The sequence below is a fragment of the Camellia sinensis genome, chromosome 5, assembly GCF_055761805.1.
Source record: "Camellia sinensis isolate YWXY chromosome 5, ASM5576180v1, whole genome shotgun sequence".
In the NCBI taxonomy this organism is placed as follows: Eukaryota; Viridiplantae; Streptophyta; class Magnoliopsida; order Ericales; family Theaceae; genus Camellia; species Camellia sinensis.
In genome coordinates this window covers 41,012,499-41,084,587 of record NC_138965.1, presented here as the reverse complement: position 1 = coordinate 41,084,587, position 72,089 = coordinate 41,012,499, and the positions used below count along the sequence as shown (strand labels likewise).

At 37.7% G+C, this 72,089-nt stretch overlaps 1 protein-coding gene and 3 long non-coding RNA genes across 10 annotated transcripts in view; 1 reads left to right on the top strand and 3 right to left on the bottom strand.

Annotated features, from left to right (window-relative positions):
• LOC114317226 (disease resistance protein RPV1) overlaps positions 1–7,596 on the bottom strand; it is an 11,018-nt gene extending 3,422 nt beyond the window's left edge. The window contains exons 1-2 of one of the 3 annotated variants that reach the window (XM_082868692.1): positions 6,849–7,596; positions 5,184–6,285 (exon numbers count right to left, since the gene is read on the bottom strand). In XM_082868692.1, the coding sequence (XP_082724818.1) occupies positions 5,184–6,285; positions 6,849–7,354 (1,608 nt within the window). In that variant the 5' untranslated portion in view covers positions 7,355–7,596. The remainder of the gene's footprint in view (positions 1–5,183; positions 6,286–6,848) is intronic. The other 2 variants (XM_082868691.1, XM_082868690.1) reach the window with 2 other exon arrangements.
• Positions 7,597–40,220: 32,624 nt separating this feature from the next.
• LOC145790588 (uncharacterized) lies at positions 40,221–42,832 on the top strand. The gene is made up of 2 exons (XR_014329419.1): positions 40,221–40,399; positions 40,442–42,832. It is a non-coding gene; the product is annotated as an uncharacterized LOC145790588 (long non-coding RNA).
• Positions 42,833–44,971: 2,139 nt separating this feature from the next.
• Positions 44,972–47,969, bottom strand: LOC145790586 (uncharacterized). Its single transcript, XR_014329417.1, has 5 exons — positions 47,385–47,969; positions 46,432–46,533; positions 46,215–46,324; positions 45,973–46,124; positions 44,972–45,490 (listed from the first exon to the last, which is right to left on the bottom strand). It is a non-coding gene; the product is annotated as an uncharacterized LOC145790586 (long non-coding RNA).
• A 1,940-nt stretch (positions 47,970–49,909) lies between these two features.
• On the bottom strand, positions 49,910–54,147 carry LOC114256175 (uncharacterized). Of its 5 annotated transcripts, none has more exons than XR_014329415.1 (8): positions 53,893–54,146; positions 53,709–53,805; positions 53,486–53,608; positions 52,531–52,749; positions 51,979–52,450; positions 51,611–51,766; positions 50,989–51,068; positions 49,910–50,876 (listed from the first exon to the last, which is right to left on the bottom strand). It is a non-coding gene; the product is annotated as an uncharacterized LOC114256175 (long non-coding RNA). The 5 variants fall into 5 exon arrangements; XR_014329413.1 differs by having other exon boundaries at positions 52,531–52,706; positions 53,893–54,144; XR_014329416.1 differs by having other exon boundaries at positions 52,293–52,450; positions 52,531–52,706; positions 53,486–53,805; positions 53,893–54,147.
• Between the last annotated feature and the right edge of the window lie 17,942 nt (positions 54,148–72,089).

Below are 72,089 nucleotides of genomic sequence, written 5' to 3'. Positions count from 1 at the left end.
TTTCGTAATACCTCTGTTACCTCTATCAGTCTTCAATTTGGCCGGTTTCAGCTTGACTCTGTAACTACTCCTGCGAAAGACATCTGGGATTTTTTGAAAGAACGATACCAGACTACTGGTCTTGCCCATCAATATCAACTTCAGAACCAACTTCACCGCATGCGTCAAGAATCCACTCAGTCCATTAATGACTTCCTTTCTCAAATATACTCTGTTTGGGATCAGCTTGCTCTTTCAGAACCAACCTGGCATGACCCCGAAGATGCAGTTTTATTTACTAACCATCGCAACCAGCAGAGGTTGGTGCAATTTCTCATGGCTCTTACCCCCTCTTTTGAGCCCGTACGTGCCTCTCTGCTTCATCGCCATCCCTTGCCCACTCTTGAACAAGCCATTTCTGAGTTGCTATCAGAGGAGACTCGTCTAGGTACTCTTCAAACTCATCATGTGGACTCTGTTCTTGCCACTCCTCCGTCCCGGCCATCATTTACCCAGCGGACAACTGCTTGCCTCTATTGTCAGAATCGGGGCCTTCCTTCAACCCATCTCCTGGTCAATTGCCCCGTCAGATCCTGCCGCTACTGCAACAAACTTGGTCCTGGTCATCTGCAACAGGATTGTTTTCGCAATCCATCTCGCTCATCCTCCAATAGCCACTCCTCTCGCGGTGGCTCTTCCCGGGGAAGTTTTCATCGTTCCGGCAACCAGTCTCATCACACTGCTACTTCTGCTTCCGGGAATCAGTCTTATCACACTGCTGCTGCTGCTTCCGGGAATCAGTCTCATCACCCTGACACTGCCCCCTCTGTAGGGTTCTCTGAGTCACCTGCTCCATCTACCCCTCACTTTTCTCCAACGGATGTAGAGGCCATGCTCAAACAACTTCTCTCCTCATCTGGTACACCTCCTCCTACTGCTTTGTCTGTCATCCCAGGTAACTCTTCTTGGTATTTTGACTCTGCCTGTTGTAATCATATGACCTCCAGTTCTACTATCTTTTCTTCCTTATCTTCATCTCCTCATATTCCCTCAATACATACTGCTGATGGTTCCCTCATGTCTGTTCGTCATGTTGGTACTGTTTCCACCTCTTCTTTATCTCTACCTCACGTTTATCATATCCCTGCTCTTACCTTAAACCTTATTTCCATTGGTCAATTATGTGAACTTGGTCTAACTGTCACCTTTTCTGCTACTGATTGTTTGGTACAGGACCCTCAGACAGGGCAGACTATTGGGATCGGCCGTAAGCGTGGACGTCTCTATGAACTCATTCACCTTCATGTTCCTGCCTCTCCTCAGATTGCTGCTCCTACATCTACTTCCTTATTATCTCCCTTTCATCTTTGGCATTGTCGCTTAGGGCATATTTCTGTTACTCGTTTAAGGTCTTTGGTTTCTAGTGGACAGTTGGGTCATGTAATTCCCGATAATTTCGATTGTATACCCTGTCAACTTGCCAAACAACCTGCTTTATCATTTAATAAGAGTACTTCTGTTTCTCTTGCCCCTTTTGATCTTATACATTCGGATATTTGGGGGCCCTCCCCTACTACTACTATGGGGGGATCCCGCTATTTTGTTGTTTTTATTGATGATTTTTCCCGGTTTACTTGGCTTTTTCTCATGAAAAATAGGTCTGAACTTAAACACATTTATTATCGATTTGCACAAATGGTTCACACCCAATTCTCCAAAACCATCAAAATTTTTCGCTCTGACAATGCTATGGAATATCGGGATTCAGATTTCCTTTCCTTTCTTCAGCATCATGGTACACTGCCTCATCGTTCTTGTGCTGGCACGTCCCAGCAAAATGGCCGCGCTGAAAGGAAACATAGGCATATTCTTGACACTACTCGCGCTCTCCTTCTCTCTTCTTCCTGTCCTGAAAACTTTTGGGGAGAAGCTGCTCTCACTGCTGTTTACACTATCAACTGTGCTCCTACCCCTGTCATCCATAATCAAACTCCCTTTGAACGTCTGCATGGCACTCCCCCTCCTTACGCCAATCTCCGGGTTTTCGGCTCTGCTTGTTTTGTTTTACTTCAATCTCATGAACACACCAAGCTTGAACCTCGCTCTCGTCTTTGTTGCTTTCTTGGGTATGGAATTGAACATAAAGGTTTTCGCTGTTGGGATCCTCTCTCTAAACGTCTTCGTATCTCCCGCCATGTCGTTTTCTGGGAACACCAAATGTTTTCCTCGCTATCCTCCTTTCACTTACCCGGACTTTCCACTACTGCACTGTTTACTAATCCTTCCATCGATCTTTTCTCTGCTGAATTTGATACAGGTTCCTCCTCCATCGAGACGCCCTTGCTCACCCCTGATCCTGTCCAGCCTGCTCTACCTGAAGGTCTACCTCTGGTTGCCACACCTCCTTCTCCACCGACTCTTCCTCCCACCGATCCTCCTACGGGTCGACCCCACCGGGTAACTCAACCTCCTATTCATCTTCGTGATTATATTGTTGGATCTGCTGCCTTCTCTACTTATGAACCTACCTCCTATCGTGAGGCTTGTACTAATCCTCTTTGGCAGCAAGCTATGACTGATGAACTCCATGCCTTGGACAAAGCTCATACTTGGGATCTTGTTGATCTTCCTCCTGGCAAGACTGCGATTGGCTGCAAATGGGTTTACAAAATCAAAACACATTCTGATGGCTCTATTGAACGCTACAAAGCTCGTCTTGTTGCCAAGGGTTTCAACCAAGAATATGGCATTGATTATGAGGAGACATTCTCTCCTGTTGCTCGGCTTACCTCTGTTCGCAGTTTACTTGCTGTTGCTACTGCTCGCCACTGGGGGCTCTTTCAGATGGATGTCAAAAATGCTTTCCTCAATGGTCATCTTCTTGAAGAGGTCTACATGCAACCCCCACCTGGGTCCACTTTTCAACCTCATCAGGTTTGCAAACTACAGCGTGCTCTCTATGGTCTCAAGCAAGCGCCTCGTGCTTGGTTTGCTAAGTTCAGTTCTACCATTCATGACTTCGGATTCACCTCTAGCTCCTATGACTCTGCTCTTTTTATACGGACTACTTCTCATGGTACTACTCTTCTTCTTCTGTATGTGGATGATATGATTATCACTGGTGATGATCAAGCTGGTATTCTCCACCTCAAACAATTTCTCCACCAACAGTTTGAGATGAAGGACCTTGGTACTCTTAACTACTTCTTAGGCCTTGAAGTCTCTCATGATTCTATTGGTTCCTATTTGTCCCAAGCCAAATATGCATCCGATCTTCTGGCTCGAGCTGGTCTTACTGATTGCAAAACTGCCTCTACTCCGGTTGATCCCCAGATTCGTCTCACTCCTCTCGATGGGACTCTTCTCTCTGATGCTACTCTTTATCGCCAGCTCGTCGGCAGTCTTGTCTATCTCACAGTCACTCGTCCTGACATTGCCTATGCTGTTCACATTGTCAGTCAGTACATGTCGGCTCCTCGCACTCCCCACTATACTGCTCTACTCCGTATCCTTCGCTACCTCAAAGGCACTATGTTCCATGGTCTTCACTTCTCGGCTTCTTCCTCTCTTGACCTACGTGCCTTCTCTGATGCTGATTGGGCTGGGGATCCTACGGATCGACGCTCCACCACGGGCTTCTGTTTCTTCTTAGGGGATTCTCTTCTTGCTTGGCGTAGCAAAAAACAATCCCTCACTGCCCGCTCTAGCACCGAAGCTGAATACCGAGCTCTTGCGGATACTACTCAAGAACTTCTCTGGCTTCGCTGGCTCCTTGCTGATATGGGTGTTTCTTCATCTGCTCCTACGCCTCTCTACTGTGACAATCAGAGTGCCATTCAGATTGCTCACAATGATGTTTTTCATGATCGCACCAAACATATTGAGATTGATTGTCATTTTATTCGCCAGCATGTCACCTGTGGAACTGTTCATCTTCTTCCTATTGCTTCAGTCGATCAACCCGCTGATATCTTCACTAAGGCTCATCCTCCTGGCCGCTTCAATGATCTTGTTTCCAAACTCAACTTGGTTGATGCTTTCCCTCCTTGAGTTTGCAGGGGGCTGTTAGAATATTGTATAATGAATATTGTATAGTGTTTGCTTTCGGTGTTAGAATAGCTTTAGCATAGCAGACTTCATTATATTATTAATTGTATAGTGTTTGCTTTCGGTGATAAGTGTGGTATCCAATGCCCCTTTCTCTCTCTATAAAGAGAGCCTTCATCCCTTTGTAAATCACACAACATAATACAAACATTTCAGAGTCTCTCTCTCACTCTATAGCTTCTCTCACTCTCTCAAACTAATCTTTCAGTAATGACGTTTTCTATTAACGCCAAATATTGTCCTGTCAAATTTATCTTCCTCTAACAAATTCATATCAAGCTTGAGGCCTTCAATTTTTCTTGTCCCCTAACAATGAACAAGAGGAGCGCGATATTTATCAATAAGAGTAATGCTATAAAATTATAATTTTTGCAAAGATCAATGATACAAAATGATGTCGTATTTTTCCAATAAAAAACCTCAAATGAAGCTCATAATTTCAAAAATCCAATAATTGTCACATTATTTTGCATGATTTTTTTTTTTGGGGTTGAATTACACCATTAGTCCTTGTAGTTTAAATGATATGTCACTTTATTTTTTGTAGCTTCAATTTGAATCATTTGATCCCTACACTTTTAAATTTGTTGCAACATACTCCCTTGATATTTACTGTTAGAATTTGAAACAGAAAAAGACTATATGTAAAACTAAAGGGACCAAATTGAAATTCAAAACAAACTACAGTGACCACTGGTGTAATATATCAAAGTGGAATTCAAAACAAACTGTAGGGACCACCAGTGTAATGAACTGGTAGTCATTGTAATTTGTTTTGAATTTCAATTTAGTCCATCTAGTTTTGCAAATAATTTTTTTCCAATTCAAAATCTTAACAATGCATGATGGAGGGACCGCATTGCCAATAAATAAATAAATAAATAAATATTAGAAGTGTAGTGACCAAATTGTTCAAATTAAAAGTACAAAAATCAGAGTAAAACTTCACTCAAACTAGACGAACAGTTGGTGTAATTTACCTATTTTTCTTTTATTATATTATACAAATATTTTTCTAGATCATTTTTTCGATATAAGTATAATAACTATAGAAATAAATACAAATAAACATGAGAAGGAACAACGTTAATACTTACAGTATTTTCTCTCAAAACATTCAAGGAATCCTTGCAATTCCAAAGTCTACTACGTTCTCCTGGCTCCTTAGGTGATTCTTGCCGAACAATTTCTCTTCCCATTTCTTGAACCAATTGATGCATCACCAACTTTTTTTGTTCATCAATTGTTAACAGACATCTATCAATGAGATTTTGAATCCCAACCGTTGTGTAAAAATCACATCCATCTAGAATTGTAACTACTTGATCTTTATCCATCCCAACAAAGAAACAAGCAACATGGAGGAATAAATTTTTGTCATGGTCATCTAGCAAAGAGTCATAGCTTATTTTGAGTTTTTCAATGACTTCAGAATTCGGAATTGCTTTCAATTTTTGTAGTTGACTTTTCCAGACATCTAACTTGCTTCCAGACAAAGAAGCACCCAAAATTTTGATAGCTAGTGGAAGCCCTCCACAGTACTGCACCACCCTTTTCGAGTCCTCTATGAAACCATCCTTGGGACGGTTTTTCCCAAAGGCATGCCAACTAAAGAGCTCTAAGGATTCATCATTATCCAATTTTTCAACCTTGTGCACTCGACAAACTTCATGAGCCTTGAGCAATTGCTCACGTCTAGTGGTTATGATGATTTTACTTCCTTGAGAAAGCCAGTCTCTCATTCCAAGTATTGCATCCAATTGACCTCTTGTATCCACATCATCAAGGACTACAAGAACTTTTTTGCAACATAATGCATTTTTAATCTTTACAACTCCTTCATCAACATTGTACAAATTTTCCTTTCTTCCCTTTAACATATCTGAAAGAAGTTGTCGCTGTAATCGAAGCAAACCATCTTGTTGTTTTACAATTTCTCTTACATTTGCAAGAAAACTACTACCTTCGAATCTTGAGAAGTTCGAATTATATAGTTCTTTGGCGATGGTTGTCTTCCCCATTCCACCCATCCCACAAATTGCAACTATACCAACATCACTAGACTCATCTTGTAACCAAAGCCCAATGTTTTTGGCTCGAGAATATATTCCAATCAGGTGGGGGTCAGTACCCAAGGTTGTGCGACTTAGTTTGTCTCCAACCACTTTTACAATTTTCTGGATAAACTTTGACTCAAGTCTAATTATCAGATTAAGATGGAAAATAAAGAACAATAAGAATGCCATCAATTGAATTTAATTGCTAATTCTCATGCAATACTGAACCAAAAGACCATGTTACTGTCTTTGTTGAAACAATTGGAAGTGTCTTAGATGAAAAGAAAGCGTTTTCACTATCATGGTTTTGAAACAATACTCTTTTATCTAATTTAAACTGTTACGGTTTTCAATTTTTGATTAGTAAGCCAAGTTGTTGAAACTTTTAAGTAATGGGCCAAATTTCAATAAAATGTTTATGATTAGAAATGAATAGCTACTTGTGATCTTTTCAGATAACTTGAAAAGAAGGAGCATCTTAAAAAAATCATGAGTTAATAAATTCAAGTTGTTTTTTTGGGAAACTGACTTGAAGTTCATCTTTTAAAAATTAAACTATGTAAATCTGTCATAATTAACAAAACAATTCATTCCAAAATTTGAACAGAGAATTCTTCATTCAAAAGGCCCTTGTATGAAATACTTTAATCTACGAAATCCAAAAAATGGTGATATAAGTAAGAAAAGGACCTGGGAGGAAATTACCCATATGTTTGATTTTGTAAGTTCATTCCTGCCAAATCTGCTGCTTCTTTAAGTGCTGCCTTCCATTCTTCCATTCTTTCACTTGCTTCTGTGTGAAATCTCTCTTCATGCCTCGTAAATGCTTCTTTGAAACTCCCCTTTTGCTTCCTCACATGAGATGGATCCACATGATAGAAAACAGGTAGAACTACATGTCCAACAGTCCTCCTGCGTTTGAGGATCATGACAAGTTCATCGAGACACCAACTTGAAGATGCATAGTCCTTCGAGAAGACAACTATTGAAATCTTCGACTCTTGAATTGCTTTGTTCAATTCTAACTTAATATTCTCCCCTCTTTCAATTCCATCGTCATCTCTGAAAGTACGAAATCCTGCGTGCTCTAAAGCTGTGTAGAGGTGGTCAGTGAACGTCTTGCGAGTATCTTCACCTCTGAAGCTCAAGAACACATCATAACCACAATGAGAATTGGAGGAGGAGGTTTCTTGAGATCTGACAATTGCCATTGGATTAAAGCTCAAAGAAAGACCAATTAAGGATAGAAGAGCCAAGATATGAAATATATCTGTTTAGGCACCATGGATATTTATAGATGTCACTATATGTAAATGAAGTACCTAGTAAGAAACGATGAGAGAAATCATGTTGGTTTTTCCTGGAAGCTTGTATGTGTCTTGACAAGAATTCTTGACTCTATGTTCTACCAAGTCTTCTCCAAATTATTTTTTCTGGGACCTTTGGTTGTCCTTACAATTATTTAAAAATTCTTACCCTTTGGAAAATCATGAACCAATCTACCCACCTTCATTTGTTTAATTTAAACCAAAATGCCCTAAACCAATTCAATCATTGCTCTATTATTTAAAGACAAATATTGCTACATGTCACTCATTTTCTCTGCTAGTTTGGAATCACTGTTTAAGTGGATATTCATAATTGATTCCTGTTCATAAATAATTATTCATGAAACTAAATAATGTTTTTTTTGTTTCTTAATGACATGAAATGGTGGTAAAACAAATAATATATAACAGAGAAGGATTTGAATTCTTTGTGGTGTTTATTTTTGTCTCATTGTGAGGATTGTCTATAATTGTCTATTTATTCTTAAGTTTGGGCTGGGTAGCTGGGTTTGGTGACTGTGTTGATTTTTTAATTATTATTAAATTAGTATTTAATTTAATGCAATGCTTCTCATATTTGTGAATAATTATTGTTTATTGAAACTTTGTTTTCTATTGTTAACTATACCAATTAGGTAGCCACAGATCTATACAAATGGTTGGCGTTAATTGTTCTTCTAAGAGGCCGCTTGGAACTTAGGTTTTTAGTGATTTTTTTTACTTTTAATTTTTTTATGAAATAAAAAAATTAATGTGTTTGGAATGATTTTTTTAATTGAATAGATAGTTGTGAAAAAAAAAAATTGAATGATTAATTTGTATGATTTGACATTTTACTAATAGAGTTGAATTTGACATTTGAATTTTTTGTTTTTTTGACTTCTTAATTTTTTTTAAACCAAAAAATATCTTACCAAGCGGAGCTAATTGTGGTGTGCCTTAATAAAATGCGTCATTAATTGTGGTGTGCCTTAATAAAATGCATCATTATTCACTCATAAGCATTAGCGTATGAGGTAGGTTTGAAATTTTGGATTCTGTTTTGTTTGATTTTTAAATTATTTTTAAAAAAAAATTAGTAATTTTTTTCACATTTTAATTTTTTTTAAACTTTTAAATGTACTTAATCTAAATACTTAATTTTTTTTTACAATTACTAAAATATAAAAAAAAAGTTTATTAAATACAAATAAAACAAAAATAAAAAATATGTGTGATTTTTGCATTCTTTTGTACCAAAATGTGGATGAGACCGTGGATTAGAGAGAGTGCAAGTGGGGTACAGTGAGACAGGCATGGATGAACGAATCTGATGAGAGAGTGAGACCTTTAAAACAAAATTTTCAAATGTAAATTGTTTTTATTGCGATTCATTTACTCATATGGGATATTTGGATACGAGCCATGCTATATCTTTTTGAAATTTTATTAACAACTCTATTAAAAGTATCTATGTCCACATATCATTAGACGGAAAAATATTATTGTTATCTTCGCAATCAATCACATTTAACCATTTGTATTTTTAGGAAAATTATTAGTATGGGATAGAATTATTCATTTGGATACACAATGGTCCACGGCATGCTAAGGCCAACAAAAAATAGGGAAAAGAGGATAAGTGTTTGATAACATGATTTAGTACTTAGAATTGAATGTATTAAGGCGGTGTTTGGCAAGTTGGGTTTGGAGATTTGTTGGCTAAAATCCACAAAAGACAAAATAGATAAAATAATCAATAAGACAAAATATCACATCAAATTCACAATTATTGTTGGAAAATGGCTTATATATTACCTTATTTTTTGTTAACTTTGAGCATTAATTAAGGTGAGATCCAAACGTTATTTTTAACGTTTCTAAGTGGGTTCATGTTTAATGCCGCGTAATGAATCAATTCATGTATTTGGTTGCTCAAAACCATTTCTAAATGAATGAGAATTCAACGCGCATTTTTTGGTTCGTGGAAATGTATTTTGGTGGGTTTATTACACATTTGTGAAATATGTTTGTCCCACATTAGAAAGGCTTGAGGAATTGTTTGAGTATATAAACCTTAGCATTGGATACTTGGGATGAACTATTTTAGTTGAACATATATAAAAATTTACATGGAAATACATCATTGAGCGAAAAGTTATGACCTACTGAAATTTTAACATGAATAAAAAAAAAAAAATTGATAGTATTTTTAGGTTTAGGTTCTTTAAAGGCATTAAAAATAAAAATAAAAAAAATAAAATAGGGAGAGATATAGGAAACAATATATATTTTTTTTACTTGAAAATGTATAGATATGCGCTGAAATGACAAAGAAATGGACAAATAGGCTTTAATATATACACATATGCCTCTTTTTAAACTTTTTGCCCCCCAAGTCTTAAAAAAAAAAAAAAAAAAAGCTTACCCCTAGTTGAACTTATTTAGATCTATTTGTCCCCATATTTTAAACTTATTTATCACCATATCTGGACCTATCTATCCCCATATTTTTAACCCATCTATCATCATATTGGAACCTATTTGTCCTCACAATTGAACCTATATGTCCATATACTTGTTACCTATCTCCCTCCATTTTTTTTATCCTATCTGTCATGATATTTTTAACTACACATAAATGTCCTCATGTTTGAACCTATCTATCCCCATATTTAGATCCATTTGTCCCCATTTTTTAATTTTTTTTTATTTATTTAAAAGTGATTAAAAAATATACAGATAAGCATATATGTTATTATTTTTAATTTTTAAATTCTATTTTTTATTAATTTTTAAAAAAGTCCACATATAGGCATATTATATCATGTCTCTTTCTTTCTTTGTCCCTCCCCCACCCCCCGGCGGGCCAAAATTTCACATTGAATATTGATCTTACTTGAAAAACCTCAAAAAGGAGAATCCACATTGATCTTGTTTAAAAGATCTTCAAAAACACGAATCTATAAATATCAATTTTATTAAAAATGGATAAGTAGAACTCAAGTTATCAAATTTCAAAGTTTTAAGTATAAAACAAACACAATGTACATTTGTCCAATAAAAAATGCATTTCTTTATGACTTTAAGAGTTTAGTGCGTGAAGTAATTACCACAAAAGTTTAAAAATTAGATTTATGGTCTGAGTGCTCCATTTAATACTTATTTTTTATTTAGACATAATTGTTAATATACTTGTTAAATAATTACAAAGTCACAGTTTAATCTGATTTTACATAATTGAATTAATAATCCATCCATATAACCCCTTATCTAATTTGTTCATGGATTTAATTTTTAAAACCTTCTTTTTTACACCATCCTAGAAGCCAGTGTATGCACATGTTGCCAGTACTTTCAAAACATTATTGGTCCCAGTGGGGTAGTTGATCTTGACCCTCACACTCTACTAGGATTAGAACAAAGCATATATACCTCCACTGGAAGAAAATAAACTCAATGAAATAAAATAATACAAGAGGGCAAGTGAAATGTTTTTTGACAATTGTTCTCTTTCCTTTGTTTTTCTTTTTGTTATTTAAACCCTTAGGTTACGGTCTTGACATGTTTTAGCCAATGATCTGTTTGGAGATTTTAAAAAGTAAAGTTTTAGTTTTTCGATGTTTTCACAATCTTCCTTGTTCTTCTTTGGAAAGTGACCCAATACCATGATTTGAAACAATTTTCATTAGTAAATTAGAGGCTATCGAAAAACGTCAGAATTGAAGGTTTTGGACCTATGTAGAAAAATTTAAATGAGACTTTTTTCTATATTTTTATATTATGATTTTTTCTGCAAATGTTATTTTGTCAAATATAATATACACTCTATTTTAAGGACAATCTCCATTGGATTAAAGCTACACAAAGATATAAGGATAGAAGAATGGCTATGGGGTGAGATGAATGCTATCTGTCAAGGCATCATAGACAGTTTATAGGAGATGTAACTATATCTAACCATATATATAAAAGGAGGGACTGAGTAAAAAATAAAATTTAAAAAAAAAAAAAAAATATATATATATATATATATGCTACCATAATTTACCTGTTGATTTATGATTTGTCCTGGAAGCTTCAACACTTGTTTGTACATAATATTATATTTTGCAACAAATGTGAATGAGACTCCATGGGTAGACATTTGGAGATGGTAGAAGCTGCTAGGAAGTTGGGATAATTAAAAAGAAAATAAACAAATGAAAGGGAGTAGAAAAGTGAGGGAAAAGTCGTGGGCTGGACATGGGGACGAAGATGCCGGAAAAGTGGAGCTTTTTATTTTTATTTTTTACTAAATTCACAATATTTTATGTATTTCTAAAATTTAATTGGATCATTTTACAATATACACTTTTTTAGGTATGTACTACATACAAGTTATGATAATTTGTGATATAGATATCACAAATGTCATAAGTAAATCGCTTTAAGACACAATCAAAAAAAGAGAAAATTGGTAATAAATTCTTTTTAAGAAGGGTGTAAGGCATTAAGTCCGATAGATATTTTTTGTTAGTTGATAGATTCACCCTTTGTGAAATAGTTTGGTGAGAAATCATTTTGTTTGTTTTAAAAGATATTTTGTTTATAATTTTACCTCTGAATTTGCCTATTGACTTTTTTATCTGTTTGACTTTTCTTTATCGTCTGCTTAAATTTATATCTATCTGCTCAAAATTTTGAACTATCTATTCAAATTTATATCTATATGTTGAATTTTTTCCCCTATCTGTTCATTTTTTCCTTGTCTGTTCAAAATATATATCTATCCGTTTAAATTATTTGACTAACTATTCAATTTTTATCCTTTATTTATTCAAATATCTGTACGAATTTTCATATATGTTCTATTTTTTCATTTATCTTTTTAAATCTATCTATTCCAATTTTATTATTTGTTCAACAATAATAACAAATCTATCTGTTGAAAATCTAACAACAACAAATCTATCTGTTGAAAATATATATCTCTTCCTACTATCTATCTGTCCAAATTTAACGACTCTAGTCGGTCTTTCCTCATCGAAAATCCACTCACTATCTGTTCAAACCAACCATATGGATATGCAATATATTACATCATCAACAACACCAACCACGCATCATCATCGTCGTCGTCATCAACCAACAACTACAAAAAAAACAAAAAAACAAAAACAAAAACAAAAACAAAACATAACAAAAACAAAAACCAAACAAAACAAAACTATAGAATCTGAAGCTATGGATAACAACAATACAATAGCAAAAAAGAAAAAATGTAAAAAAAAAAAAAAAAAAAAAGTAAAAAGAAAGTAAACCTAGGGTTTCAACTCAGATCTGTAAAAAATTTAAAGAGAATTGATTAGTTGATATTATTTGCTATTTTATTAAAGGTGCAATTGGGATGATAAAGTCGGAGAATAAGACATTTCTCAACTTGTATGTGTCTTGACAAAAAATTCTTTTGCACCGAATGTGAAAGAGATCTTTTGAGGGCATGCGAACGGAGGAAGCTGTTACGAAGATGGCGTGAAGAAGCAATGGACAAAATGAATGGAATGGAATCATATTAAACAACATTTTCGGCAATTAAAAATAGCCTATGTCATTGGTGTGAATCATATATATATATTATCTTTTTAAAAAAGCTGTTAAGTTTTATTAAGTGTTTGTTTGCGATCCTCTAAGACAAAAAGTCAAAAAATTACTAAAAAGGTAAAAAAGTTAACACTATTCACAAGAGTTTGGGTAGGGGAAAAAGGTTCAATAGTCAGTGGACAAAAAAATAAAATTGCCCTTTGTTTGTCCGTTCCTCTGAGAATACACAAACAAAGGATAGTGCAGATCACGGGTGCAAAAGAAAAAAGAAAAAAATAAACAAAAATTATACGAATGAGGGAGAGGTGCACCACTAGTGTACTGCCACATGGTTTGGTTCAAATCAATGTACCCAAGTGCAGATCACGGGTGCAATAGAAAAAAAAAAAACAAAACAAAACTAGTGCACACATCAATTGCACAACTGTATTGACATGCACATACTGCATGTCTAAAGCAGATTTCATAAAGCAGATTCAAGAAAATGAAGAAGAGTCAAAACAGATTTTTTATTAATAGTTTCAATCAATCTACACATGTACAGTATTTATAAACTAATATACTCTACCTAACTATAGTTACAATTAACTATAGTTCTAATAACTTTACAACTGCTATAGTTAATACTAACTAGTGTTGACTAATCTAACAGACTTCAAACAGATTTAGTGTTGACTAATCTAACAGACTTCAAACAGATTTGTCATGCTGTGAATTCCGCAAGACTTCAAACAGATTGGTCATGCTGTGAATTCTGCAACTGATGTGAATTCTGCAACTGAGGTTGCTTAACATGCCCCGTCAAGCTGACAGGAGAAGAATGAGCCAGAAGCTTGTGTTGAAGAAAGTTAAACCGAGAAACTGAAAGGGGTTTGGTGAGGATATCAGCAATCTGGTCAGCAGTAGCAAGATGTTTGATAAGCAACTGGTTGGAAGCAACACGCTCACAAACAAAATGATAGTCCACTTCAATATGTTTAGACCGAGCATGAAAAACCGGATTACTAGACAGAGCAATGGCAGAGAGATTGTCACACCATAGAGTAGGTGGGTCAAGAGGAATGTGCAGATCCCGAAGAAGCATGCCAAGCTAGCTAAGCTCGGCTGAAGTCTGAGCAAGAGCGCGATATTCGGCTTCAGTGGAGGAGCGAGAAACAGTAGGTTGTTTCTTCGCAGACCAAGAAATCAAGTTGGGACCCAGAAAAATACAAAAGCCAGTAGTGGATCTGCGGTCAATGGCGTTCCCAGCCCAGTCGGAATCCGAATAGGCAGTGAGAACAAGAGGGCCTGGCTGAAACTGAAGACCCTTAGCAAGAGTTCCTTTCAAATAACGCAATAAGCGTTTGACAGCATTAAAATGACTAACCAAAGGAGCGTGCATATGTTGACAGGCAGAGTTGGCAGCAAAAGCAATGTCGGGGCGAGTAATGGTCAGATATTGAAGAGCCCCAACAATACTGCGATACAGAGCAGGCTGAGCAAATGGAAGATCAGAGTTGGGGAAGCTGGAGGATTTAGTAGCCATGGGAGAGGCATAGGGCTTGCAGTGGGACATCCCAGCTTTGGCTAATATCTCAGTGGCATACTTAGATTGATGCAAAAAGAAACCAGCAGCAGAAGTGTGAACAGAGATGCCCAAGAAATAATTCAGAAAACCCAACTCTTTCATGGAAAAAACTTGATGCATTTGAGCAAGCAACGAGGTAATATAAGAACCATCACTCCCAGTTAGCAAAATATCATCAACATATATAAGCAGAATGGTGATGGCAGATGTAGTCTTCTTAATAAACAAAGAAGAGTCACAATGACTAGCAATGAAACCTTGGGATAAGAGAAAAGTGGAGAATGTAGAAAACCATGCCCGAGGAGCTTGCTTAAGCCCATACAAGGCTTTATGCAGTTTACACACCTTATGAGGATGAGAAGAATCAATAAAACCTGAGGGTTGAGTCATATAAACCTCCTCATGAAGGACACCATGCAAGAAAGCATTAGATACATCCAATTGTTTGATAGACCAACCAAAATGAAGGGCAAGACACAATAAAATGCGAATAGTAGGTTGCTTTGCAACAGGACTAAAGGTTTCTTGATAGTCAATACCCTCCTCCTGGAGATAACCTTTAGCCACTAACCGGGCTTTATAACGAGCAATGGAACCATTAGAGTTCTTTTTCAAGCGATAAACCCACTTACACCCAATGACATTCTTGTTGGGTGGAAGGTCAACTAAGGACCAAGTATGTTGAAGTTGAAGAGCATGAAATTCTTCATGCATAGCTTGAGTCCAATCTGAAGATTGAGAGGCTTCCTTATAGGAAGAAGGTTCAGTGGGAACATGAGCCAGATGAGCAGTAGGACAAAGAGAAGTAGATTTGGACCGAGTGACCATAGAATGAGTGTTGGAGCGGATATGAGGAGCAAGATGAGTAGAAACTGGAGCAGAGAGAGGTAAATCAATAGAAATTGAAGATATAGGAATAGGATAAGAGGAGGAAGGAACTGTAGAACTAGGAATAGACAGAGAAAGATCAGTAGAAGAAATAGGGGGATTAGCAGAACTAGGAACAGGAAGAGGAACAAGTGGAGGTGCAGATGAGGAAGGAGAAACAGAAGAAGGAGAGCTTAAAGAAGAAGAAACAGAAGAAGAAGTGGAGGGCCAGAAAAAAGAATGTAATTGAGTAACTGATGGAACTGGGGAAGAAGAAGAAGAAGAACAAGATGAAAAAGGAAAACAAGTTTCATCAAACACAACATGCCTAGAAAGATAGATATGACCTGTAGAGGGATCAAGACAGCGATACCCTTTCACTGACGGATGATAACCAATGAATACACATGGAATGGACTTAGGTTGAAGCTTGTGGTTAGTGTAGGGCCGTAACCAAGGATAACACCTGCAACCAAAAATTCTTAGAAAAGAATAATCTGGAGGTTTATTAAACAACATTTCAAAAGGAGTAAGATTGTGAAGTTTAGCAGTAGGTAATCTATTAATTAGCAAGACAACTGTAGCGAGTGCCTCAAACCAAAGATTTAAAGGCAAAGAGGCATGATGCATTAGAGCAATAGTTGTTTCAATTAGATGTCTATGTTTTTGCTCAGCCACTCCATTTTGAGAAGGAGTGTGAGGACAAGTAAGATGATGTAGAATACCTTTTTGTTTAAGAAAATTTTGAAATTCAGTAGAAAAGTATTCACCACCATTGTCACTGCGAAGAATTTTAAGAGATGTAGAAAATTGAGTTTCAACTAAAGCTTTGAATTCAAGAAATTTAGAAAATACTTCACTCTTGTAATGAAGCGGAAACAACCAAGTAAATTTGCTGAAATCATCAATGAAAACAACATAATACTTGTAGCCTGATACAGAAGCAGAAAATGGGCCCCAAACATCTGAATGAATGAGTGCTAAAGGTTTATTAACAGTTGAATTGGACAAACTAAAAGGAAGCCTATGTGTCTTAGAGACACAACAATGAGGACATAAACCAGAGGAAGTGTGAGAAGGCAAATGAAAAGTGTTAATAATGTGATGAAGTTTGGTGGATGAAGGATGTCCAAGTCTGAGATGCCAATTTGGAGCAGAAGCAGCAGTTAAAGAAGCAGCAGTTGAAGAAGCAGCAGTGGGAGAATTGGTACTCTTGAAACAGGCCTGTGGAGAAGATGAAGAGAACATGGAAACTGATTGAGGAGCATGATAAAGACCCTGAGAATTAAGGCCTTTATACAGAATGCTCTTGGTAGCCTTGTCCTGAACAACAAACTTATCAGCATCAAAGATAACAGAACAGTTATTATCAGATGCTAGTTTATGAACAGATAATAGATTAGAAGAAATATGAGGAACATGAAGAACTTTTTGAAGTTTAAGTGGAAAAGAAGGAGTTGGAAGCAAACCATTACCAATGTGATGTATAGGAAGAGAAGAACCGTCGCCGATTGTGACTTGATCAGTGCCTTGATAAGGCTGATAATCAGAAAGCTGATTCAAGTCATTGGTAATATGGCTGGTGGCAGCAGAATCAACATACCAAGTAGGAGGAGCAGAGGAGGACTGGAATTGAGATGGAGAAGCAGAAGCTACATATGCTGCTTTAGGTGTACCAGAGGTTGTGTGAAAACTATGATCCATGCGATGCCAACATTCTAAGGCTGTATGATTGTATTTGCCACAGATCTGACAAACAACTAGAGAACCAGTATGATGCTGAAGATTATATGATTGCGGTGGAGAATTCTGAAAAGATGCACTGGACTGAGATTGCTGAAACGGTAGATGTGGAGACTGGAAATTTTTTCCTCCTCGACGGGAGCTGGATCCTCTAAAATAACGACTTCCACCTCGGTTAGAGAAATTACCTCTGTAGCCTCTAGTAGAACCATTAGAACCACCTCTATGAGAAAAGGATCTGGTAGTTGCAGTATAGACAAAAGGAATTTCAGATGCTTGAGAACTTTTGCTTGCAGCTTCAATATGAATCTCCTCAGAACAAAGTAAAGAACTCAGAGTTGCAAGAGACAGGGAATCAAATCTGGTGCGGATGGAAGTTTTAAAAGCATTATACTCAGCCGGCAATCCATTCAAGATTAATAGAACTATATCCTCATCATCAACAGGTGCACATGCTAGAGCTAGTTGATCAGCTATGGTTTTGAACTCAGTCAGATATGCATCCATGCTTAATCCTTTCTTAGTGAGATGATTCATCTTGTTCGAGTTGATGAACATGAGATCTAGAAAGAGAAGTGAACCGAGATTGAAGAACAGTCCATACCTCATAGCTAGTCTTGCAATGCAAAACAGAGGAAAAAATTGCAGGAGACAGAGTAGCGGTTATGCAGCTAAGAAGATGAGCATCGATATTCATCCATTGAAGATACTTAGGATTAGAAACTTCTTTGTTGCTTGCATCGCTGAGAGTAGATGATGGACAATCATTGGATCCATCGACAAAACCGATCAATTTGGTTGCTCGCAATATATTTTGCATCTGATTTTTCCAGATGATGTAGTTAGTTGAATCTAACTTTACTGTGACAAAAGAACTAAGATTTGATATAAGGAGTGTAAGATTGGAAGGAAGTGATGGAGATGCACAGCTAGATGAATCTGCCATGTGAGAGAAGCTTTAAGGAGCTTCGGAGAGGAAAGAGCAATACTCGTTGGAGCTAGGGCTCTGATACCATAAAGCAGATTTCATAAAGCAGATTCAAGAAAATGAAGAAGAGTCAAAACAGATTTTTTATTAATAGTTTCAATCAATCTACACATGTACAGTATTTATAAACTAATATACTCTACCTAACTATAGTTACAATTAACTATAGTTCTAACAACTTTACAACTGCTATAGTTAATACTAACTAGTGTTGACTAATCTAACAGACTTCAAACAGATTTAGTGTTGACTAATCTAACAGACTTCAAACAGATTTGTCATGCTGTGAATTCTGCAAGACTTCAAATATATTGGTCATGCTGTGAATTCTGCAACTGATGTGAATTCTGCAACTGAGGTTGCTTAACAATGTCAGTACTCAGAGGGGTAAGAAAGTAATTTTGATATTTAATGCACAATTTTTCGTAAAAATTCAAAAAATTATCCCAAACTACCATCTTCGTTTCTTCTACTTTTTTACCCAAAAAGTCAAAAAGTGCATTTATATAGTTCATCTCAAACAACCTCTAAAAAATAATAAAAAGGGAGATTGATTTCTTATTTGTGTCCTTTTTTATTTTTTAATTGGACAATGTAGGTTGTAATGAGCAAAGTCCGTTTGTGAACAGACTTGAGCTCGACTCAGTAAGGACTCATTCAAACTCAATTCGTTAAATTTTTATTACATTCAAGTTCGAACTTGTTAAAATTTTAGTAAACAAGTCCAAACATATTCAAACTCAGCTCGTTAGCTTGGTATGTTAGTTGGTTCGTTTAATATTTATTTGAATAATAGAATAAATATATTATTTATATATTAAATAACATAAAAATATGTGTGAACAATAGGATAAATATGGTGGTATATATTATTATTTTAGTAAGATATTGACTTTTTTTTAGTATGTTTATATATGTTATATATAATTAATTTTAACTTTTAGTCTCATATGTAAGTATAAATTTATAATTTTTTTGACTTGTTAAGATTAGTGAACAGGTTCGAACTTGAGTTAAGTCTAAACCAACTCAGCTCAAACTCAATTCGTTAAATTTATATTGAGTTCGCACTCAAGTTTAAAATCGTTAAAATCTAAATAAATGAGTCTAAATATATTAAATATCAATTCGATTCGATTCGACTTGTTTGCTGCCTGGACGTATGTAAAGTTTATGAGTCTAACATTTAGTAACATTCAAATAATTACATGGAAGTAGCATTATGTTTAAGTTGAGAGACTTGTGTAGTATAATTTTTATTTTAATACTTAATCCATTCGAAACACAACCAAACTAGTCTCCAATAATTTTTAATCGTTGATTTATAGATTTTACTAATATTTAGGGTGGTTTGGGATGATCTAAATAAGTGTACTTTTTGATTTTTTATGAAATATGGGTTGGGTATGGGTTGGATTTGAACTAATGTGATAGATAGGTGATGTGACTTAAATAAGATGTTGTGACTTAAATAGGATAGTGACTTTTGGACTTTTTAACTTTATTAAATTATGACAAACAAAGCCTTAGAATATTGGATCGGACCGTTTAGGTTCCTCGGGTACACTCACAAACCTGTTCTAATTCAAAAATCAGACTTTTTGTATAGGCGAAATAACGGCACAATGCTCGAAAAAATATATATATATATATAAATTAATGTTAAAATTTATACACTTTAATAATTAAAATGTTATATTTTTCAATGATTTGTAAAAAATTTCCCCCTGCTCCACTTACAAGTAATTTTCCCTTTGGTATAAAATTGGTAAAATACATGGTTAAATCAGTTAAACTTAGACATGGATAGTCAGATGCTGAAAAAAAGAAAAATATTTAGTAGCCCGAATTTGTGTGGTCTGAATGACTCGAATGTATCAGAACGACATTGTTTAACGTTGTTGTGAAAAAATAGCCTGCTAGGATCAGAGTTGACACCTCAAGCATGAAAGTACCATTGCTTTGACTGGGAAAGACAATTCTAAATATCTTTGCCCTTCATATGTATTTTGTATTAAAAATTTTAAAAATTCTATAACATGAGTTCGACACATCTAATTTTAATAGAATTAATATTTCTAGAATCATATTTTCAAGATCGTTAAAACAAGATCAACATATAGAATTTATATATATATATATATATATATTTGTATAGATAAATTTTTTGATCTTACATCTCATGATTTATGTGAAAAAATTCAAATTCAATGCCGAAAGAAGCATTTCTCGTAAAAATAAGTGATGAAACTGTCTTTGGCTATTTTTGTTGTATATAAAAAATTTACATGGAAATAGATCATCGAGTGAAAAGCTATGACTTATTGAAATTTTAACGTAAATAAAAAAAAATGGTAGTATTTTTATGTTTAGGTTCTTAAAAGGCATTAAAAATAATAATAAAAAATATAAATAAAATAGGGAGAGATAGAAAAAAATATATTTTTAACTTGAAAATGTATAGATAGGCGTTGAAATGACCAAAAAAATGGACAAATAGGCTTTAATATATACACATATGCCTCTTTTTAAACTTTTTGCCTCCCAAATCTTAAAAAAAAAAAAAAAAAAATCCCCATATTTGAACTTATTCAGATCTATTTCTCCCCATGTTTTTAACTTATTTATCACCATATCTGGACCTATCTATCCCCATATTTTTAACCTATCTATCATCGTATCGAAACATCTTTATCCTCATATTTGAACCTATATGTACATATATTTGTTACCTATCTCCCTTCATTTATTTTTATCCTGTCTGTCATGATATTTTTAACTACACATAAATGTCCCCATGTTTGAACCTATCTATCCCCATATTTAGATCTATTTGTCCCCCTTTAAAAAAAAAAAAAATCATTTAAAAGTGATTTAAAAATATATAGATAAGCATATAAGTTATTATTTTTAAATTCATTCTATTTTTTAGTTAATTTTTTAAAAAGTCCACATATAGGCATATTATATCCCGTTCCTTTCTTTCTTTTCTTTTCTTTTTTTTTTTTCAAAATTTCACATTGAATATCGATCTTACTTGAAAGACCTCAAAAAGGAGAATCCTCGTTGATCTTGTTTAAAGGATCTACAAAAAACCAAATCTATAAATATCAATTTTATTAAAAACGGATACGTAGAACTCAAGTTATGAAATTTCAAAGTTTTTATGTATAAAAAAACACAATGGTACATTTGTCCAATAGAAAATGCATTTCTTTATGACTTTAAGGCCCCGTTTGTTTTCAGATGTAGAATGGAGGGGATAAACACAATAGTACATTTGTCCAACAGAAAATGCATTTCTTTATGAGTTTAAGGTCCCGTTTGTTTTTAGAGGTAGAATGGAGAGGATTGATAGTGAAGGGATTAAGTAAAATTGTATTTATTTTGATGGTAGTTATTAGTGTGGGGATTGTTAAATTATTACCGTATAAAAGAAATATAAAATATTAAAATAAATAAAATTATGATTTTTACTTAACAAAAAAATACAAAAACATTAAACATTAATGTTTAAAAAAATGCCTAACATTTTAAAAAAAAAAAGAAAAAAAAAAAAAAGAAAAGAAAAAACCCTAATCCCATGGGACTAATTTCCTAATACCATCTCTACTTCCTCCATCTCAATCCTAACACCAAGGTCTATCCTAATCTCACAGGATTATCCATTATTCATCTCCCAAAACAAATACAACATATAGTGGGTCCCGTATCTATCTCAATCCCAATCCTACCTTTATCTCCTAAAACAAATGGGGCCTAAGAGTTTAGTGCGTGAAGTAATTATCACAAAAGTTTAAGAATTAGATTTACGGTCTAAGTTCTCTATTTAATACTTATTTTTTATTTAGACATAATTTTTAATATACTTATTAAGTAATTACAAAGTCACAATTTAATCTGATTTTACATAATTGAATTAATAACCCATCCATATGACTCCTTATCTAATTTGTTCACAGATTCAATTTTTAAAACCTTCTTTTTTACGCCATGCTAGAAGCCAGTGTATGCACATGTATCCAGTAATTTCAAAACATTATTGGTCCCCCAGTGGGGTAGTTGATCTTGACCCTCTCACTCTACTAGGATTTGAACAAAGCATATATACCTCCACTGGAAGAAACTAAACTCAATGAAATAAAATAATATAAGAGGGCAAGTGAAATGTTTTTTGACAATTGTTCTCTTTCCTTTGTTTTTCTTTTTGTTATTTAAACCCTTAGGTTACAGTCTTGACATTTTTTAGCCAATGATCTGTCTGGAGATTTTCAAAAGTTAAGTTTTAGTTTTTGGATATTTTCACACTCTTCCTTGGTTCTTCTTTGGACAGTGACCCAATAATATGATTTGAAACAATTTTCATTAGTAAATTAGAGGCTATGGAAAACATCAGAATTGAAGGTTTTGGACCTATGTAGAAAAATTTAAATGAGATTTTTTTTTTCTATATTTTTATATTATGATTTTTTCTGCAAATGTTATTTTGTCAAATATAATACACACTCTATTTTAAGGACAATTTCCATTGGTTTAAAGCTACACAAAGAATTAAGGACAGAAGAATGGCTATGGGGTGGGATGAATGCTATCTGTCAAGGCATCATAGATAGTTTATAGGAGATGTAACTATATCTAACCATATATATAAAAGGAAGGACTGAGTAAAAAATAAGACAAAATAAAAAAAAAAAAGAAAAAAAAAAAGTGAGGAAATGCTACCATAATTTACCTGTTGATTTATGATTTATCCTGGAAGCTTCAACACTTGTTTGTAGATAATATTATATTTTGCAACAAATGTGAATGAGACTCCATAGGTAGACATTTGGAGATGGAAAAAGCTGCTAGGAAGTTGGGGTAATTAAAAAAATAAAATAAACAAATGAAAGGGAGTAGAAAAGTGAGGGAAAAGTCGTGGGATGGACATGGGGACGAAGATGCCGGGAAAGTGGAGCTTTTTCTTTTTATTTTTTACTAAATTCACAATATTTTATGTATTTCTAAAATTTAATTTGGTCATTTTACAATATACACTTTTTTAGGTATGTACTATATGCAAATTATGATAATTTGTGATATTGATATCACAAATGTCATAAGCAAATCGCTTTAAGACACAATTAAAAAAAGAGAAAATTGGTAATAAATTCGTTTTAAGAAGGGTATAAGGCATTAAGTCCGGTAGATATTTTTTGTTAGTTGATAGATTCACCCTTTGTGAAATCAACAATGATTCATCCCACTAAAAACATCACCACTAATAGCACTAATGCATTAAAAAAGTAAAAAAAAAAAAATACAACTCTAAGACCAAAACATCACATCAATAATGGCGGGACCCACTGCCACCTAATTAGTGGGAGCACTTAGTGCTCCCAATAGTTTGGTGAGAAATTATTTTGTTGTTTTAAAATATATTTCGTTTCCAATTTTATCTTTGAATTTGCCTGTTGACTTTTTTTTTATCTATTTGACTTTTTTGACCATCTGTTTAAATTTATTTCTATCTGCCCAAAATTTTTAGCTATCTATTCAAATTTATATCTATCTGTTGAATTTTTTCCCCTATATGTTCATTTTTCCTTATCTATTCAAAATATATCTATTTGTTTAAATTTTTTTGACTATGTGTTCAATTTTTATCCTTTATCTATTCAAATATCTGTCCAAATTTTAATATCTGTTCTATTTTTTCATTTATTTTTTTAAATCTATCTATCCCAATTTTATTATCTGTTCAACAACAATAACAAATCTATCTATAGAAAATCTAACAAAAACAAATCTATCTGTTAAAAATATATATCTCTTCCTACTATCTATCTGTTCAAATTTAATGACTCTGGTCTGTCTTTCCGTATCGAAAAGCCACTCACTATTTATTCAAACCAAACATATGGATCTGCAATATATTTCATCATCAACAACAACCACACATCATCATCATCATTAACCAACAACTACAACAACAACAACAACAACAACAAAAAAACCTATAGAATTTGAAGCCACGGATCACAGCAACACAATAGCAACGAAAAAAAAAAGTAAAAAAAAAAAAGAAAAGAAAAAAGAAAGTAAACCTAGGGTTTCACCTCAGATCTATAAAACATTTAAAGAGAATTGATTACTTGATATTATTTGCTATTTTATTAAAGGTGCAATTGGGATGATAAAATCGGAGAATAAGACATTTCTCAACTTGTATGTATCTTGACAATAAATTCTTTTGCACCAAATGTGAAAGAGATCTTTTGAGGGCATGCGAACGGAGAAAGCTACTACAAAGATGAGGTGAAGAAGCAATGGACAAAATGAATGGAATGGAATCATATTAAACAACATTTTCGGCAATTAAAAATAGTCTATGTCATTGGTGTGAATCATATATATATATATATATTATTTTTTTTACAAAGCTGTTAAGTTTTATTAAGTGTTTGTTTGGGATCCTGTAAAAAAGATAAAAAGTCAAAAAACTACTAAAAAAGTCAAAAAATTAATATTATTCATAAAAGTTTGGGCGGGAAAAAAGGTTCAATAGTCATAAGGCAAAAAGACAGAATTGCTCTTCGTTTGTCCGTTCCTTTGAGAATACACAAATAAAGGACAGTGCAGATCACGGGTGCAAAAGAAAAAAAAAATTATATGAATGAGGGAAAGGTGCACTACTAGCATACTCCCACATGGTTTTGTTCAAATCAATGTACCCAAGTGCAGATCACGGGTGCAATAGAAAAAATATATATATATATATATATATATATGAATGAGGGAGAGGTGTACCACTAGCATATTGTCACATGGTTTTGTTCAAATCAATGTACCCAAGTGCAGATCACGAGTGCAATAAAAAATATAAAAAAATAGTGCACACATCAATTACACAATTGTACTGACATGCACAGAATGCATGTTAGTACTCAGAGGGGTAAAAAAGTAATTTTGATATTTTATATAATATTTTAATACATATTTTTTTTGTAAAAAGTCAAAAAATTATCTTAAACAACCATCTTTATTTCCTTTACCTTTTTACCCAAAAAGTCAAAAAGTGTACTTTTATAGTTCATCCCAAACAACCTCTTAAAAATAATAAAAAGGGAGATTGATTTCTTATTTGTGTCCTTTTTTATTTTTTATTTTTAAATTAGACGATGTAGGGTTGTAATGAACAAAGTCTATTCGTGAACAGATTCGAGCTCGACTCGGTAAGGACTCATTCAAACTTAGGTCGTTAAATTTTTATCGCATTCAAGTTCGTACTCGTTAAAATTTTAATAAACAAGTCCAAATATTTTAAAACTTAGCTTATTAGTTAGTTCGTTTAATATTTATTTAAATAATAGAATAAATATATTATTTATATATTAAATAACATAAAAATATGTGTGAACAATAGGATAAATATGGTGGTGGTATATATTATTATTTTAGTAAGATATTGAATTTTTTTTTAGTATGTTTATATATATTATATATAATTAATTTTAACACTTAGTATCATATGTAAGTATAAATTTATAATTTTTTTGACTCGTTAAGGTTTGTGAACAGGTTCGAGCTTGAGTCAAGTCTAAACCAACTTAGCTCGAACCAGTTCGTTAAATTTATATTGAGTTCGCCCTCGAGTTCAAAATTGTTAAAATCTTAATAAATAAATCTAAACATATTAAATCTCAATTCGACTTGTTTACAGCCTAAACGTATGTAAAGTTTATGAGTCCAACATTCAGTAACATTCAAATAATTACACAGAAGTAGTATTATGTTTAAGTTGAGAGACTAGTCTCGTATAATTTTATTTTAATAATTAAACCATTCAAAACACAACACCGTTTAGGTTCCTCGGGTACACTCACAAACCTGTTCTACTTCAAAAATCAGCCTTTTTGTATGGGCGAAATAAGGGCACAGTGCTGTCAAAAAAAAAAATTATAAATCAATGTTAAAATTTATGCACTTTAATAATTAATATGTTATATTTTTCAATGATTTGTAAAAAATTCCCCCCTGCTCTACTTGCAAGTAATTTTCCCTTTTGTATAAAACTGGTAAAATACACGGTTGAGTCAATTAAACTTAGACACGAATAATCAGATGACTCTAATAATGTGGCATAGAGTCAAAAAAAAGAAAAAAAAAAGGCAAGACATATACATCAAATCATTCATGAGTGGGGTCTACTGTCACATAAGTAAAACTCTCATTAGAGCTCTACTTTTAGTGTTCTTAAACATTTTTGCTAAAAAAAATAGTCCGTTAGGATTAGAGTTGACACCTCAAGCATGAAAGTACCATTGCTTTGCACCACACCAGCAATATACTCCTTGTAAACATACATGTAAGAATGCGAAGATTATCTGATCTAATTATATTTCTCTCCATCTGATTTTAATATAAAAAGGTTTGGGAGAACATTGATTGATAGGATAGGGTAAATTATAAGGGTATGAAGATGAAAACTGTTAGGATTAGAGTAAAATATGAAATTATACCATTATAATAGTTGAGTATTTTTTTTTTTTTTTTTTTTGAAATTGTATCATTAAAATAGTTGAGTTTAAAATTAAAAATTTGACGCGAAACCTAAAAAAACTCAATTCGTTGCTATCCCTACAAATACGAGATATGTTTTATTTATTTATTCAATTCATTTTCTCTCAAATATTACTATAATTATAATTTTTACAAACTATAAAAATAAACATATTTATATAAATATATAATGTATATTTAATAGGAAAAATTGAGGAAATATCCATCACATGCAGTGTTTTGAAACGAGATCCAAGCTTTTTAATCTTTGTTGGTTATAAGGTTGAGAGGGTAATTTTTGGGAAAAATTGGGCCGAGCTTTGAGTTGGGTTTCGAGGCCCAAAGCGTAGAGGACTAGGTAAAAAGGCCGTACTGAATACTCCGGCCTAGAAGGCAAGGTTACTCCGGCCTTGGGGAGACAATGTTACTTCGGCCCAAGGAGGTGAGTGTATTCCGGCTCAAGAAAAGATAGTTGCTTCGGCCCAAGGAGGAGTAAAGCTACTCCGGTCCAGAGGCAACTCGGAGTTAGGCCAGTCGCAAAGTTAGTCCGGTCGCAATATGTTCTGGGAAGACCGGCTTCGGAGTTAGTCCGGTCATGACATACTCTGGCTAGGTCAGTCAGAACTTGCTACTTGGAAGTTTGATCTAAACGCACCCAGGTTGAACAAGGGCAGCCGAAGTAATGAGTTAGTAGAGAAGACCGAGCTAAGGATAGTTCGGCCTTCTATGTGGCTCAGCATAGCCAGTGTTATTTCGGTCATGTGGTAGTTCGGCCATGGAGAAAACCATCCCACTTGGTTTAAGCAGTGGGGGAGGGTGTAAAAGGATAAGCATTATCCTTAGGAGTATGAATCCTAGGAGGACTCTGTATGGAGAAATACAAGTCCTACCAGGATTGTGCCACGGGAAACTTATAAAAGCCTACAAGCATCACCTTGGAGGAGGTAATTGAACACAATCTTTCTGAGAACTTAGAGCTTTGTCTATTTGTCAAGTTTTCTGACTTAGGCATCGGAGAGGTTTCCGGCACACACCCGCCGGCTAGCTCACGTTTGTGTTTTCAGGTGACAAAGCGACGTCGTACGGAGGAGCGTGGACTTGGTCAACAGGATTATACGAGGAGAATTATTTCCTCCCCGTACAATTGGCGCCGTCTGTGGGAAGAACAGACAAGAACAAAAACCTCTTGACCAAGCTTCTCCTTTTCTCATTCAATGGCACACATTGAAGACTTGCCGCAGTCCGCCGTCGACGGACTAACTCCAGAGGGGGGCGCAAGGCGCGAAGGATTACCCTCTGTCCCTCCTATGGCAGATCTGGAGCCCCAACAACATAATTCCAGGAGGAGTGGCAGGGGAAGGCGGAATGGCAACCCTCGTCACTCTCAAAGTCCCGACAGGCAAAGGAGAAGGATTGATCCTCAAGCCCTGGAAGATCGCGTAAAGGAACAGGATGAACTGATTCGGAGGATGGCGGCGGACATGGAGGCCTTGAAACGCCAGATGAAGACTAAAGATGTGGCGACAGGAGAGGGGCGCAAGCACAAGACGCCCCCTCGCCACTCAGAGAGTCGTAGTAGGAATACTACACCCTCCCAAGGAGAGAGCAGAAGCCTCAGGACCGGCGACACTCACTCCTTATCTTCAAGGACTCGTCACTCCAGGTCTGAGAGGACGAGATCCGAAAGATCATACACTGAAGGAAGCACGTATTGGCCTTCACATTCACACCAAACCAGATCCAGAAAAACCGAGCTACCCAGGTCATCCGACTTACGAACCGTGCTAGAAGAAAAAGCACGATGCAAGGAAGATGCCAGGGCAAGGGATCCACACCGAGTTTCGGCCTTACAACGGTTGGCTCCTCGGACGCACGGAAGCGTCGAGGTTGGAATGCCAATACCGCGACCGGCCTACGAACCAACGGACAAGGCATTGGCAAGACTACAGACTTCGCCGTTTGTCCCAGCGATCGAAAACGCACCCCTACCATCAGGCTTCCTTCAGCCAAAGTTCAATACATATGAAGGGAAGACGGATCCGTATTCACACCTGAGCCACTTTCTCCAAGTCATGGCCGTGTACAGGCGAAACGAGGCCTTAATGTGCATACTTTTCCCTTCAAGTCTGGGCGACCTAGGCTTGACTTGGTTCGAAAAGCTCCCAGAGGGTAGCATAGCCTCCTGGGCCCAATTGGCAGAAGCATTCGTAACAAGGTTTCGGACAAATACTAAGACACCGGTGGAGATAGACCAGTTACTCTCCATCGACATGGGTGAAAAAGAGACCCTCAGATCTTACAACAGTCGCTACTGGGAGACATTCAATCAGATTGGAGACTGTCCCACCAATCTAGCTATTGCGCAATATAAAAGAGGCCTACCAGTAGGGAATCGACTAAGGGACTCGATCACCATGACGCCGCCCCTCACCATGGAGGCCCTGATGGAAAGAGTGCATCAGCACATCAGGGTAGAAGAGGATGGCGCGCGTGCTAAAGCAAAATCAAGTACGACCGCAGCACCAGAAAAGAAAACCCCTGCCAAGGTCAACACGGTCGACCGAAGTAACAAAAACGGGCGTGGCAGACGAGATAACGTAGAAGACCCAGACAAAAGATGGTTGAGAATCCGCACCGCCATAACAACGGTGTTCAAAAAACCAATATATCGGATTCTGAGCGAAATAAAAGACGAGCCATTTGTCAAGTGGCCAGCCAAGCTAGGGGAAGCTCAGAAGAATTACGACGACAGATCTCGGTGCACCTTCCACAAAGAAAAAGGACACCGAACTGAGAATTGCACACCACTGAGGCAGCACTTGGAAGAATTGGTGGCAGCAGGCCACTTGGACGAATACATTGAAGGAGGAGCACAACCGGCCCCCCAAGATCATAATGACCAACCCAACAGAATGCCAAACGATGCACCACCACAAGGCATTATCAATATAATTCATGGAGTTTTTGAACCTGAGCGCGTATGCGAGCTTAGAGGTTCGATCAAGAAGGCTGAGCACTTTAGGGAAGTATTAAGTGCCCAACCCGCCATCAAGAAGGGGAGGACAGAGGCAACAAACGTCATGTCCTTTTCGGATAAGGACTTAGAACGAATTTACTGCCCCATAATGATGCCCTGGTCGTCACTCTCCGAGTCAAGGATTTTGACGTCAAGCGGATTCTGATTGACCAGGGTAGTTCATGTGAGATCATGTATTACGACACATTCAAACAACTGAAACTGCAAGACAAAGACTTGGCACCTGCAGTTTCTCCCCTGATTGGATTCAACTCCATGCTAGAGTGGCCCGTCGGCAAAATAATCCTTCCAGTCAGAGCAGGAAGTGTAACAAAACAGGTGGAGTTCTGGGTATTGAAGGTCCCCTCCACCTACAACATCATCCTGGGCAGAACATGGCTGCATGCCATGCGTTCGATGGCGTCATCATACCATCAGGTAATGCGGTTCCCCAATGACGCCGGTATAATTGAAGAAGTCTATGGCGATCAGATCATGTCAAAACAGTGCTTCGCCACAGCGAATGGAAGCCGAGCTGCCAAAGGATACGTTCATTCGGTGGAAGAGCCAGAAAGTAATAAACTATTCGCTGACGTCGGCAAAGAGGCTGATCAGAAAGCGGTGGAAGACTTGGTGGAGGTAAAAATAGATGAGAAGAACCCGGATAAGTTCTTCTTGCTTGGCTCATCATTGTCCAGCTCTGAGAGATTAGAGGTCTTGGAATTCTTGACCTCTAATATCGAAGTGTTTGCCTGGACACCTTACGACATGCCAGGCATTGATCCAAACTTCATCAGTCACCAACTCAATGTCCACCCATCCGCCAGACCAGTCATTCAACGCACACGCAGATCGGCACTCCACCACGCCGAAATAGTGGCCGAAGAGGTAGGCAACCTGCTGGAGGCAGGAGCGATAAGGGAAGTGCACTACCCTGGATCTCCAACACCGTCGTAGTGCCAAAAAAGAATGGTAAATGGCGTGTCTGCGTCGACTACAAAACAGTCAACAAGGCGTGCCCAAAAGATAGCTTCCCTCTACCAAGGATAGATCAACTGGTGGACTTAACGGCAGGACATAACCGTCTCAGCTTCCTGGATGCATACAGAGGCTACCACCAGATCGCCATGCATGAACCAGACCAGGAGGTCACATCCTTCACAACTCCAAGGGGGTTATATTGCTACAAGGTCATGCCCTTTGGCCTAAAGAACGCAGGGGCAACATTCCAGAGGATGGTCACCAAGATGTTTGAACCATTGTTAGGCAGAACAATGGAGGCTTACATCGATGACATGGTGGTCAAAAGCAAGGATAAGAATGACCATCTGAAAGATTTGGGCGAGATGTTCCAGATCCTGAAGAAACACAAGTTGCGCCTCAACGCATCCAAATGCGCATTCGGAGTTGGATCTGGCAAATTCTTGGGCTTCCTGGTGACCAACCGAGGTATAGAAGCAGACCCCTCTCAGATCAAAGCAATCCAGGAGTTGGAGAGACCAAACTCAGTCAAAGAAGTGCAGCATCTCACTGGTATGGCGGCTGCGCTCAACCGGTTCATAAGCAGGTCGTCAGACAGACTACGACCATTCTTCCAAGCTTTAAAAGCCAAGTTTGAGTGGGATGAAGAATGCGACCGAGCTCTGGAAAGCTTGAAGGAGTACATGTCTTCCCCACCACTACTTGTTACTCCAGTTCCTGGTGAAGAACTCTTTTTGTACCTGGCAGTTTCTCAGCACGCAGTTAGCGCAGTGTTGGTTCGTGCAGAAGGAATACAACACCTACCCATCTTTTATGTAAGCAAGACATTGTTGGGAGCCGAAACAAGGTACTTGCCCTTAGAGAAGCTAGCATTAGCGTTAATGATGGCATCTAGAAAGTTGGCGCATTACTTTCACGCCCACACCATAGTCGTCCTCACAGCCTTTCCACTAAAAGCTCTGTTTGAAAGGGCGAACTTCAGTGGGCGAATTTTGAAATGGGCAGTAGAGTTGGGACAATTCGACATCAAGTTCCAACCCAAGACCGCGATAAAAGCTCAATCTTTGGCAGACTTCATCGCAGAGTTTACTCCTGGAAGTCATCATATCTGCCCAGTCGACCTGACTGACTCAACCGAACTAGGGACGGAAGTTGACGCCGGAACAGCGCAACCCCTAGTGGAAGGTAGTCTATCAACCGAACTAGGGACGGAAGTTGACGCCGGAATAGCGCAACCCCTAGTGGAAGGTAGTCCATCAAACACAAAGGCAGACCATACTAAGGACAACAAGGAGGAGCCAAACAAAGGCTCACCAGCAGTTCAAACAGAGGACGAAGGGCAGACAGCCAACCTGGACTTTGAAGAAAACACCCTTCTTGACCTCACGACATCGTCTGATCCTTCCACTTGCTGGAAACTATTCGTTGGAGAGATGTGGAAGCTCTTTGTGGATGGAGCATCCAACCGACATGGTGCAGGGCTTGGCATAGTCCTCATCTCTCCAGACGGCCTGGTTATAGAGCAAGCAGTCAACCTTGGCTTTCCAGCATCCAACAACGAAGCAGAGTATGAGGCGCTTCTCGCAGGACTCAAGTCGGCACACTTCATGAAAGCAACCGAACTAATGGTGTACAGTGACTCTCTGCTGGTGGTAAACCAAATTTCTGGCGAATACGAAGCAAAGGACGACAGAATGGCCATGTACCAAGAGTTAGTCAGAACAGAGATCAAGAAGTTTGATGTGGTAAGGATAGAACAAATTGGCAGGGAGGAAAACAGCCGAGCGGACGAGCTAGCAAGCCTTGCCTCAATGGCAGATACATCAATCCCTCATCCATTACTCATCGACTTCTTACCAAGACCAAGCATAGAAGTCCCCGAAGCAGAAATATGTTGCGCAGAATTAGGCCCTTCTTGGATGGATCCCATCATCCTGTTCTTAAAAGACGGCATCCTACCAGAAGAGAAAAAAGAAGCCAACAGAATAAGGGCAAAGTCGCAGCGGTTTTGGCTATCTCCATCTTTGGCATTATACAAGAAGTCGTTTTCTGGGCCTTACCTCAAGTGCGTTCATCCCAGCCAAGTAGAAGCCTTCCTGTTCGAAATACATGAAGGGGTATGTGGAAGTCATCAAGGGGGAAGGTCGCTCGCCTACAGGGCTATTTCACAAGGATATTGGTGGCCATATATGCAAGCAGACTCAGAGAAATACGTGAAGAAGTGTGAAAAATGCCAGAAATTCGCGCACCAAATACATCAACCAGCAAGAGAACTCCTACCCTTAACTAGCCCATGGCCTTTCGCAATGTGGGGCTTAGACATAGTAGGACCACTTCCAACAGCACCCGGAGGCAGAAAATTCTTTCTCGCAGCAACAGACTACTTCACAAAATGGGTGGAAGCAGAAGCATTGGCATCAATCAAAGAAAAAGATGTGAAGAAGTTTGTTTGGCAAAATATTATCACTCGGTTTGGCATACCAAAAGCACTGATCTCAGACAATGGAACTCAGTTCGACGGCAGAATCTTCAGAAGCTTTTGTGAAGAATACAAGATAGAGTTCTACAATTCCACACCGGCTTATCCTCAAGCAAATGGGCAGGCTGAAGCATCAAATAAAGTCGTCTTGGATGGACTAAAGAAAAGGCTAGAGAAAGCAAAAGGCAAGTGGGCGGATGAACTTCCTCACGTCTTATGGGCTTACCGCACCACACCTCGGCGATCAACTGGAGAAACACCATTTTCCTTAGCCTATGGCATGGAAGTAGTGATCCCACTAGAAGTTGGCCTCCCCACAATTCGAAACGAAAATTTTGATCCAGACTTAAATGGAGAAGCCATAGCCTTAGAACTCAACCTTGCAGAAGAAAGAAGAGAAAGAGCGTTGGTCCACATCGCCTCATACCAACGAGAGTTAATCAGAAAATACAGCAAAAAGGTTCATCCAAGACAATTCAAAATTGGCGATTGGGTACTGCACAAAGTAATGGGAAACACCTTGGTCCCAGGAGACGGCAAGTTAGGCCCAAATTGGGAAGGTCCTTATAAGGTGGTTGGGTTAGCCGGCAAAGGGGCATACCACCTAGAAGACAAGGATGGCAAGGCAATCCCTAGGCCATGGAATACGGCCAATCTCAAGATATTTTACTTTTAGCTTTTCTTTTTCAAACATTATGTAATTTTCTCTTCCTTCAATACAATGAGATTCTTTTTAGCACAGATTACTCTTTCTAAAAGTTAGCTTTCAAAACTTAAGTGTATTGCAAGCATTCCATTCTAAGTTAGCCGGAAAAACTAACTTAGAGGTTGGCTGGACTAAACCAACACCCTTCCTAAGCCCTGGATAAGGATCCAGGCCGCAGGACATTTGGTCGGAATAACCAAATACTAGAAGTTAGCTGGAAAAACTAACTTCAATAGTTGGCTGGAATAAACCAACACTTTGTACTCCTTAGCCGAAGTAAGTGCATAACTAAGGAGTGGTTGGCTGGAATAAACCAACTCTTGTTGCTCTTCAGCCGAAGTAAATGCAAGGCTGAAAAGTGGTTGGCTGGAATAAACCAACTCTTGTTACTCTTCAGCCGAAGTAAGTGCAAGGCTGAAGAGTGGTTGGCTGGAATAAACCAACACTTGTTGCTCTTCAGCCGAAGTAAGTGCAAGGCTGAAGAGTGGTTGGCTGGAATAAACCAACTCTTGTTACTCTTCAGCCGAAGTAAGTGCAAGGCTGAAGAGTGGTTGGCTGGAATAAACCAACACTTGTTGCTCTTCAGCCGAAGTAAGTGCAAGGCTGAAGAGTGGTTGGCTGGAATAAACCAACTCTTGTTACTCTTCAGCCGAAGTAAGTGCAAGGCTGAAGAGTGGTTGGCTGGAATAAACCAACACTTGTTGCTCTTCAGCCGAAGTAAGTGCAAGGCTGAAGAGTGGTTGGCTGGAATAAACCAACTCTTGTTACTCTTCAGCCGAAGTAAGTGCAAAGCTGAAGAGTGGTTGGCTGGAATAAACCAACACTTGTTGCTCTTCAGCCGAAGTAAGTGCAAGGCTGAAGAGTGGTTGGCTGGAATAAACCAACTCTTGTTACTCTTCAGCCGAAGTAAGTGCAAGGCTGAAGAGTGGTTGGCTGGAATAAACCAACTCTTGTTACTCTTCAGCCGAAGTAAGTGTAAAGCTGAAGAATGGTTGGCTGGATTAAACCAACACTTAGTACTCCTCAGCCGAAGTAATTATGTCGGCTAAGGAGTGGTTGGCTGCTAAGTACAGTTTAACCAACCAAAAACCGAAATAACATTTGGAGTAATAGAAGACATTACAAATGCAAGCATACACACAACAACCGGGATAAAAGTTGGCGTAAAATTTTCATTCAAAGAAAAAGTCATTACAAACGAGTGTAGTTCGGTTACAAAGAAAAAGAATACAAAGTCAAGCGAAAAGATCTTCAATCTCGGCATCAAAGGCAGCATCAGTGATAGCTGGAAGACCGGTCTCTAGCGGCAGGACTCCTTCAGTCACAATAGTGGTATCGACCGGAGCCACAGTTTCATTTGGCTGCTCAACAGTCAGATCTTCCACTCTGGACTCCGGTCGATCTATCTGATCCACGTTTTCAACCGGAGTATCCTCAGTGGCAGAGTCTTCATCTGAACCTGAGTCCTCAAGGAATTGCTGCTGCATCGTATTGGCGTATTCCAGTAGGGAGTTCGGTATAAAGTAGGCTGGAGGGTTGAAAACCTCGGTCTGAGGATCATGACCGAGCTTCTCAACGGCTCCCCTCCAGCCGCACTTAAAGAAAAGATCCTTGGCAGCATTGCATTGTAGGGCGTAAGCATCCTCTGCCCTCTTGAAGCCCTGCTTGTCAGCCTCTTTTACCTTCTCCTTTATTTCGGCATCCTTCTTTCTTTCAAGTTTTAACAACTCGCGCAAGTACTTGTCCTTCAGAACTATGGCAGTCTTTTGTTTTTCAGCTTCGGCCAAACTAACCATTCCGGTCAGTCGGCCGACCTCACCTCGGAGTTCGGCCAGTTCCTTTCTAGCTTCTTCTAGTTCGGCCGATTTCGCCTCTGCCTCGGCCGCTGCTTGCCTTGTCACTTTCCTCAGCTCCAGTACTCTCCTGTGGGTGATTTGGTTCTTCTGAATGGCCTGACAAAGCAACTTCCTTTTAGCCGAAGAAAAAGTTGAAAATAAAAAGAGGAAAAAATAGAAATTCGACCGAAGTTACTAACCAGAATCATTGATTTAGTCGCAGACCGAATGGACTTCAGCTCGGTGGTTAATTGTTTTTGGTGATGCTCCATGTCTTTGGGCAGACACACGCTCTTGGCCAGATTGATGGCCAACAGGTGGTCCTTCTCAGCAATGACCGAGTCTGTGTCTAGAATGTCTCGGTCGTTGAAGGTTAGTTTCGGTGCCCAGCAGCCGATGGTTCGGTCGGAAGACTCCGGTTGGGGGCTCGGTGGTAAGCTCGGCTGAATAGGAGTTTCTTCATCAATCAAAACTCGTTCGGGTTCGGAAGTTCGGGCACGTTTGGTTCGGCGGGAAGAGGATGGCTGTTGGGAAGGAAGGGCGACAACAGCAGGCTGCTGTTGGCTGGGAGGCGCCACTTCGGGCCTAGTTGTTTCGGTGAGAAGGGCCCTGACTCTGCTCCTTTTCGCCATCTCTTCTTCTGCGGTTAGAGGGACAAGTCTTATCTCGGGCAAAGTTGGGTCCGGCTCCGGTGCCTCTTCAAGAAGGAAGTCAGTCACCCTTGCTTTTCGGCGACCGCTGTAGCGATAGGTCGGCTCAAAATTTAGAAGCTTGGCCCAATCTCTTTCTTTAATCCGAAATGCGGCTCGCAAGACTCCGAGGTTGGGATAGCTATACAAGGAATGGAGATGGGCGAAATCTGCAAAAAAGAGAGAAGTGTTAGTTCGGCTAATAGACTAAACAACCGAGATAACACACAAAGCAGAAGACCGAAGTAAAATTACCAGGCTCTCCCATTTTCCAATTTATAGGTCGGCCAGGAATTTGAGCTTGAAAATCCTCAAAGTTCCCAGAGACCCAAAAGAAATCATCATCGTTAAGATCTTTGTCCGGAGTGTGCTTAATTATCTTCTCTCGGCGGCGGCGAATTCTAAGGTAGTAGACCCACCCAGCATTCTTTGAGCCGATGGAATACTGATGAAAGATCTCGGCCAGACCAAGATTTAGTCCGGTTTGGTGGTTTAATGCGGCTATCCCCATTATAATACGATATGTATTGGTGGATAGTTGGGTGGGGCATAACCTAGTCTGTCTAAGAAATTCGCAGATTAGCGGTTGGACAGGAAACCGTAGTCCGGTTTCTATTATGGATTGAAGGGTAAAGGGGACGAAGCCTTCATTGTTCCAGGGGGTAGCATCTTTTTCGGCCAACGTCAGATGGACATCATTAGGAATCTGGTAATCTTGCCTAAATTCGGCCATGCCACCAGGGGTTTCGACTAAATATCTATACTTACCCATTTGTTGTATAATTTATGAATAAATTATTTCGGTACAAAAACTAGGCTCAGTAGCTCGGTTGAGCACACGCAGGAGTGCCTGGGCAACCTAAGTCTGCAAAGTAGAAAACAAAGGGGTTAAGCACAGATCGTTGGACCGTGCTACAAATTATAAGCAAGATATACAAATCCTACTTCGGCTTAGTGGGCTGGTTCTACCTCGGCTCATCAGAAGGTTTCTTAGCTCGGTTTTGAGCAGTTTAGACCGGTTTAACGTCTAGGGGCAGCTTTCTGAGTTCGGTCTAAAAAACTAAGAAAGCTGGTTTAGTCCCAAGGCCTAAATCGGTTGCAGTGTGAGGAAAGTTACTCCGGCTGAGCCCCTAGGGGCGGCTTTCTGAGTTCGGTTTTAGAACTAAGAAAGCCGGCTTGGCCCCAAGGTCTTAGCTCGGTTGGAGACCGAAGTACCTAGTTCGGTATGTGCAAGCTTGTTCGGTAATCTTATCTTGGCTAGAGTGGTTCAGGAGAAACTACTGACATTCCTACAAGTTCTAGTTCGGTTATTGACTACAGAAATCTACATATTAGGGGCAAACAGAATCCTAGTTCGGTCGCAATGTGATTTTGGATTTAAGGCTTGTTTTTCTACATAACAGTTCATACACATACAAGTTCTATTCATTTTTTCATGAAAGTACAGAAGCAAAAACAAGGAATACACAAGCATGCTTCACCCAGATAAAGAAAATAGAAATGAAGAAAGCAAAAAAACAACAAGTTTTCTCAGAACTTACCAGTTTGGAGAAGAAGAAGCTGAAGATGGAGCAGTAGCAGCAACGGAAGCACGAACACAGTAAGCTCAAAGCTCAAGAACTCGAGCAGCAAAAAAGCAGAGAGAGAGTATGAAGGGTGGTAAAAGTGAAGATACCCTAGCCTCAGGGTTCACTTTTGTTAGAGAGCCCAAAATTTGGGCGGGAACTGTTTCAAGATCTCAAAGCACGGAGACGGCGTGACAGCCGTCCTTAGCCAATCGGAGCCTGCCACGTGTCACTGGAATGGGAAGCGTTACAGGCACTATGATTGAAGAGACGTTTTTGACCGGACAAACCAGGGCCCGGAGTAAAATTAGTTCGGCTGAAAAATTCGAGGGTTTTTAGCTCGGCTGGAATAGCTTAAAACGATGGCAGCTCAGCTGATAAACTGGTAATCCCAATCATGCTAAGCAGATGGAATTAAGGGGCAATTGAGAGGGTAATTTTTGGGAAAAATTGGGCCGAGCTTTGAGTTGGGTTTCGAGGCCCAAAGCGTAGAGGACTAGGTAAAAAGGCCGTACTGAATACTCCGGCCTAGAAGGCAAGGTTACTCCGGCCTTGGGGAGACAATGTTACTTCGGCCCAAGGAGGTGAGTGTATTCCGGCTCAAGAAAAGATAGTTGCTTCGGCCCAAGGAGGAGTAAAGCTACTCCGGTCCAGAGGCAACTCGGAGTTAGGCCGGTCGCAAAGTTAGTCCGGTCGCAATATGTTCTGGGAAGACCGGCTTCGGAGTTAGTCCGGTCATGACATACTCTGGCTAGGTCAGTCAGAACTTGCTACTTGGAAGTTTGATCTAAACGCACCCAGGTTGAACAAGGGCAGCCGAAGTAATGAGTTAGTAGAGAAGACCGAGCTAAGGATAGTTCGGCCTTCTATGTGGCTCAGCATAGCCAGTGTTATTTCGGTCATGTGGTAGTTCGGCCATGGAGAAAACCATCCCACTTGGTTTAAGCAGTGGGGGAGGGTGTAAAAGGATAAGCATTATCCTTAGGAGTATGAATCCTAGGAGGATTCTGCATGGAGAAATACAAGTCCTACCAGGATTGTGCCACGGGAAACTTATAAAAGCCTACAAGCATCACCTTGGAGGAGGTAATTGAACACAATCTTTCTGAGAACTTAGAGCTTTGTCTATTTGTCAAGTTTTCTGACTTAGGCATCGGAGAGGTTTCCGGCACACACCCGCCGGCTAGCTCACGTTTGTGTTTTCAGGTGACAAAGCGACGTCGTACGGAGGAGCGTGGACTTGGTCAACAGGATTATACGAGGAGAATTATTTCCTCCCCGTACAGGATATATACATGACATTTGTTAGTTGGTAAGTCTAAAATGCTCTGACTGGGAAAGACAATTCTAAATATCTTTGCCCTTTATATGTATTTTGTATTAAAAAACTTAAAAATTCTATAACATGAGTTCTACACATCTAATTTTAATAGAATTAATATTTCTGGAATCATATTTTCAGGATTGTTAAAACAAGATCAACAGATAGAATATATATATATATATAATAAAAAATTTATATAGATAGATTTTTCGATCTTGCATCTCATGATTTATGTGAAAAATTCAAATTCAATGCCAAAAGAAGCATTTTTTCTCGTAAAAATAAGTGATGAAACTGTCTTTGGCTATGTTTGTTGTATATAAAAATTTACATGGAAATAGATCATCGAGCGAAAAGTTATGACCTGTTGAAATTTTAACGTAAAAAGAAAAATGGTAGTATTTTTATGTTTAGGTTCTTTAAAGGCATTAAAAAAAATATATATATATATATATATATAAACAAATTAGGGAGAGGTATAGAAAAAAATATATTTTTAACTTGAAAATGTATAGATAGGCGTTGAAATGACAAAAAATAATAAATAAATAAATAAATGGACAAATAGGTCTTAAAAATGGACAAATAGGCTTTAATGTATAGAGATAAGCCTCTTTTTAAACAATTTGTCCCCCAAATCTTAAAAAAAAAACTTCCCCATATTTGAACTTATTTAGATCTATTTGTCCCCATATTTTTAACTTATTTATCACCATATCTGGACCTATCTATCCCCATATTTTTAACCTATCTATCATCGTATCGGAACCTCTTTATCCTCATATTTGAACCTATATGTCCATATATTTGTTACCTATCTCCCTCCATTTTTTTTTATCCTATCTGTCATGATATTTTTAACTATACATAAATGTCCCCACGTGTAAGAAATAATGTATAGAGAAAGAGAGAGAATAAATTGTATGTATTATTATTGATTGATATATTGATTTCTATTACAATGATTCATGATTCCTATATATAGAAGAGGGTGAGTGTGTAGTAGGTAAGGAGTAGGTGAAGTGGAGGTGGTAGTGGTGTAGTGGGTTAGGTTTAGTGGAGTAGGTGAGGGGGTAGTGGTGTAGTGGTTTAGGTTTAGTGGAGTAGGTGAGGTGGTAGTGGTGTAGTGGGTTAGGTTTAGTGGAGTAGGTTTAAGTGGGTGAAGTAGGTGGAGAGTAGGTGGATTTTAACAGCCCCCCGCAAACTCAAGGGGGATAGGAACTAACCAACTTGAGTTTGGAGAGAGTAACAAAACAAGAAAATACATAAAAATAAAAGAGGATAGGTGACACTGTATGGTCGTGTCAGACCATTGGTGAAGACACTGGATGGTGGTGTCATAACGTTGTAGAGGACACTGTATGGGGGTGTCATAACGTTGTAGAGGACACTGTATGGTGGTGTCATAACGGTGTAGAGGACACTGGATGGCGGTGTCAGACCGATGTAGAAGACAGTTTATGGGGTCATGTCGGACCGTTGTAGCAGAGACTGTGTGGTCGTATCAGACCGATGTAGAAGACAGTTTACGGGGTCATGTCGGACCGATGTAGAAGACAGTTTACGGGGTCATGTCGGACCGATGTAGAAGACAGTTTACGGGGTCTTGCTGGACCTTTTAGAAACTAACCGGAATCAATGTCGGGACAGTTTACAGAGTCTTGTCGGACCCATAAAGGAGCTAACCGGAATCAATGTTGGGACAGTTTACAGAGTCTTGTCGGACCCCTAAAAAGTCGCACCCTCAAAAGGTGTGCCCAATCTTTCAAAAGGCGTGCCATCAAAAGGCGTGCCCAATCCATAAAAAGGCGTGCCATCAAAAGGCGTGCCCAATCCATAAAAAGACGTGCCATCAAAAGGCGAGCCCAAGTCATAAAAAGATGTGCCGGACATGATGGCGAGGCACGTGAGTGCCTTGACTGGCGCGCCCGTTTGTCGTCTGGCGTCAAGTGGCGCGCGATACGCGTGGCTGCCTCGCTATTTAACCAAGGTTGATGCTGAGGCTGAGGCAGACAAAAAAACTTCTGAAAATCCTCTGAAAACAACTCTTCCTTTGCTGAGAAGGAAACTCTGTAATACTCTGTAACCAACCCGTCTGTGAAACACTCAGCAACATGGCCTCTTCTTCCCGTCCAGCTACCCAGAACATGGCCTCCTCGTCCCGTGGTCTGCTCACGCTCTTTCCAGAACTGAACGAGTCCACAAGAGAAATAACTGGTGCGGTGGCCAGTGAACCTCAACCAAACACCTCTGGTTTTGCTCCGTTGAACTTTCCGATGCGGTCGGTGGAGCAAAAAATGGCGGTGCAGTCGGATGTGGAGGCCAATCAGTATACCTTGAAGTCATGTGTGGAAACCATGACTGCGGTTACAAATTTGTCGAACCGGCTGCAGAGTAGGACAAATGAGGTGCAGCAGTTAAACGCCCAACTGGCTCTGCTCCAACGCATGTATAAGGATGCGCGAGCAGAGATAAGTGTGCTAAAGGCGGAAAACAAGGAGCTGAAGCGGAAGGCCAGTTTTATGTTCCGATTTGGAGGGCCGCCATATGCTGCAGTGGAGGAGCAGGGAGTAGTGATCATGCCCAGTGGAGTGGGAAACACGGAGGCAACACCGGCAAGGGCCGCCCAAGACGGTGGCAAGAAGAAAAGACCGGCGGAATAGGCGAGAAGAAAAATCCCACTGTTCCGATTTGTGTTGGTTGTGTTTTGGTTTGTTTTGTGTTTTTTTATTTTTATTTTTATTTATTTATTTTTTTTTATGGTGTAAAATGCTGATCGGGGTTGAGCCCCGGCATGAAGAAATGACAAGTTTGTAAAATGCTGTTTTTTTTTTTTTTTTTTTTTTTTTGGGAGTGTTTTGTTGAAAAAATAAAAATAAAATGAAAGAAAACAAGGGAGAAAGAAAATAGATAAAAAATATTTATAGATGGATTATATGAAAAACATCAGTGCGATTGTTTCAAAATAAAGTGGGGTATTTAAAAAAGAGGAAAAGTGACTTCGAAAAAATAAATAAAAATAAGTGATTTTTGAAATCAAATGGAGGAGAGAGAGGGACAAACCCATGTGATAAAGTGGAGAGAGAGTCGGTGAGTGGGGTGCAAAAGGTGAAGGAGAAATGATGGATTGAAAATGGTTTGGGTCAAAAGTGGACACTGTTAGTGGGGAACATGAGTGCATTGATTATTTGATATAATAATAATAATAATAAAAATAAAAAGTTAGAACAGTTGGAGAGAATGAGTGGAGTATGGTAAGGGTTTCATCCAAAGCCAAAATTCCTGCAGCGAATCACTTCGCAAATCCTAGCATGAGCTTTTTCTCTTTCCAGGCTTATTCATGAATTTCCTGGTGATTTCAAGAGCCTCTGGTGGCATTGTGGCAGAGAACACCCCAACCTGGATTTTGGGTGGCAGCAACTGAGAACACCCCAACCTGGATTTTGGGTGGCAGCAACTGGAAAATATCATAGATCTGATTTTTAAAAACCTCGTGACAGCATTTCATCAGCTTCATCCAAGACAAACATTTTGATGTAAACAGGGCGAAGTGATTGTCTCCGCAACATGTCAAACACACGACCAGGAGTACCAACAACAACATGAACCCCATTGGAGAGAATGCGCTGATCTTCGCGCACACTAGTCCCTCCAACACAAGCATGAACCTTCACACTTTGCTGGGCAAGTTCAAGAGTGGGTGGAAGAACCAAAGCTTGGCACTCAACCAAGCTATAATCTAGCTGCTGCAGAATTCCAGAGCAGAATGTTGCAGTGTTTCCAGTTCCAGACTGTCTCGTCATATGAGGTGAAGAATTCTTCTCCATCAGCCTCACACATGACTACAGTTGCACAAATCTTTGTTGATTTTATCAGCGGAATAGGTTGAGGTCCGGCGGGCGGCTAAGGTGAGGTTGCCGCCCGCCGGGGAAGCGAAAATACTAGGTTCTAAACCTGCTCTGATACCATGTAAGAAATAATGTATAGAGAAAGAGAGAGAATAAATTGTATGTATTATTATTGATTGATATATTGATTTCTATTACAATGATTCATGATTCCTATATATAGAAGAGGGTGAGTGTGTAGTAGGTAAGGAGTAGGTGAAGTGGAGGTGGTAGTGGTGTAGTGGGTTAGGTTTAGTGGAGTAGGTGAGGGGGTAGTGGTGTAGTGGTTTAGGTTTAGTGGAGTAGGTGAGGTGGTAGTGGTGTAGTGGGTTAGGTTTAGTGGAGTAGGTTTAAGTGGGTGAAGTAGGTGGAGAGTAGGTGGATTTTAACACCACGTTTAACCTATCTGTCCCCATATTTAGATCTATTTGTCCCCATTTTTTAAAAAGTTTTTTCATTTAAAAGTGATTTAAAAATATACAGATAAGCATATATGTTATTATTTTTAATTTTTAAATTCATTCTATTTTTTAATTAATTTTTTAAAAAGTCCACATATTATATTATAACTTGTTTCTTTTTTCTTTTTTTTTTTTCCTCAAAATTTCACATTGAATATCGATCTTACTTGAAAGACCTCAAAAAGGAGAGTCCATGTTGATCTTGTCTGAAAGATCTTCAAAAAACCGAATATATAAATATCAATTTTATTAAAAATGGATATGTAGAACTCAAGTTATGAAATTTCCAAGTTTTTATGTATAAAACAAACACAATTGTACATTTGTCCAACAGAAATGCATTTCTTTATGACTCTAATAGTTTAGTGCGTGAAATAATTATCACAAAAGTTTAAAAATTAGATTTGTGGTCTGAGTTCTCTATTTAATACTTATTTTGTATTTAGACATAATTTTTAATCTACTTGTTAAGTAATTACAAAGTCACAATTTAATTTGATTTTACATAATTAAATTAATAACCCACCCATATGATCACTTATCTAATTTATTCACCGATCTAATTTTTAAAACCTTGTTTTTTACACCATCCTAGAAGCCAGTGTATGCACATGTAGCCAATAATTTCAAAACATTATTGGTCCCAGTGGGGTAGTTGATCTTGACCCTCACACTCTACTAGGATTGGAGCAAAGCATATGTACCTCCATCGGAAGAAAATAAACTCAATGAAATAAAATAATATAAGAGGGCAAGAAGTGAAATCACAACAAGAAATTGCATTTTTCGCAACGCAACAAAATTTGTTGCTAAAAGAAAAAATTCGTCGGCAAAAAGTTTCGGGGACACATAGAGCTACGTCAGCAACCCATAGGTAAAAGTGAGTTGGCAAAACTTTTTGCCGACGAAATTATCACTGCGTTGGTAAAAGTAATGCCTTCAGCGACAAACATAGTCGTCGGTAAAAGCTTTCATCCATCGTCGGCAATTTACCTTGCGTCGATAAAAGTAGTTCAAATATGATGATTGTGCGACACTTTTCCCGACACAAATTTGCGTTAGCTAAAAATATACTTTTAACGCAATATGAGTCGGCAAAAGTAAACTTTTGACGACAAATTTACGTCGGTAAATGTTGCCATTTGCCGACGATTTGTTTGTCGAGAAAACTTTACTATTGGCAACGACAAATTTGCATTGACAAAAAATACACTTCTAGTAACACAATATGAGTCGGCAAAAATAAACTTTTGATAACACATTTACCGACAAGTTGTTTGTCGAGAAAGCTTTACTTTTTGACAATGATAAATTTGCATCAGTAAAAATAATTGAAAATCATTTATATTTTTTATAAGATTTACAGATTTACAAGAGGCATCCCTCAAACATAGTAGTTTATAAGATACATTTTGGAATAACATAAAGCCAACCTCAGCTTTTAGAATTGGCAAACTTTATAACTCATCAGTTGATGAATATGTGTGTTTGCACCAGTTGAATTTAAGACTCATCCAACAACATACAATAGATGAAGCTGCTCAAGTTTTCCATTTGTCTAAATATTCTTATCAAGGAGCTCATTAAGAGAAATTGACATCTGCAAAAGGAGTTCTATTATTAGGTGATGCTCCGAGACACAACCCTTGTTGATGTTGTTGGATCTTGCTTTCAGTATAGCCCAAATTTGGTCTGGTAAAATTCACCATAAGATCTCCAACTGCAGGCGTTCTCATCTCCTCGATGGATGCCAAGCTAGGTACTACTATTATCTTCAACTTCGGGGTTGTACTAGTATGCTGATCAACCTGTGTAGAATTACACTATTTAATAAACTCTCTGTTTCCAAACAAAATAAATAAATAAATAAACTCTATTGGAACAATCTAACTACCAATTTTGGTCTTTGTGTGCTTTCATCTGTCCAGTGATTTCAAGAGTAATGTAATGTAGCCCAAGGTTTTAAAAGGGGCAAGGCAAGTTCAAGATTTGTCGAAACATGAAACTTTTTTAGGTCTCATCAACCCAGTATATACAGTCCTAATTGATGTGCCTAATTGATGTATAACATTCAAATATACGACATATAATAAATATATAAAATTATGCATGCATTTTTTGAAAATTGCATGTTCGTGCTTCTTAGCCTAAAAACCATTTTCTCGAAAATCCTAGAATAAAATTTAAGGAATGTCTAGCTACTTTTTAACACCACGAGACATAAGAATATTTTCCTGATAATCTTATTCTCACATTAAGAAAGATATATCAAGCAAGCAAGCAAGCCTACCAAATAATCTTTCCTCAGACACTGCTCCGCTTGGTTTCTGATATTTGTTATGCTTTCAGTATGATTCTACCTGACGCACTTAAGCTGATTCAAGCACAAGATAGACATGGAGTCTATCTCCTCCTTAGTTTCCTGGTCCAACATCAGTGAATCTGCAAGTTCATAATATTTCCCACTTGAGTTCATTGTTTGATAAATAGAGAGAGAAAAAATTACAATTTCATATATAGGGATTTAATTACCCTTAATAGCTGCCTGTGTGTCATAGGCTTTGGCTTCGTATTCTGCATTAATGGATGAGGATCTAGAGACAAATTCTTCATATGCACCATGGTCCGCACAAATTTTTTCTCTATTTAAGGAGAGAAAGAACATGATAAGAAAACCAAAAACATTTTAAAAAATAAATAAATAAAAGGTTAATAGAAAATCTGAAAAACGAGGGAACGGAAGACTTACTTTACAATAGATTATATCTCTGCAATACTGGTCTAGTTGAGATGGTTGATGGATAACTCTGCCTTTTCCCACTGCTACCCAGAGTAATTGACCATATTCGGGCTGCAAATTCAAAGGAAGACAAAATTACTTGGAAGAACTACTAAATGCACTCAAATGTAATGAATAACTTGCAACTTTAGTCCAAAGCTATGCAATACTCAGGGTGCTAGAACTACTTTTCTTTTCTTTTTTTAAATAAAAAAAACTATCCATCTGTAATGTAATTTGACTTGTTTCCAAATGCTTTAGTTAGTTGTGCATTCTATCAGAAGTTTAAATATTGTATAGAGCCATATTCAAGTGTAACAAAAATAAAACAGATACTCAAATTACAGTAGACATGGTTTGATTTTTCCTATGAGGCAAACTTCATGGGGCAAAGTCTGGATCTAGGATTCGGGGTGGGATTTGTGGAGGGGAAAGGAAAGGGAAATGTGATCAAAATCTAGCTTCTATTTCATTCATTTTTCACATCTCTTTTTTTTTTTTTTTTTCCCTCTCACTCTCTGCAAATTCCTCTTCAAAGCCTTGATCCAAACACAACCTTATGTACTTTAGCGAAGTTTGCTTCTCTCTACAAAATTACAGAAAAAACACACAAGATTTGTTCACAACCTTAATTAGTTTCCTTGGATAGCCAGATGACTATACACTTATGCTTTGTTTTTCAATACCCAGATTAAAGTGATAGAGCCTCAGTTCCTTTGATCATGTCAAGTTTACATAATAATAGTCACTATATCCTAGCATATTTAAATTAACTTGTGCAGTAAACCAATTTTTGAAATAAATAAATAAAATCTATCAGAAGTTTAAATATTGTATAGAGCCACGTATCAGGAATTCAATAATAACTGCTCAAGTTTTTCTGCCATATCAAACCAGATAGTCTCAGTAAAGCAAAGCACTACCTTTGAGGACATCTGGCATCTGTTTCACAAGAGACAGAGCATCATCCCTATACATTGTGTCATCTAGAACAGAGACTGGACTAGGATGCTCAGGGGCAACTGACCCAAATTCCGGCAACACTCCATCTTATTCAACCTTGCAGCTAATTTCTGAAATAAAATCACTTAAAACGGGTCACTCAATTATTCAGAAGCTGTTTCAAATACTCGATTGCCAACCAATGTCAAATACCTTGTAATCTAGAGAATTTTTGCAACTTGCATATACAGATTTGCCAAAACAACATTTTAGTATTAGTCTTGTGGAGCCACAGTTGACTGGAAAAAGCAATACTGGAAGATAAACACTAAAGTATTTTTAATTTGTAACATATATAAAATTAAGTTCAAAAGAATTATTCAATGAATTTATTAGCTATCATGCTGAGTTGGAATAGAAACAGAAACAAAAATAGAATGCACTTCCCAAACCAAAAAAAATGATGTTCTGATAGATGCTAACAATTAGATTCCAGAATAGAAAAAGACATGGGTGCACCTCTAACAGCTTTGATGTTACGTGCTTTCGAGTTTTGGCAAAATGGTTCTACTCCTCTCACCAAGGTTTTAAAAAGCGGTTGCGGTTGCGGTTGCAGTTGCGGGGTGTAAAGGCCGTAGCGTAACGGTTGTGGTAACCGGAACCGTGAATTTTTTTTATTTTTTGCACAATTTGAAAAAAACTTATCGATACGCATATTTTTTTTCCATGATCATATTTATTGGGTTTAAAATAAATATTTATCAATTTTTGTAAATTTTTAAGTATTATCCAATATATTTCATGTTTTTAAATCACTATAAACTAAGTTTTTTACATTTTATTTTAATAATTAAAGACTTTATATTATACAAAAAATCAATCACTAACTATTATATATAAGATAAACAATGAAAAAAGTAAGAGAATAAATAAGAGTCTAAATATATATATATATATATATATATTTTAACCAAGCCAAATAGATAATGACTACACTTACTATTATTATTATTATTTTCAAACAATATATAGATAGACACACAAACAAAATGGTTGAGTGATAGCAGTTGAATAGAATAGCATAGGTCTTACAGTTTCAACGAATCAATAACATGTTCATCATCTTCCCTCTTCTCTCTCTCTATCTCTTGCTCCTCCATTTTCTCTCTTTATCTTCCCTCTTCTATCTATCCCTCTTCCCCATTTTCAGCTTTTTTTTGTGTGTTTTTTCGAAAGAAACAGTTTGGAACCGTTACGTAACGATGTCGTAACATTACACACCGTTACGACTGCTACGGCAGCCGCTACGACCGACATACCTGTGAATCTCAATCACACTATAAAAGCGGCCGTAACGGGTGTCGGTAACCACCAAAATCGTTACGTAACGGCGTTACGTAACAGTTGCGGCCGCCTTTTAAAACCTTGCCTCTCACGATTAGACTCCAGTCGACTAGAGAGAAGTCGAGTGTTTGGAAAAAGGGTCTGGCTCTTCTCTAACTTAGACTATAGTCACAGCATGGGAGAGAAGCTGAGTACTTGCAATTACAGTATATTTGAGTGTACACTAAAAATATAAAACACCTCACAACAATGCCAAGCATCATGAAAGATTTTCAATTATATGACTGTTATTGTCAGAGTATCATTTTTTTTATTACCATAAATGCTTGAATATCTTTTTAATTTTTGGAGAGCTTTGATTGTTTTAAGCATTGCTTTTTACCTGAAATAACAAGTATTTCCCAGAAAATAAAAAAATAATTGATAGGCATTCTATTAATGCACTCCAAACTTAAATAGGTTCTTTTCCCACCTATTCTCAGCAACCATATAGTGCAATAATGAAATTGATTTCTTCTCTAGATTTAGATTTCACAGTAACCTGTTACCAAACACAGTTCAAGACCTAGCAACAAGAGCCCCTTTGAATCCCCCATTCAGCTACCTCGGTATTCTCTAGTTAAGTAATCAAATTAAAGAAAATCAAATAGTTGAACCAATAGAGATTTAATCTTTCTTTTTCTTGCAGTAAGAAGTTTCAAACATTATAATACTTCATAATAATGCAAAACCCTTTTTCTATATTTAATTTCATGCACCCTATTTACCAAAAAAAAAAAAAAATTAGGCCCCAAAATCCTCTTCTCATCTTCTCTTATTTTTTCTAGATCCAACTATTATATAGGTACTTAGATAGCATACTTTGAATGTACTCAAATCTGAATAAATTATGTTCATACCCAAACACACGACTTAAATTTGGTTGGTCATATATGACCAGTTTAACATATAATAGCATTTCCTATGTAATAATACCATGAATTACCATCTATTCCAACTTTATGATTAGATGAGAATGGCATTTCAACCACAACTTGGCTCAAAAGTAAGGCTAGTCATTAGTATCTTAGCGCGGTGGATTTCAATCACACAAACAACCTCTTCAAAACTGAGGATAAGACTGCGTACATTTTAACAAGAGTCTCTCGTGCACTAAGTTGTCTTTTTATTTATTTATTATGGCGATGACCTTTGACTCAAGTGTTTTATAAAATGTTCATGTTATTCAAACCAAGTACTTGGAACACACGAAAGCACCAAAGTTTTTCTTCATCTACAAGCAAAGTTTTTGAGAAATTGGAGCAAATCTCAAAAGGTAAAACTGTTATAGTGTATAATTTAATCCAAAAGCATGTACACCTATGGCTGTGGACAGAGCAGATTGTGAAATAGGTCTATTTAACTAAAATTGAAAATAGTAAGAAAGAACTTTGTTGAGTTGATTTAACTTGAAAGAGCTCTCTATCTTGTTGAACTCTACTGGGCATATCCCCAAGGTAATAGATTGGTTTTCAAGCATCAAAACTAGAATATTCGACAACTATTTAAGAACACCCACAATACCAAATTAAGATTCAAGAATGGATAATTGTTACTTGAACAGATAAAAAGAAGCCAATTTGTATAACTTTCGACACATAAATTGAAAGAATACATAAATGATAGAAGTGACATAATTATCCGTACAAGCTATAATAAGATTACGAAAAGAACAAGGATTGGACACCAAGGCAAATTCTTTTTTTTTTTCCTTTTTTGGCCAAGGCACAGCTGCCTATATATGGGAAACCATTTGTATTTTTATACTTTATCCAATGAGGAACACAATAAGATCTGAAAGAAAAAGAAATGTATTACAAATATACGTATGATTGGGCGTGGCTGCTTTATCTATGAACTGTTTCCAATTTCCAGTTTTATGGGAAATTTTTTTTAGCTCTTTTTTGCATCCTTAAGGTTCCATACTGTCATTACAAGCTGTTGTCCCTCACCTTCTACCTTTGCTAACTTGAGAGAGACTTATCTCTGAATATCTCTCTTGCATTTCTTTTAGTTCACCTTATATTGATTTGTTCCTCTCCTTCAGTAATGCCATTTCACTTAATAATTCCTCAAGGTTCTCTTGATCTCTGCAAAAATAAAGAAAACAGATCAGAAAATAAAAAAATTGATTGGGATTAAGAGCAAAATTAGATCAATTCCGGCTCAAAGAAAATGAAGTTATATCCCAATGAGTCGTACCTTCTCAAATTGTCATCCTTAGTTTTCACTTCTTCAAGTATACAACCATTTGAAGGAATGTCCTCAGAAACTTCAGCTACCTGCATCCAAGATGAGCCATTGCCCTTAGTATTGCTCATAAAAAAACTGCATGGTAGTGAGAAGAAAATATTCTTAATGTTTGGTTGTATTTTTGTTTTCCTTTTTTCTTTGTATTTTCAGAAATAAAAACACTAAAAAGTTTGAAAACACCATCATTTTGTTTTTGTGCGAAAACAACTTTTTAGTGTTTCCTAAAAAGTGGGGTTGTTTAAAGAAATTACTTTAAAAAACATTTCACCAAAAATAAAAACAAAACAAAAATAAATAACTAATTAAAAAAAAATCAAAATCAAAGAGGTTTATTATTGTTCAACGCTGAAAAGAGTCCAACTTGACTACCTTTATATATTTTATTTTGATGAGGAAGTCAGTGTGCTTCACCAAACAACAAAATCAAGAGGAAATTAACATAGAAAAGAAAAAATGTTGTCTTTATGCTAATAATGAGATTAAGAGTTTTTAACTAATAATGCCACAAATGATTTGCATAAAACAGCTAATGAAAGGCATTGTAGAAACATATGCATGCAAAGATACTAACCTTTTGGAATTGATATTCATAAAAACTAGCACTATTTTGACTGAGTTCATCCAATCTTCTTTCTAACTCTTCAATTTTATCCTGAAGATCTTTCTCCTTCTCTAAAAATGAATTTGCCAAGGTGTCGAGTGCAGCTTCCTTCAGCTTTATCTGACCCTGGTTACGAAAAAAAATCTCTCATTGTCATTACAGTGCATTACGTAGCATTATGTTTTCTACAGATGTTGTCATGATTAATACATCAAGCAAATAATTTCACGAGGGCTAAACATATAAAATCATATTTTGAATGAATTTAAAAATGATGGAGCTAGTGACAAAAAGATCGTCCACCTTTGTTAATATACTACATTAAGTTGCAATTTTACCTCGAGCTGTTTTATTTTGTCCTTCAAATTTGTAGTCCATGCAAGAAACTGAGTACTTGGCAGCCTTCATGGATGGACTCTGGCTGCCATTGGTCTCAGCACAACATTCCAAACTGGTGACTTCTGTGTCTATCCCTGAGTCTGAGACAATGTTTCCATTTGATCGCATAGAAATATCATCTTCTAGGTAACTCGAATTCCTTGTTTCACAGCTGATCTCACTGGATTGGTCGTCGATTTGCTGCAAGTTTTCAGATTTTGGTCTACATTTCCCACCTGGGGAACTCGACTCTGGTTGTTGCTTATTGGGTTACCTTCTTGACTTGCTGGAATCAGGAGGGGTGGGCAGGCGAGATCGCTTCTCCAACTCAAGCTTTTTCTGTTGCAATCTTGGGCTCACAGATCCTGAGCTCTTGACTGAACTTACTGCAATCTCGGGCTCACAGATCCTAGACTCCAGTATCTAAGTGGCCTGAGAGAAAACGATGTAAGATTAACAAAATTAACTGACAAGTTTAACATACGAAAGAGACATCAGCTTTCAGTTCATACGTCATATTTACTAGCAAGAAATGAAGAGACGTGTTCCTCCATGCATCTCAATTGTTGCTGCTGTTGAGAAACTGACCCCAAGATGGTCGTGTGCAGGTCTTTTAAGCTCTGATCAAGCTGTGAACCAAAATTCAGAAGCAGCCCTTGGTTTTCTGCTTCTAATTTATTTTTCTGATCTGTAGAACTTTTAATTTTAGTGAGTGCCTGAAAGCAATGCAGCTAAAGCACAAGAAAGAAGCACATTAATGCATTTAAGCACATACAAGTTCAAAAATTTTGTGCTTAGAAGTTATGCTAGAAATTGAACTATAAAATTTGATTAGAACATCCTAGGATAGGGTCTTTGTTCATCAATGCCATGACCTTGTGATCTCCAAAACAACAAAACAATGTTACAATATTCTAATTTCATTTCAAGCTATTTCTTGTTAACCTTGGCTTTATTACCCCTCAAAGACTGGCATGTCAGAAAACAAAAAACAGAATATGAATTTTTCCTTGTTTTTCAATTGGCTCACTTTCCTATGAAATTTGATTTGCCTGTTTTCGTTAAATAAAATTGATGGAAAATTAGTATTTTAATCATCAAACTCAACAAAAAATGACATTTTAGATAATTTATGTACATCTACATTGAGTTTAATGACTAAAATAGGTGGGTGATTTAGACTGAACATAAATCAAAATATTATGATTTAAATTGATAAAATTAAAAATTCGATGTTTATTTTGATTTTGTCACCAGAGTCAAACCTTCAGTTTTTTTCTTTTTTTCAATTTTTTTTTTTTTTGAATTTCGCCAAAAAAAAAAAATGAATTCCATAAATTGGGCAGAATAAGAACCAGATAATAGTTTAGGAGTTACATAAATTCTACAAGAAATGCATGAATATTGTGATTAGTAGAAACAAAACAATAGAATTGAAGGACCAAATCACAAGTGATTCTAACTTACAATATGGGTAAAATGTTTCCAGCATGCTGGACAAGTTCATAGAGGTCGAGACCGTACAACCATGTTTATCTTCCTATTTAAAGAAGATTTGAAGTCTTCTCAATTCATCAAAGGCTCCCATATCTGACACATCACAACAGTAAACAAATAATCAATTGAATTTCGATACAGAAAACAAACAAAAAAAAATCAATCGTCGACGACGATCAAAGGCTATATATACAGAGTTCAAAGTATTTGTGTGGAGATAGTCTAGATGCTCCGAGCTCAGACAACATTTGCGCCGAATATTATAAGGCTTCTCTGAGATTGTTGGAGTCCTGATGAACACACGAATCGGAGAATTAGGGTTTTGAATATGAAAGAATTGATTGAAGAAATATTGATTGATAGGTCTGATGAATTACCAGTGCACGATGCATATAGAAAGCATTGTGTTGAATCCCTGCGATGCCTTCGGTGAGCCATTTTTCCTCGTCTTCGATTCCATTCGCAATCATTCTCTCTTTCCTATGAATTCTGAGAGAAGCGTGTGCAAGAGTGAAAATCGTGGAGATTGATGAGGGGAGATCTGATGATGGGATTTGCCTATCCTGTGAAAAAAATGGGGGGATTTTGAGAGGGAAATTTCACCGCCTCAGAGGCAGATCACAAAAAAAATAAACAACCCAAAATAATTTTAGATTTGTTTTTTTGAAAAAATTAAAATTAATTTGAGAGCAATATAAATAAAAAATATCTTTTCAAAATTTTAAAAATTATTTATGACCTAAAAGATAAAATTATACAAAAATAAGAAGTATTTTTTTTATTTTTTCACCTAATTTTTTTTAGAAAAAAAAATAAATTTTGAAACTAGTTTATGAAAATAAAACCACTCATATTGAAATTGATAATCTAACCACATTCTTTGGAAGAGTTTAAATTATCTAAAATTAGTCATCTCAACTTAAGAGTGTGTTTGGACTTGATGGGTTCATTTTGTGATCTAGTTCAATGATCATTTTAATTTTACAATTCAATAATTAGAATATTTAAAACTCTTTCAAAAGTTATAATAAAAACACAAATCACTAAATCACCTCGTTTCACTAACTAAACTTTTACTGACAAATAGTGTTATCGTCACTAAATGTTTCACTCTTTGCCCACGCAGACTTATCGTCACCAACAGTAAGCAAACTAATAGCAACGCTCATTGTGTTGCTAAAAAAAAGCCTCGTAGCTAAAATTTTTGAAATTTTGGCAGTAACCAATAATTTTGGCGCTTAAGGAATATTATGTTTTTTTAGCGACGGTAGTAAATTGCGTCGGTAAAGGTCTACTTTTACCAACGAAATTCATTACTGTGTCGCCAAAAATATACTTTTGGCTATGAAAAATTGACGTTATCGCCAAAAGTAGTCGCCAAAATTGCAATTTCTTGTAATGAATGTTTTTTTGGCAATTGTTCTTTGTCCTTTATTTTCTTCTTGTTATTTAAACCATTAGGTTACAGTCTTGACAGGTTTTAGCCAATGATCTGTTTGGAGATTTTCAAAAGTTAAGTTTTTAGTTTTTCGATGTTTTTACAATCTTCCTTGGTTCTTCTTTTGGAAAAGTGACCCAATAATATGATTTGAAACAATTTTCATTAGTAAATTATCGACAACATCAAAATTGAAAATGTTATTTTGTCAAATATAATACAAACTCTACTTTATGGACAATCTCCGTCGAATTAAAGCTGCATAAAGAATTAAGGGTAGTAGAATGGCTATGGGGCGGGATGAATCATAGTTCTAAAAACCAGCCGATATGCTACGTATCGGCTGTTTTGTATTGGAAAAATGGAGTACCGCGACGGATACAGGCTAGTATAGCGCTGAGATCGAAAATCACAAGAGAATCAGTCGAGTCCTAATACGTAGCGGTCTATAACTGTTACACAAGCCACGACGGCCCGATATTCACTGGTTTGAACCAATACAAGAAAGAAAAGTTGAAAATTTAGTGAAATGATTTTTAAAATTTCACCGCCGCGACACTTGATTCCCCAATACGTACCGACCGATACTGATACTCCGCAATCAATGTTGTTACATTACCCAATACCGCGATTTAGAACCATGAGATGAATGCTATCTGTCAAGGCATCATAGATATTTTATAGGAGATGTAACTTTATCTAACCATATATGAAAAAGGAAGGATTGAGTAAAAAATAAAATAAAATAAAATAAAATTAGAAAAAATAAAAGGTGAGGAAATGCTACCATAATTTACCTGTTGATTTATGATTTATCCTGGAAGCTTCAACACTTTTTTTTTTTTTTTTTTTTGGGGGATTGAGAAAAGCATCAATCACAAAGAATTGAGCTAAAGACACCCAACAAGAGCCATAGGAGGCTGGGACACCCAATGAACAGGCAAATAATCATGCAGACAAGCTGAAGCTACCCAATGTACAGCTCTATTTCGAACTCTGGGGGACCATTTGAATGTCAAACTCCCATTATGGGCCAGTGACCGAATATTTTGTGTCACAGCACAAATTTCCCACGGAGAGACCCCCTCTGAAACTCAAAGTTGAATGACAGTTTTGCTATCACTCTCAATCTCCACAACGGCACATTGAAGAGCACGGGCCATGGCGCATGCAGGACAAACTGCAATTGCTTCTCCTTGCAATACTGTTGTCAACCGAATTTTTGCAGCGATGCCATCCAGCAGATTGCCATTCTCATCACGAAGAAGCACTGTAACAGCCTCCCTCCCTCTGCTCAGATCAGTTGCCGCATCACAGTTAATTTTCCAAATCCCTCTCGGAGGAGGAACCCACTGAGGCCCTGGACACTGTGCCCCGACTGTTGTTTCCACAAAGGCTGAGTCCACCTCACAAGCTGCCAAAAAAACCACTTCCTCCCGCTTAGCCTTTGCAATCACCTCAATAGGATCCACAGGGTAATGATTAAAAAGGTACTCATTTCTTGCCATCCAAATACTCTAGGCCACCCAAATCATGGAGCAAAGTACTGATCGACCCTCACTAGCAGTGCCCATGGACGCAAAAAGCTTGCCAAACCAAGACCGAATCGTTCCCATATCAAGCTCCTCACATCTGAAGCCCAACCTACTACCAAACCAAACTCTCTTAGCCCACTCACATCCGAAGAAAAGGTGTTCTACAGACTCCACCACTGTTAGATAGATAGGGAAATCGGCATAATTGGCACACCACCTATGCCATAAAGTTTGCTTTGTTGCCAATGCGTTATGATACATCCTCCATACAAAGTGTTTAAGTTTTGGATGCAGATTCAAATTCTAGGCAAACTTCCACTCTTTCGCAAACCAGTCTGTTGAAGATCCAGGTAAATTTGTCCGTGCATGCGCTTCCTTCACCGCTTCTTGGTACCCCGATTTCACTGAGTAGCAACCCTTGGAATCATGGTGCCACACCAAAGTGTCATGTCCTTCCAACAACGCAATCGATATGGAAATGATGGCATCACAGTCCGCATGAGAAACAAGAGTTCGAAGTTTTACCTCATCCCACGACTGCCGGGCTGGCTCAATCACCTCACTGACCTTCCGCACCACTAACCTAGTATTCTTGGCCATCTGGACTTTAAACCTCGGATTGGACGGGATCCAACGATCCTCCCAAAAATTAATCGATCTCCCATTTAAAACTTGCCACCAAAGCCCTCCATGAAGAACTGCTCTACCTTGCAGCAGACTTGTCCATGCCCATGAGGGTCGTGATCCCTTAGCTGCATGACAAAAATCCGAGTTGGGGTAGTAGATTGTTTTTATAATTTGAGCAAATAATGAGTCCGGATATTTTATTAATCTCCATCCTTGGCGGGCAAGGAGTGCTCTGTTAAAAGCCCGAAAGTCCCGAAATCCCAAACCACCGTTGCTCTTGATCAAACATAACTGACTCCAGCTGGTCCAATGAATGCCGCCGCCCTCTGGATCACCCTTCCATCAGAAATTCCGAATGTAGGAGCTTAACTTATCACACAGCTTGTTGGGAAAAATGAAACATGCCATTGCATAGGTAGGCAGCGCCTGGGTCACAGCTTTAATAAGGACTTCACGACCCGCGTAGAAGAGTAATTTAGCCTTCCAACCATGTAACTTAGATAAAACTTTTTTGCATAAAAAATTGAAAGCTTCAGCCTTGGAGTGGCCCCAACAAGAAGGCAGCCCCAAATATCTTGCATTGGCCTTCATTTTTGGAATTCGTAAGAGCCCCCATATCTCCAGTTGCCGAGAGGGGGAAATATTGCCAGAGAATTGTACCCCGGACTAGTCAAAATTCACTGATTGCCCTGACGCATCCCCGTACAATTGCAACAATCTACCATGCTCTTAACATTCTGCAGCTGTGGCCTTAAAAAATAGCACAGCGTCATCTACAAAAAATAGATATGAGAGAGTGGGACACCCCTTTCGTATCCGCAAGCCATAAATTCTCCCTTCTCGCACGCTTCGAACAATCAATCTTGAGAATACATCCATTACTAGAATAAACAAATAGGGAGATAATGGATCCCCTTACCGTAACCCCCTAGACGGGCGAAAACGTGTCCGTTCGGCCCCATTGACTACGACTGCAAAAGATACTGTAGTAACACATTCCATTACCCATTGGACCCATGTAGAATGAAACCCCATTTTGATCAACAAAGCTCGCAAAAAGGCCCAATGAATCCGATCATATGCTTTGTTGAAATCAACCTTGAGTGCCAAGTCCTCCGCCTTACCTTTCCGAAGTTTCAATGCATGAAACGTCTCATGGGCTACAATTATATTATCTTGTATCAGCCGTCCCAACACAAAGGCCGATTGATTAGGCATAATCACCTCCCTCAAAATTCCTTTTAATCTGTTAGCAAGAATCTTAGTGATGACTTTCAAGTTAAAATTGCAGAGGCTGATTGGACGAAATTGCGATAACGTTTCCGGAGCCTAAACTTTAGGAATAAGGACCAAATTAGTATGACTGAGTTCGTTCAGCAAATGGCCACCCCAGAAGAAACTTCTCACTGCTCGACACACAGATGGCCCTATAAAATTCCAGTGCTGATGATAAAAATAACCAGGAAATCTGTCCAACCCAGGAGCTTTCAAGGAACCTAGCTGAAAAACCACTGACTTGATTTCATCATCCATTGCCTCCCGAATCAGCAAAGAGTTCATCCTATCTGTAATGACCTTACCCACCACCTCTAATGCATCATCCAGTCTCCCCCCGCCATCACCAGAAAATAGGTTCAAAAAATATGTATACAAATGGGCATTAATTTCTGAATCAGTAGTGAGTAATCTACCAGTTTCATCCTTCAATTGCACAATCTGATTCCGTTGACACCACTGATTGATGGTCGCATGAAAAAAGGCTGAATTTCGATCACCAAAATTAAGCCATTGAATACGGGATCGCTGATGCAAGAACATCTCCTCTCTTTTCATGACGATTTCCAACTCTTGAAATAAACCCTTTTGTAGTTCCTCATTGTCTAGTGAGTAATCATGGCTTTGAACCTGTGCAATTTTCTCTCGAAGGTTTTCTATTTGCCTTCTGCCATTTCCAAACTCCTGTCCACTCTAAGCCCATAGCCTTCGTTGACATCTTTTTAATCTCTGTACAAGTAGAAACATATGAGAGCCTGATTGGTCATGATCCCATGTAGATTTCATAGTGTTTGTACAATTCGGACTAGTAGTCCAAAGGGATTCAAACCGAAATGTTCTAGGTACCCGTACCAATGGGACATCACAATTAATCACCAAGGGGCAGTGGTCTGAGCCAAAGCAAATATCATGAAATACTTGGGCATTTAGGAATAAATCCCTCCATGCAACAGTCGCCAACGCCCGATCCAATCATTCTCGAACATGATCTTCACCACCCTGATTATTGGACCAGGTAAAAGCATTTCCCTTGAACCCCAAATCCATCAAATCACACTCCGATATCATTTCTTGAAATTCAGTCAGTTGAGAACTATTGCACTCTCTTCCCCCTTGTTTTTCCGAAATGGAGCCTACTTGATTGAGGTCTCCAACACATAACCAAGGGTACTGCATCTCCTTAGCCATAGTGATCAAAAATTTCCAGAACACTCTCCTTTCCTACCTACAAGGAGGAGCATATATAAATAAAACCGCCCAGTGACTCCCATCTGGATTCAAAATAATACAACGGAAAATGATTTTAGATTTAAATCGAACATCCAAACTCACACCATCCACCCACCAAAGGGCTAGGCCCCCTGAGATGCTGATAGGGTCGACATAGCATTTATTCGAAAAATTAAGGCTTCGTCTAATTCGCTCCAGTAACGTTCTCTTGTTCTTTGTTTCCATTAAGAAGAACACAGCAGGCCGATGGGTTGTACACAACCCTTGGAGGATCCGGACTGTCAAGGGACGACCCAACCCCTGACAGTTCCAGCTGATGATTAACACGAGTCTTGTGGCTGCTCCGGGTCAGCCACCACCACCCTGTTATTTTTATCAGGCACATCTGACTCGCTCAATTGATTAGAGGAAGGGAATGTACTTGCCACTTGTGAACGCAAGTCATCTTCTGCCAAGTGCACAACATTCACATTGACTTCGCTTCCCAGGCAAGACAACTCATCTATGGTCTCTCTCCGAACAAGAACCTCACAGAGCGTTGCCTTCTTTGGTCAACCCACCTTCCGGCCCACTGCCTTCGTCTTAGGCTTGCTACACATAAGGCTCAAATCCTTCACCGCCACTGCTGGATTGAGGTCGTCAGCTGCCCCTTGGCCAGGTAAGTTTGTCTTCAATCACTTCTGTGAGTGCTGCTCATAACAACTCTTCTCTGAAAGTGGTCTCTTCAATGATAAACTTTTAAACACCAGGGACATACTTATATCCATGAGGGAGTTAGTAGGCCTGTGTCGTTCAGGGCTTGGGCTCAGTTCCTCCACACGAATCTCTAAATGGGGCCTATCAACTGCGGGTTAAAGAACACTATTGGACTCCTCAGCGGGCTCCGTAACAAAATAGGAGGATTTGGGCCCACTAGTGGCCTTTTTTAGAAATGGCTCATTGCTATTATGGCCCAAGCCCAACACTGATGTATCACTTTGCGGCCTAATAGGCGATATTTGGGGTCTAGTTACTGCTCCATCAACGTGGGTGGAGAGACTCAATGATGAAGAAGAGTCTAGAGTCACTACTGGGGTACGTGGCAGTCTATCCATAGAAGGTAAGGTCTCCGTAGCATCCATTCCCACCTTCTGACGAGGGTCAGGTAGTACTATCACATTCTCTGCCATCTTGCATGGAGCAGGCGGTTCAAGCTCATGCGCTACACCCTCTGTCTCCCCTCTGGGACGCTCCACCGACTGGTCTCCCACCGGTTGGCTTGTCGTCGGTGATCGGCTCTGTTGTCCCATAAGATAAGCCAAACTTCTCGCTGGGCCAGTCCTTAGCTCTGGTCCATATCCCGAATTTAACCCCTCCTCCTTAGAGACAAATTTACAGGAAGCATTATCATGACCGATGTGAATGAGACATAACAAAAATTTTCTAGTCATAATTAAAATAATAATGATAATAGATCATAATCAAAATTAAAACGAGTCATAATTAATATTAAAATAGGTCGTAACTTAACACTACTTAACGTATAACCAAAAACGTGTTCGATGATAACTAAAATAATAATCACAATAGGTTATAGCTAAATTATAACAATTGTTGTATAAAGTCATAACAAACACCATAATTCATCATAAAAAAAATATATATCTATATATATAATTCGACATATGGTAGGATTCTTTTTTAAGAAATGTATGTATTACAAAAATATTCAACTTAAAGTCATTTCGAATTTATTTTATATATACATATATGTTATTTTGTAAAATCATAGTTTTTAAAAATATAATTTTAAATTTAAGGTCATATTATGAGAGGGAGAAGATATGGATTTAAGATTTATGAGAAAGTAAGAATTTTTAATTTTATTTTTTACCTAATTCACGATAAATTTTAGGCATTTTTAAAAAGATAAATTACTAATAGGTCCTAATAGTTGGACTTTATTCCTATTAAGTCATACTAAAAGTTAATCATTGTAAAATCGTTGCTAAAAATAATTTTGTAATGATTTTTTACATGTATCGGTAAAAACTGACAATTACTGACTTTTTGTGTCACGATTTTTATAAATTCTCGTTAAAACTTATAATTAGTGACGTTTTTCTGCAACGAATTTTTTAAACCGTCACTGAAAGCTGAAAATTAGTGACTTTTTTTTTCTGACAATTCTTTTAAATTGTTGCTAAAACTTATGATTAGTGACTTTTTTGTGATAAAATTTTTAATTTATCGCTGAAAATTAACAATTAATGACATTTTTTAACAATATTTGATGAAAAATATCTTTAATTATCATATAACTTATTGGATAAAAAAACTCACCTATTAAGACCCATACTTAAATCTCCCAAGTCAAAAGTGAGATTGGACAAAGCAAGTTGGTATGGAATCATCATGACTTTAAAGAAAATGAAAGAAGTACAAGTGGGTTAAAGGGGTGGGCATACATGATCCTGGGTTCATACTCACTCCCCAAAAAAAATTAAAAAAAAAATTTGAGTAACAATAAATAATAATAATAATAATAATAATAATAATAATAATAAAAAATAAAAAAGGTAGTTCAGTCTATTGGTTCATTTTATAAATTTGTAAGGATATGAATCTACGCACTTATTGTTTAAGTCCATAAGGACAATCCCATGTAGATAAAGACCGTTACGCGCCTTTTTATTTGTATGGATCCACACTTCTCTCTAAATGACCTTTTTTCAAACACATTTCTCTCTCTCTCTCTCTCTCTCTCTCTCTCTTTCATTTTTCGCTCACCTACCTTGTATTCTCCAAATATACTTTCTCTCTAATCTTCTTCTTCATTTTTTGACATACAAATGTTGTGTAGTTCACTTCAGATCTCTCTCTCTCTCTTTCGTTCTTAGGAAGGTAAGTTCTATCATCGTTTTGTTAATTAGTCAATAGTCGATTAAATCAATAAGAAAATCAGAAGAGAAGAAGCAAGAGAAAGTGGAGGCTATGAACGATGGCATGAAATCATTGCCGCAGTGTGAGTTAAAGGTAGATCTCTTATCGTCGTCGTTGTCATCATCGAAAAACACTTCATTATTCTTCTTCTCTCTGAAATCCCTGAAGGTGAAGATGAAGCAATAGGCTCTCCTGATTCGGGTGTGCACCCCCGTCCTCGTCTATGTCCTAGCCTTTATGACTTGGCTATCTAGCGTCCTTCGCTAAAAGAGATTGATCCCTACTTCAATTATAGGACGACTTTGTTTCTAACCTAGAAGGGTTCTATGAGTTGTGGAACTAGTTTGACTATGAGAGGTGGTACCTTCTAGGTTGCATCATCGACAGCACTCTTTACGCTGGCCATATGGTCACTGCCGCTCTTATTTACTAGTCTCTTTGTTTCCTTTGCTTCGCCATCTACATCTATGAAGTCTGTGTCTTGATTGCCCATTTATACATTTCCAGCACCACTCTCTCATTCCAACTTCAACCTGAAAGAGGAAGAGATCTAAAGTTGTATGTAATGTGTGTGTGAGAAAGAGAGAGAGCGAGCAAAAATCCAAAGCTCTTAAAACCCTAAGTTTGTTGAGATTGAAGAAGAATGAGAAGAGAGATGAACACAAGAAACAATAATATAAAGAGAGAAAGAATAAGAGAGAGCGAAAGATTTGAACAGATAGTAGATTTGTGGGGAGAGTTGGATTTTGAATAGATAAAAAAGCATTTTGACAGATAGGACCTCTCTCTATATATACATATATATGGGTGCCATGCCTTTTTTAAGTCTAAGGCCCGTTCCAACACAAGTGTTGTGCAAACTTGTTTTAATAAGCAAGGAGTTGCCACTTAATTTTTAAAGGGGAATTAAGAAACATTTAACAATGAAAACTAAGTTAAGGACCAATCCGTCATAATTAGAAAATTCTAGGTTTGGAAGCTTAGGTACAAAAGGAAAAGGTCATTAAATGATAGCACCATCATTTTGCCCAATTTGAAGATTGGCCTCTGCTAACTTCCTATTTTATGATTTTAGTGGTTAATTATTCATATAAATTCATTTTAAGTCTAAAAACTGTTAACTAATCCTCAAATTACGTGATTTGAACAATGAACATCATCTAACTTAGATTCTATGAATAAAATCATATCCTTTTCAAAAATAAATATTTTACTTCCAAAAATATATTTTTTAGGGATATGATCATACTCATGAACTAAGTCAAGCAATAATCATGAAAACACACAAAACACACAATTCTGCATAGAAAAGCATAGAAACTTGCATTATTTAAAAGACAATGCAAATAGCGAGCACATGTTATGGAGGGATAGAAGGCTTACCCAAATGCCCATTTTCAGCGTCTCACATGCATTCATAAATAAACATGAATCCTAACATGCTTCTAACCGTACAAAACATGAACCTATGCCCGATTTGAGGCTACTAGAATGATGCTTATGCACAAAAATAAGAAACAAGTAACAAGAAAGAAGAACAATGTAACGCCCCAAAATAATAGCAACTCACTTCATGATATTCAATAGACAAGCAAAAATTTACATAATATTGATTTTTTATTGATTCTCTCTTACCGTACAAAAGATGACATATGTATGTATACATTCATAAATCCTAAATTCTGAATATATAGCATATGACACGTATGAATGAACTAAAACAAAAGAAAATACAAATAAGTTAATTCCTTACTGGCTACATCTTTCCAAGTCTATGCTTGGGAACAACAAAATGAGTAAAACTCCATACATAAAGTCCTAGGCTTGTACAATAAGTGTTTAGATAAATGAACAAAAAGAAGCTTTCGGCTTCAAAGTCCTCCCAAACTACGTCCTTGGTGGAGGTATATCATCAGCACCTGAATCTTGGTTTCCACATAGGGTGAGCTAAAACCTAATAGAGATAATTGAACACAGTGTATGAAGCTTAACAAAGCCATAATAGTGAATGCATATACATGCCATTTACCAAAACATTATACTTTCTCTTTCAAAACAATGCAATGTCATAGTTATCTATATATATATATATATATATATCAATTCATAAAGCAATACTTTTTAAACTCAGAAAACAGGGTAGTGGATACAAGCATTGGGAGTCTCTAGATATCTATCTACTAGTAGGCTATACAAGCACTACCCAAGCCATTTTACCGGTACTAACCGGAAGGATTAACACCTAACTGCGTGGGTTTTGGACTTTCACCAAGGACACACATGACAACATAATAAACCACAATCACATCCTTAACCAGATTCACCAAGGTATACACTCATTTTTCTCAAAATGATACATTTTCAATGTTTAAGTATGTGTAGACGTCCCCGAACGTCCCGGGAGGGAAATCCCGTTTTGTTCATTTGGGGCTCACTACAGTTCAGGACTCAAAGTCACGGTCCTGTATCTAATCTCACAGAGTGCAATGCAAGATCGATGAATCATCAAAGAGTCCAAATCTGGCAAATCGTTTTTGAAAATAGATTTTTTGAAAGAAGTGCCAAACATGGACTGCTTTGCCAGATACAGAGTCGCCACCTAAATATTTTATTTTGGAAAATTTAGGAAACTCGGACTCGTTGCCTAAGGCCACGTGTCCGTCATCACCAAAGTTGCCTCGGCTCGGGAACTTGGGTATGATTGGGGAAGGTCACTTCGTGAGCACCCCTGCTCGCCCGATCAAAGATCGGCCTCTACTAACCATGATATCTAGTTTTGAAAACATTATGCGTTCTTATTCTGGTTATTAGCCTAGATTTACTATGTGATGCGCACAGCATACAAGTATAGACTGGATCGCCCGAATTGGAACAAAACATTTCATGGTTGTTTTTGAAAACGGTTTGCTACTCGCAAGTAGGCTGAAATGTGGATTTGCCACCCTCAGGTGGGCTTAGAAAACGTGATGGTTTGCCACTCTCAAGTGGGATTAAAACTCACAATTGATGAATTGTTCCAATCCAAATAACCCAACCTTCACCCACAGGCATTCAGGCAATTATGTCACATAAGCAGTTAGCCTCATGGTAAGCATGCTATCATGGCAGTCACTCAAACGCATGCAAGGATGTTAAAGCATAAGTACTTACCGAGTACTCCAAGCCAAAACAGAAGCTATGTTAGAAATCTATGCATGATCCTAACTATACAGAAATGCCTAATGCAACGAATGCAAAAATGCAACTACAATAGGCTCGGCTATTCTAAAATGACATGTGAAATGCTACAGCTAACAAGTATTCAACTTGGAATTGAAGTACAAATGCAGTTAGTATGATGCGCCGAGCCCGGTGCATGCAAGACAGATGAATGATGCAAACATGCAAGCATAAGTATGCTAATTGAAACATGCCCTAATCTAACCATCATAAGGTGGTAAATAAAAGGGAGAAAGACGTGGGGTTGGAAGACATACATCACACGCACGCACACGTATTACAATTGTGCCCTCGCTCGGAGGGTCCGAATAAATATTATACAGTCCGAATAAATAATACAGTCCTCATGAATACAAAACCCTAATTAATTAACAATTTAACTAAGAAAGCAAGTAAATTAGCATGCAAATCCATGGACCGCCTCAGCTCTGTTCCAAATGATGAAAGATGCATGCTCGAGTTGCCTTGCGCAGAAATCCATTGCGATGCCCCGATTCGCCTCTGTTTGCAATTAATGCCGGAATGCTGTGCAAGGCTTTAGAAAGCTGCTGATTTCTGATTTGCTGCAATAGAGAGCAAGAAAGGGGTACATCAAAGTATTTTCACATATGTATGCATGACTACTCTTCAGGGAGTGTAGTCCTCGATTCTCGTGCCACCAATCACGCATCTCGATGCATGATGGCCGAGGAGTCAAATTGCACGACTCGATGTGAAATGAATGCACATATAAACACAACAAGACCTAAACTCCATCATGGGTAATCCTGAGTGTCGGCGACCGGGAATTGAGACACATTCCGTCACTCGGAGTATGAAACGTCCCTTGTTTCCCTTGCTTGGGCTAACTCCTATCCCAAACACAATGCAAATGAGATGGCATACACAATGCGACTAATCATGCAACCTAGCCCACGGAATGATGTGGACTAAAATGGCATACACAATGCACGTGACATAATATGGCATACACAATGCACTTACGAAGACTATCATGCGCACATGAACTAAATGGCATATACAAATGCAAGATGGACTTAAACCAAAGTGGGCGAACCTCAGCCACACCCAAATTAGTGGCCATAGGATGGAAATGAGACAACCGAAACACATGCAAACATGCACGGATGCAAAGGACCGATCCTAAGGCATAACATGCAACTCTAACTAAGCATGGAAAAGGATGAAACATGGCGTAAAATGACACATGATACAGCTCTGAAATGTGATAGAAGATGGTCCCGAAACATGCAAACATGTCACACAATGCAAGCTAGGGGGCCCAGGTACCGAAACTAGTGAAGTGCATTACACTAGAGGTACCCAAAACAATGCACCAGTGGCAAAACCAATCCCAAACAGACCCTAGGCAAGTCTGAAACAATGGGAAAATAGCCTAAAATGATGGCTCGGAATGCAACGAAATGAAGCTCATTCAATGGTCGGCAAATGAGGCATACAAGCCTGACTCTCCAACGCATTTAAGGAGTGCAAAACATGGCAATATAGCATTCATATAGGCTCTGAAATATGATGCAAAATGGACCTAAAACATGAACATACCTCAGTATATGCATGGAATGGACCTCAAAACTCAAAGTTAAGCATGGGTATTGAACTACAAGCATGCAAAACAAACATCATTCAACCATGAAACCCGAAAACAGAGCTAGGGCAGTCCAAAATAAGCACAAAATCAGTTTAAGGCATGGCCAAAAAGTGCTAACATGAAGGGCCAAAACAATGTGCAACATAGGCTAGTGAACCATGAGTTGTACTACACCTATATGAAACATATGAGATCTCACTAAACCAGACAAAAACAAAAGTATGCCATGCCAAAATATGCCCAAATACTCACTGAAACTCAGTCCATGCATGCAAGAATGATGGGGCTCCTTTGGAAAGCCATACAAGGGGTTGTTCTACACATACATGATGGACACACCAAATGGTAAAACTACCTTTGGACAGAGGTTCTGAGAGTCCTGAAACCCACTAAAAAGAGCCTGAAATGGGTCTAGGAAACATGCAAATAAAGGCCCCTTTGAAAGGCCTTGAATGGGGTTGTTCTACACATGCATCATAGACACAAAATACGGCCAAAGGGGCTCCGGACAGAGTCAAGGCAGACCTTAAAACTCACAAATAATGGCTTGAAACAAGACTTCAAAGCATGTAAAATGGAGCTCCTTTGGAAGACTAATAAAGCTAGTAAAGAGAACAAGGGGTGAGAGGGTCACCCCTCTCTGATTTTGAAGCTCAAAAACACATATTGGTCACTGAAAATCCACTGGATTTCAGTGGCCAAAAGGCCAAACCAAAGCCAATGCAAATGCTCTAATGCATAGCCCTAAACATGAGGAAATGGAGCATACAAGGGGGAAGATGACCCCAAACAGAAAAAAGTCCTCAAACAAACATGTTTAAAGATCAAAACAAGACTTTTTTCAGTTTATGTCGAAGTCCAAAAACGCTTGCAAATAGGTCTAAAGAATGGAGCAAAATAATGTCAAAAAGGGGAAAATGGAGACTTACCCTTGTAGCACAGCAATGCAGTAACTTCTGGACCAAGAAAGTGAGCTCTCAACCTCTGAAAATCAGTCCCAAGGTGGCTAAATGGATGGTGGAGGTGGTAGGCTAGGAGGTGTAGTGTAAATCGTGCAAGAATAAAGGGGTTTTGGAGCTTGGAAGAGAGAGATATGGAGGGAAGTGTATGTATGCTCCAACCAAAGGGTTCAACCCTTGCAATGGAAGCTCAGCCCCTCCTTTATAGAGGAGAGGCTCTAAAGCTTCTTAAGGAAGCTAAAAACCAAGCTTAAAGATCCTCCATACACGTGTATGGAGGATCACTTTTGAGGCTTCCAGCTGGCACAGTTGGCTTACACTCAGTGAGACAAAAAAGCAGGAAGGTGGCCGACTAGTTTAGGTGGTCGGCCGACCACTTGCCCTAGTCGGTCGACCAGGTCAAAAGGTTTAGGTGGTCGGCCAGCCATTTTTTGTGGTCGGCCAACCAGGTCAAAAAAGTCACCTCCATGAAAGGTGGTCAGCAGCCCATATTGGTGGCCTCCCAGGTGAGTACAACACAATGCTGGTATGGGAGACCAGAAATTGTGATCCAAAAGTGAGAAAAACCAGCTTTCTGTTAGAAAAATCGGCTGGAGGAGAGAGAAAAAGTGAAAGTTGGTTTCCAAGGGGAAAAGGTGGCCTCTCACCATACTACCACCTCCTTAGCAATGAAAATAGGGTCCCTACCAAAAATGGACCAAGACGGATGCAAAACGAGGGTTCAGGGGCCAAAGCACGCGACCCGAGGCCCCAAAAACAGGCTGTTAGGCACGGGAAGTGGCGTATGACCACGAAGGTGGTCTCCTGGGCCACAGTGTCCCTCTAAAGGGAGGAAACAAGGTGTGTGCCAAAAACCGGAGCAAACGGAGGTAGTTAAGCAGTCCCGAACCGAGGCACACGGCCGACAGCTCCAAAAACCGGAAACTGGGCTCCAAACGGGAAAAATGGCCTACGACCACGAAACGTAGCCTACGACCACTGAGAGATGGTCTATGAGACCTCTCCCTCCCTTCAGGAAGAGAAAACAAAGAAAACAAGACCTAGTTCAAAAACCGAGGCAAAGCACAAAAGAGCCCCGAAGTCCGGAGGCAAGGCTCTCAGTCGAGACTCCGCAACCTCAGAACGAGCACAATATGCAACATCACCGAGCGCTCAGTTGGTGACGTCTGAGTCTTAAGATCGGTCAAAAATGGGGTGTCTACAGTATGAAACGACTCAATGCAAGATATATAAGTAGTTGGTTTCAATTAACCTAATTCTCATGTAATTTGTACAACAATCAAAGTTATCCCTTCACCGACAATCCAAAACAGATATCTTTGTACAACAGACAAATTTTCAACAACAATTATAATTTCATAATCTCAAAATGGAAGTGATAATACATATCAAACTCCACTCTCATCATCACCAAATACATTCATTTTATCTTTTCAAAACTTAACATCTTCCATTTTCATTCATAGGTCAAACACCAATGATTTCCAATAAAACATCATTTTCTTTCAAAAACACATTCAAAGCAAAAATTTCTAATATTTCAACACAACTCAACAATATACTCATATCCACAACCTTTCTCAAGAACTCATTTGAAAAACTCATTTTTTACATTTCAAAGCCAAACCCTAAATCAACCCCCAACTCCCAAAATCACAATATTTTACAAGGAGCACATAACGAAGCTAAGAGTCATACAAGAAGGTTGAAGAAGTCCTTACCTCAAGAGTAGAATAAGAAGAAAGGATGACCCAACTATTGACAACATCAAAATAGAATTTTTACCGATTAAAATGTTCTCCTTTATGAGCTCTACACTTTACTCCAAGGCACTAGGGCGATGAGATCAACAGATTTAGGTATATTTGAGGTGTTTAGACAAGAATTAGAGAGAGAGAGAGAGAAAGTAGAAAGTGACAGAAAAGGACTTTTCCCCGATCTAATATACTTATAGACCACTTGAGCTACTAAACCACCGCTCGAACATCAGGCACGAAAAAGTGCCATCGGTTAAGTGACCAAAACACGGCTCTAGTGCATAATGATACCCTCTCAGAAGTTTTGCAAACTGTAGAAGGCTGCTCGAGCGACCAAAGGACCGCTCGAGTGAAGATCACCTTACTCCCAGAAGTTTTGCAGACCAGCAAAAGTACTAGGAGAACCCAAAGACCGCTTGAGCGACCAAACCATCGCTTGAGCGAACAAGAAAGAAACAAATAACAATCTCATTGAAAAACTAACTCCCAACCTATTCAAGATATAATCAATAACTTCAAAACAACCAAATCCGAATAACAACAAGATAAGAAAGAGTATAGACAACAATAAGAGTATTTGTAACGCCCCCAAATTAATACAATAAAGATAACTCATATGCGGAACAAACATGAGAAACAACATATTTTCATACACCAGAGTTTACTATTTAAGAAACAATTAAATGCCCTGTAGGCTTAGATCTTTCCAAGTCATTGCTTGGTTACACAAATTGAGTCTCGCTCATCACATCTTAAGCCCTTGGCTTTACAAATGCCAACAACACACAAAAATACATAATTAAGAAGCTCCTGTTTCCCGAAAGTCCATCCACGCTATTTTCATGGAGGAAGCATCTCATCTACACCTAAAAAATGGTATTCCCTTATAGGGTGAGCCAACAGCCCAGTAAAAATAATCTAACACAATTTATGAAGTTTAGCAAAGGTATAAATACCACGTATATAAACAATACCGATATGGAAGCATCTACGAGGCCTACATATCCAAATGCCACTAAGGCCAATCTTATCCCATAGTCCTTCAGTTCATTTCCAATATATATATATATATATATGCTACTCAATTCATGAGTTAACCTTATTATCTTTCAACAACCAAAATGAGACTATAACTCAACAGTTCTCCAATTATGAACACTTCAAACTTGTCATTTTACGGATATTTCGTCCACGGGAACCGGCACCCATGTATAATAGATTTCAGGTTTTTCACCCAGGACACACAGGTCAACTTTCTTTAAATGGAGTCCATCCTCTATCTCCTCCTAAACAAATATACATATGCAATGTATTAATAAACATAATCACATATGGAGTACATCCCCTATCTTCTCCCAATACACATGATCATATATATGGAGTACATCCCCTATCTCCTCCCAATACACATAATCAAATATGGAGTACATCCCCTATCTCCTCCCAATACACATAATCAAATATGGAGTACATCCCTTATCTCCTCCCAAACAAATATACATAGACAATGTATTTATAACATGTCATATTCAATGACACCAACCATAGATTAGCATTAAATCGCCTAATCCTCATGCAATTTCTATAACAACCATAGCTATCCTCCACCGATAGCCTAATACAATTATTTCCAAGATATATATTCAATATCGGATTTAATAGTTTATTCAAACTTTCGTAGGTGAGATAATACATATCCAATATCACCATTTATATCAATAGCCATCCAATTTAACATATTCAATGTCAATCCCAATTATTTATACAAAATAATTATTTTATCAAATTAGGGCAAAAATCCCCCTTTTTCCAATATTAATCCAAATACCCAAAATCAACTATTTTGGTACACCAAGAGTTTATATTCAACCCCAAACATCATTTATCTCATATATATCAAAAACCCATCTTTTCATTTTACATCCAAATCTTAGATTTGTCCAAACCACAACCAAATGTCATCATCTATACACAATAGCAAATAACTAAGCTAAAAACCATAC